Here is a 70,880-nt window from a genome sequence, read left to right as displayed (position 1 = left end):
CAGAGCCTTGCTCCACGGAGCCTTTTATGACCTTAAAACACACACACACACACTCTCTCTCTCCCCATCCCACAGGTGAGCTCCTGCCTGGGAGGGGCACTCCTGGCATTGCAGGGGAGCTGCTCCACACTCCATAAAGTCAGGGCGTTCGCATTTGGCTGGGGGAGCTCTTGTGAAGATTGATTATCCCACCAGGAGCACTTCCTTTGCTTTGGGCAGAAAAACAACTCACCAGCTCCTCCATGGCTGGCCTTTCACAGACAACTCTGCAGGCACCACCAAGAGGATTTTCTCGCACGTTTGGACAAGCAGGCAAGGAATGGCACACACAAAGCCACAGGGATGTTGGATGCCCACAGGACACCACCTCATCCAAAACACTGGGGTTCTGGAGGCAGTAGACTCTTACAGGCAATGCTGTTATCTCTTCATATAAGAAGGGATCAAGAGACTGAAAAAAAGCCAGTGCTAGGCTAATAGTTGGACTTGATGACCTTGGAATCTTTTCTAACCTTAATTAAGTGGATTTAGGTATAAAGAGCTACCTGGGACAGCACCTGGTCTAATCACAAAGACTTTCAGGTCCAAACACCTGGAATCTGGCAGGGAGGAGTAGAAGCTGCCTGACAGGCTGCAGAGCAAGGAAGAGGCAATGCATCAAAAGTCAGCAAAGCCCTTTTTTTCTGTGTATGACCCAGGTTTCTCTGCTGCTTCCCATAAGGAAAGTCTGGCACAAGTGATGGGACAAATCCTGCTCATTTTATGCCAACCATGACCTCAACCTCTTTGTTCTGCCCCAACTAACAGCAACACTCTCCATGGGAGAAGAGCAAAATCAGGGCATATTTGGAATAGCCTGTTCCACTGCCACTTTAATAACTCCCACACCTGTAGTAAGCTTATGTTAACAAGATATGCAATTTCTTCTACCCATGAAAATAAACAGCAAAACCATACAAGTGTATTTCTAGGATCACCTCAGCAGAACCTGTCTTCCTTTTGCACAGAAACCAGCTGGCTTTGAGTTGTGTCAGATGCTGCCAGCTCCTCAACACTAAGTTAACTTCCATCATGTGACTCTCCTCAGCAGTCCAGGAAAACATATGTGTGTCAGGCAGCACTTAACTGAGTGTGAGACTGTGTGCCAGGGGAACAACGAGTTTATCCAGGTGCACAAAGGCTTTGTGGGAAACTGACCCTAATCCTCTCCTGAAATGCCTTGGCTATCTTTGAGCTCCTAGCCCCAGCAAAAGGCACAAACACCATCATAAATAAGAGCTGTAAGAAATCCCACATCCCTACATCCAGCCTCTGAGCAGTGCTGGAGTTATGTCAAATAATCACTCCTGCTCAGCTTCACTTTAAACCAGTCCCAGTGCTTCCCTGCTCCATGGCTGCTGGAAGGGATCACTGTCTTTCTGCTTGTTGCCAGTCTCCCAAGCTCATGGGCAGCCCATAAATACCTGTCCCTGTGCCAACGTCTGTTTACTCTAAACAGTTCTTCCCCCAGAGTGCATCACCTCTTAGCCTTGATTTTGTGAAGCCAAACTCAGGGTGTGATAGGACTTGTGTGATTCTGAATTTACCTGCTCCCATTTCACCTCATTGGTCTTCAGAAAGACTGGCCACAGTATCCCCATTATTCCTGGTGTGGTCTCACCAGTCTAGCTAATATTTTCCCCAGCAGCATCTCACTGGGGCTTCCAACAATCCCTGTTACTCCAGCCTTGGCTGTGTCTTGTCATCTTAGTGAATCAGAATATTCTGAGTTAGTAGGGACCCTCCAGGATCATCGAGTTCAGCTCCTGGTCCTGCACAGGACATCCCCAGCAACCCCACCACGGCTGCCAGACTTCAGGGAGCATGTCCAAATGCTCCTTGAATTCTGGCAGCCATGGGGCTGTGACCACTTCCTTGGGAAGCCTGTTCCACTGCCCAACCACCCTCTGGATGAGGAACATTTTCCTAAAATCCAGCCTAAACCTCCCCTGACACAGATTCATGCCATTCCTTCAGGACCTACTACTGTCTCAGCCAAGCTTTGCCCCTCTGCTTTCCTACCACAGAGAGCTGGAAAGATCCTTAATTCCTGGGAAAGGCAGTTGAAGTCTCACCAACGCAGCCCAGTGCCCAGGAGCTCCCTCACCCATGAATAGAGCCATACCTTCATGAAAAAAACCATCACTGAGTCTGCAGAAGGGACCTGGCACAACTTCTCCATCCCAAACTCCCAGACAATCCATAGGCACCAAATACCTGCAGCATCCCAAGCAGAGGAGCCCCCATTAATCACAGCCCTCTGCAGTTAAAGTTATTTAATTCAGAGGTGAGAGAAGCTGCTCACTGTTTATGTCCAAGGGTTAAACTTGCCCCAGCTGCACACTAAACACATTTTTTACAATCTGGCAGTGATCCTTGCCTATTAAGCATCTCTGGCTTCAGAGAAGAGGTATTGATTTATTTCACTTTTATGGCTGGAGGTATTTATTCCTATTTGCTTTCTTGCTTCTTCACCCCAGCTGGGATGGGGGAACAGGGAGGAGGAAAAAAAAAACCATTACAAAGCTGGAGGAGCCAAGAGGTGTTGACTCAGAGTTTTCTGATGGAGGGCACGAAGGCTGGGACAGGGGAGGTGGGGACCAGCTCTGGGGCTGTGCTAGGCTTTGTCACAGCTTCTATTTTTGCAGTGAAAAGAGGAAAATGTGTGGCTGGAAGAAAAGGAAATCACATCAAACTTCAGAGGGAAGGTTCCTATCGAAGTTGTGTCCCCATAGGGTGCTTTGTGAGTTAGAGCCTGATTGATTTGTACCAGCTAAGGACCTCAGCAAATCTCTCCTGTGGGAAGAATCTCAATGCTTTCCTATATCTTAAAGCCAATCTAGAAAGGAAGATAAAACCATACAGCTGCAAGAGAGAGCATGGACTAACATCCCTGATTTTAGCCCATTCCCAGGCAAGGCTCCAGGCAGGGCCCCCACTCCAGTGTCTAACACTGTTTCCATCTCTTCCTGATGCTGGGATGTGGCTGGCTTTGTTACAGAGGGCCAGTACAAACACAGACTGGCATTTGCACCCTTCCAGATGTTTCTCTGCATGCAGGGAGGTGCCATGGGATGCCTGGGGATGTGATGAAAGCAACAGGACACTTCAGACCCTCCAATACAGCAGATGCTCTGGCTCATGGCACAACTCCCATCTCACATGCCCAGCTTGTTCTGCCTCCTAGTTGGGAGTTTGCTTCTCAGAAATGCCAAAAAGTCATTCACTATGAACAAACCAATCACATTTCTTTTCAGCAGCATCCAATGTCAATGCATGAGCCTTAAGCTGTGCCACAGAACCTCCTCACAACACAGGAGCAGACATTAAGCCTCCTGCTCTCCTGTGGCTGGCTGGATTATTCTGGGGACATGGCTTAGAGGTGAGCACAGCAGTGCTGGGTTACCAGTCAGACTCAATGATCTTAGAAGTCTTTTCCAACCTTAGAAATTCAATTATTTTGGTTGCAGGCATGTTTGAGGAGAGATGATACTTTTCACTCCCATGGGCTGGTAATGCAGATTCAACACAAGCCTATGGTCTGTAAGCACCATATTGGGATTTCTGGAGGCACAGTTCATGTGTCTGTTTCTGAAATCCCATAGCACAGCTTCTGGGGACTGAAAATTGACTAAAACATGGAAAACTGGGGGCAAGAAGGGGAGGTAAGAGCCAGGGGCAGTGGGGAAGAGGGCAGGAATACCTGGACAGGAGAGATGGAGTGGGTCCTGCTGCAGCAGGGAGAGCTGAAAGGTGTTTGAGGGAGGTGGGAAGTGCACTTTGAAAGTTTTGGAGTAAAAGGGTTGGGGGTTTGGAGCTCCACACAGAGGAGCAGCAGCCCTGGAGCACAGAGCACTCTAAGTCAGGGCCTGAAATAAAAAAGACAAAATCTACAGTAAAAGATTTCTGGCCACAGTACAGAGCCACTGAAAGACCCTTCTTTGCACCTCACTGAACCTGCAAAACCCAGAGTCTCCCATCAGTCCCAAAGGCTGCAATGCAAATCCCTCCTAGAAGCTCTGTGTACCGTCTGACAATTCAGCCTAGCCCTGCGAAAGCAGAGTTTGAGCTCCCATCCTGTTTGCTTGTCATCCCTCCTGCTTCAAAGAGAAGCGCGCATTTCCATCCGCCAAACCCGAGGTGCAGACAGAGCAGCAGCGAGAGGAAGAGGAGGGCTGGTGGCAGCAAGCACGGAGCGCAGCCGGTTCACGCCCCATTAGCATCCTCTCTCTCCAGCCTCGCAGCCTGGCTGCACACACACACACACATACACACACACACAGAGGCAGGCAAGGGGCACGACTTCCACTCGGAGTCCATCTCCCCCCTCCCCAGAGCCGGCTCAGCCCCGTGGAGGCTCCCTCGGCTCGGAGGGGCGCACCGCTGCTCCCGCACCAGTTAAATGTACCTTCAGGCAAACGTCGGGAGCCAGCCCGGTTTGAAACTCGCTGTGTTGTCAAGATGACAAGTGCTCTGCCAGGCTGCTAGTCTCTGCTGCCCTTCCTGTGTCTGTTCCCCCTCCCCTTCTCCTCGTTAGAAGTTCCCTTGATAAACCAAGGCTGGGTTGTTTGGTTTGGTTTTTTTTTTTTTTTCATCATTTAAATGCTTTTGTAACTTCAAAACACCAACAGCTGCAGGACTGAAAGAAGAGTGACGTTTTTACAGCATTAAAGACGGAGATTCAGCCTGCTACAACACATCAGGCTGGGTTCATGGACGGGGAAGAGCCCCAGTGTATTGTACTCATATGGTCACAAGCAGGAGCCCAGCCTGGAATCTCAGTTCCCCACAAGCTGCTGTGGCTCACCCTGGCCTGGAAACCCCGATGAGGAGGTTGGGAGCAAGTCAGCACATCCTGCAGCCTCATCTACCTCAGCTTTCTCCATTCTCATGTCCAGCAGGATCTGCAAAGCCCTCAGCTTCTGTCCTCCACACAGCAGCCCTCAGAGCCCAGCCCATGTTTCTGCGAGGCTGGCTGGCATCAGGGCTGGACCCAGGGTGTGGATGGAACTCATAAGCATAACAGCACACAGCAAAAAGTCCTGAGGAAGGAGCCCACAAGCCAGGCAGGAGCACAGACTGAGGGACAGAATCTGGAAGCCCAAAACACAGGCTAGGGACAGAGCTCAGCAGCCACAGCTCAGGGACTACTGCTGCCAGCATGGGACTGCAGTGCCCACAGGACAATTTGTGGGTACAGTGTGCTCAATGCCTCTGCCTTCAGTAAATTCAGTAAATTCTGCCCCTCTCCACATGGCAGCCTCAGGAAAAGGGGGCCAGACCCTTACCCCTGCCTCCAGCACAGGGTCACCCTCACAGGGAGAGGCACTGAGGGATGACTCTTCCTGGTTCTCTGCAGGACAGGGGAGCATCATTAGTCTGGCTTTTTCCTTCCTGGCCAACTTCTCAGTCTCTGTGCCTCCATGTCCTTGGATTTCTGCTCCTAATTACTGGATCTTCTAATTTTATTGGGTAAGAGTTTGAGAAGCACAAACCAAGCTCCCCTTGAAAACAAGGTGAAGCACTGAACCTTCCTACAGGCCTTTGCTATTTCATCCACCTGCCTGGCTCCCTCACAGCAATAAAACAACTCCTTTTCCCTGTTAGGTGTGCTGGAAAGCATCTTCACCAGCAGCCCAACTTGCTTGCTTTAAGTCTTGGCCAAGCCACTGAATTCAAAGGAGCTTGAGAGGGCAGATGAATTACACATTCTCCTCTTGCCTTCTGTGACCCCAGTGGCTCTCACAGCATCCCCAGGCAGCAGCAGGTCCTGCAGCTGGGGCTAAATGCCAACAGGAGCCTCCCCACCTCCCCTGGGCTCCTCCTGCATGTTTCTCCAAGGCTGGCTCCCACTCCTTCCACACACAGCATCTGGCACTGGGTCTCTAGCCTGAGCAGGGCCTTCTTGGTGCCACTGACAAATAAATAACCACGATTAGCTCCTCTAAATGAGCATTCCCATCTCCTAATAAACACAGTAAAAAAAGGAGAAATGAGCCTTAATTCACTTTTATTGTCACAACTGACATATTGCAAGATCTTAATTGGACTGAAAAGAGTTTCCAGTAAGGAGATGCTGTTTAACTAACTCATTAGCAGCAGCCTGACAGAGAAGGATGCTCCAGTTTTAGGAAGGGGAAAAGAAAAAACAGATCCTGCTGATTCCCCACCTGCCCGTGCCCCAGACAGGCTCAGGAAGGAACACAGTAAAGAGTCTCTTCTTCACCTCAGGCACACAGCAGTGTGCAGCACACACCCATCCAAACATCTGCCCTGTGTTCCCTTCCACCAATCAAGAATGACCCCAAAAAGGCTCTGTGAGCAGCTACCCTCAATTTGAAAATACTTGAGTCCTTCAGAGCTCCCATCCCTATGCACCACCTACAGGATAGTCAAAAGTTCCTGAGCAACAAGGGCTTCACCTCTTGTCCAGCACCGTTTCCACCCTGGGGTTCTCACAAGGTCTTGGGAAGCAAGGCAAGGAGTGATGCTCCTCATCTGTCTCCCAACAAGCAGAGAGACTGCTGTGCCTCATCTACAGAAGAAATATTTTAACCCAGAGACTGATAAAGCATCACCTACACAAGGCAAACTTTCCAGCAAACTCTGAACCCCGGGGACAGGAATGGTAAACGCTGTGCAGGTGTCACAGCCAGCCCAGCATCAGCTGCACCCCAGCCCCTCTGGCTCGGACAGACAGACAGCTCTGTGCCAGCTGTTCCACCCAGCAGATCTGGAGCAGCGCCTGGCTGGTTTACTCCAGCTCTCTCTGTCCCAATGCAGATAAATTTAGTTTTCTGCTCTCGCTGCCTGGGGAAGAGTAGGGAGGGGGAGCTGACATCTTTCAAATGAGACCTTAAAAAGAAGCTGTCTGCATGTCTGGACGTGGAAGAATCCCAGGCAAAGCTCTGCCTGGATAAAAGAGCTCATTCCAGCACCCTAACCAGGCTGTACCCTAACCAGGCTGCTCCCCAGCCAGAAACAGCTGCAAGCATGACTGGCATTTCTTGCTGTGCCCAGGGTGCTCTGGGGGTGCCACCACGCTCTGTGCCACGTACACATGCAGTGACAGCCCCTGCACTTCATTTTTGCAGCTCTGGAGGACAGGAATCAGGAATAAAAGTCCAGATTTCCCCTTTTCCATAACTGTCACCCACTCCAGTCACTAGCCCCGCTTCCCTCCCAGAGACACTTTTTTACCCTGGGGCTGAAAGCTGCTCCTTAAAGGCAAGTAAGCATTTGATAAAGAAAATAACAGGATGAATAAAACCATGTGTTTGTACAAGAAAGCTTTTGCTCTGATCTTTAGTGCTGCAGTATGTTTTGACCTACTATTGCAAGACTCAGCTACATCTTCCCTCCTTCCAAATGTGACAGAAGGCAAAAGGAAAGCCAGGGCTGATGCTGCAGAGCCCTGAGCTGGGATCCCAGCTGACAAACAGAGCTGCCCACACAGACACACGGATTAAACCCCACACCCTCTGCTCTCCTGTCACCTGCAGGAGGAATTGCACAGGGACATTCAGACACACACACATTCAGGCCTGATTCTCCCCTCAGACACTCAGTGAAACACCAGTAGCCTCCAACACAAGGAGAAACACACCCCCGAGAAGATACACATCCCTAATGAGGGCTGACATGTGCCAGCTCCCACCAGAGCCTGTATTGGCCAGAATAAAACTTACAGACAGAGCCACCCCTGCTTGGACAGGGCCAGCAGCAAAAGACCTCAAACCAACCCAGCACTTATGAGGAGCTGAGGCTGGCAAGTGGCATCTGCTCTTGTGTGGCATTCCAGGGGAAGATTGATGACTCCAAGTGGCCTTTGTTGTGCAGCCTCTCTAGGCTGTCTGGCTACTGTACAGCCCTGTTGGCTTGTCAGTTCTGTGCTGATACAGAGGGAAAAGGGGCTCTAAAGTATCATTATGAGAGGCTTGAAGAGTGATGAAGACTCCAACAATCACTAACTGAGATCTCATCTGGGATCTCACCCAGGACAGGATTAAAATTCCAGGGTTTGTTCCAGAGAGCTTTAGCACCAAGTCCTCTTCAGCACAGGCAAGCTCTGAACCACACACAAACCAAGAGCAGTGCATTTTTGCAGTGGAGTCCAAACCCTCTCCGGACATGGCTCATCTGATTTACTACTGCTGCCATGGAAGGTGGATTTATTCCCAAATTTAGCAGCTGCCAAATCAATGTGAGAGTTCACATGGGGATTTGCCACAAGCTTTTGTTAAGCCAGGGCAGGACTCACACACTGAACAACCCTTCCCTCAAGAGGAAGCAGTGGCCTCGCTGCATCACAGTGTGGGTTGCTCATTAGGTACCTCACTCTTGCCTAAATGCAGTGGTGATCCTCTTTGGAGATGGTCCCTCACCTTTCAGAGATGACACAGTGGCAGGAGACAAGGAGCTGACAAGGAAAAAAGGGCTTCTAAACTCCAACCCCAGCTTGGCATGCAGGGCACATGGCAGCGGGTTTATTTTTCCAGCAAGCAAGTTTCCTTTCTTCCAATCAACTCTGAGGCAATAAGAAGTGGGCTTCAACATGGCATAAATCTGCCAGCAGCATATCAAGGCTTCAGAATAGCAAGGGCACAGACAATTGTCCAGTGGAAAAGAAAAAAAAAGGTCAGAGCAGTAACTCTTGCAGTATTTGTTCCACAAACAGAGAAGGTTTACACAGCTTTTCTGGGCAATTATAGGGCAGGAAATAAATCTCAACAGAAACTCATCTTCTTCTCACTCTTTTTACAGTCGAATCTCTTTGCCTCCCGCCCCTTGCAATGTGCCCAAAATGCTTTGCAACAAGATGTCAGTTACACAACCCAAGGCTGAGCCCCAAGAGCCGGTGGAGAAGTGTATTAAATTTAATAGCATTGCTCCAGGTAATCTATGACCACTTATAATCAATTGTCCATGCCTGCTGCAGCATGACTGGAGCCATTTTCCCAGGCTGCAGGTGCAGGACTGGCAGAGAAAGCTCCTGCAAGGGCTGGGAGGAGCTGTCTCGTGGCCTTGAGAGGCTGAGGGACAGCCAGGCAGCTCATCTCTCCTGCCATATGCCTGCAAAGGTCTCCTGGGGGACTGGAAAGCCCAGGCATGACCACACCAACCCCAAAGAGACTATCATCTGTGCTGGGGAAAAACAAGGAGGAACCAATCTCCCTCCTTTGGCATCGACTCAAGGAGGCAAGAAAAGGATCACTGACTGCTTTATGCAGAGGGAGATGATGCACAGGGAGATAGGAATGATTTCTCCTCTGCTATAGCAGAGCTGGGAAACGATTGGCATCTCCTGCAGCCCCTGAAATCCAGTATCCCTTCCACACTTTGCAGCAGCAGCACTGTTCTGCTGCTCAGGAGCAGCTCCAGGCTCTCCACAGTGCTGCAGGGGAGCATGAGCAGCCAGGCCAGGCAGGCAGAGGGGAGAAGGAGGGGATGGAGTACAAGAGGAGAGCTTCAGGAGCAGGGCTTGCTCCTCCATCCTTGCCATACAGGAAAGAAACACTGTCCCACCCATCTCAACATGTCCCTTAGTGAAAATGGCAGGAATTAGCTGAAGTGAAGACTGCCCTAGATGCCAGGTCAGCTGTTGTCACCACAGCAGCCAGGTTCAAGCAGATCTGGGTCTAGCCTCTATTTCTGGTCCACAGAGTAAACCCAGATGTCCCACAATGAGGGTACACTTACACAAAACCTCAAGGAGCACCCTGAGTAAAATGACCCAGACCTTTGCTGAACATGGTGCTTGCCTTCCCCTCTGCTCAGCTCTCTGGGGGCCCTGGCAAGGGCTGGGTTTTGCTGCCAGCTGCAGGAGGGCTGTAATTGGGAAGAGTTACAGGACCCCAATCTACATCTTCTGCATTTCACTGTGCCTAGGGGCAGAAACACATCCCTGGTCTTCTGAGTCTTCCTCTCCTTTTCTTGACCCTAAATGGGTTGAATCCATGATAAAACATGGTCAGAAGCCAAGTGAGATCAGCCCCAAGCTTGAAGCAAAGCTATCAAGTGCAGCCAGTGAGGGACAGCAGCCTCCAGGCTCCCTCCATCTTTCTCCCTTGACACTTAAATGGACAGAGAAAGTACCTGTCACCCTGGCATCCAGGAGAGAAGATAAACACAGGCACAGCCTCTGAGGTGTGGTCTCCATTCAGCATCACGGGGAAAGGAAAGGAGGAGGGTACTGAGCCCAGCATCCCCATCACTCAAGCAGTGAGGAGAGACAAGTGCAGGGAGGAGGTGACAGCAAGTGACAGCTCCAAGTGTGCAGAAGCAATTGCAGTCCTCTCTCCAGCAACATGTTCCTTCCCTAAGCTCCCAGCTTTCCTCCAGCCAAAGACAAGGCCCTAGTCCCACACAGGCACTGGGAAGAGCAGATCCCCCCGCCTGCATCCTCAAGCACACACAGAAAACTACCTGGGCTTTGTCACAGCAAAGGACACTCACCACCACCACCATCCCTGCTACCTCCCTGACCAACAGGCAGTTGTCCAAGCAATCAACCCTGAGCCAATTTCATCAGCTGGTGGGGAAGAACAGCCAGGACGTGCTGTCCAGCCTGCTAAAGCCGCTGGTCCCCTAAGGTCACAGAATTCCAGCCACTCTCACTGAGGGAGCGATAAGAGGCAGCGGGGTGCTAAGCTGCCCACTTGAGCCCAGCGTTAATCTCGGAGCTTCTCCAAAGCCTGGCACGAAAGGGATCCATGGAGCTGGCCTGGGAGCCGCTGCTGGGCTCCTGAACAGAAACACTGCCATCTAGAGCCCGCTGCCTGGCCTGTGAACGGGCTTGGGAAAACCCGGCAGGAATTCCCACACTCCCCAGGCACCTGTGTGGCAGAGAGCTGTCAGAAGGGACAGGAACCTGACGTTTGGGAGCACAGCGTGGGCCAGGCTCCAGGAGATCGCAGCCGTCATTGCTCAGAGAGCTTTAAGGGATGTTGCTACACTTGGGTCTTTCTTTTCTCCTTAGGAGAGCTTGGCCAGGGCTTGGGTAACAATTGTTCCTTCTGCTTTGGGGTGTTTGAAAGCTTGTCTTGGCCTCAGCATGCCACTTGGAGAGATGTAAGCTGGAGAAGGGTCTCTGCACCCTTGGGCAGACCATGCTGAGGGGCTGAACTGTGCTGTGGGGAGACACCAAGGCAGCACCACTGCAGTGCCTGAGAAATGGAAATGGGTGTGAAAGCAGTTGGCTCAGCTGAGCATCTCAGACTCTTTCTGCACACAATAAAGTGCCAGCCACCCAAAGTGCTCTGCAAAGCTCAGATCCCCAGGCAGACACCACTGGGATGTCTCAGCTCAGATCCCAGCAGACACCACTTCAAACCACAGACATTCTCCACCGCATTGTTTTGCCCATGCTGCTCTCCAAGTCAACAGCCTCTCACATGCTGCTGCCTCTATCACACAGGAGCAGAGTGTCACATCACCAGCACCTCCTCATCAGCAGAGGGAGGCAGGTCCTCCACAGACAGCCACGGTTCAGGCCGTGAACACATGGGACACTCACAGGGCTCTCTGCAGTGTCCCCCACTGGTGTGCTCAGTGCTGTGAAACCACACCTACCCCAAAGGCCAAGGAAGGGGGAGAGCACAGCAGTCCCAACCCTTTCCAGTGGTACATGAACCAGCAGCCAAGGCCCAGCATTGCTCCTGTGGCTGACATGGTGGCCTCCACAGCAGGGACAAGCTGGACAAGAAGCTGGGTAGATCACAAGAGAGAGGATAAGCCAAGGGATGCAGCTGAGCTCAAAGGTAACATCCTCGTGCTAGGTAAACTGAGGCTGGCCCATTGAAGTCACTGATGTAGACTGGGTTGCACCAGTCTAGAAGAACAGGAGCTGGAGCATGCAGCCTCCAAGCTGAAGAAAGCTCTCAGCCCTACAGAGCAGCCTGCAAGCAAGATGCAGATCTCTAGCACTTCACTGGTCTCAGCCTCCAAGATCCCCAGCAACAGCACTGCACAGTCACTGCCACATACAGAGAGTGGCCTGGAACCCCTGATTCTGCCCCATGGTCAGTGCACAGCCTGTTGTGATCCACTGCCACATGCCACTGCTCCCTCCACCTTTGCAAGCTCACCTGGGAGCATCCAGCACATCCTCAAATCCAGACCACTGCTTAGTCAGAAAGCTTTTGTCAGCAAAGATTAATTTCTGTGGTTTGCAGGTTTCTACCTGAGCTACCTCGGAGCTTGAGCTCTCTGGGGAGGAAAAGAAAAGATAATAAAATCCCCTGAATGTGTGATCAGAAGGGAAGCCTGATCGGGTGTCCTGCAGTCCTCTCACGTTCTTAAACTGGTGAATCACTGGAACTACTGAAAAAAAGAAAAATCACCTAGCCTGAGCCCTGGAAATCTCATCTGGCAAGGTGAGAAACTAGCAAAACACACTTGAGCACGGGTTTTGAAAAGAAACCACTCCTCAGTCTTAATTAGGGCTTGTCCAGATGAGGCAGCCATTAAGGTGCTTGCACCGGGAGCTGTGGTCAGTGCCCACTAATGGATGAGTAAGAAGACAGCCCGGGATTTAAGCCGCGAGGACTGATGGAGGGGAGGCTTGTGGCAGCTCTCTCCCTCTCCTCCCCGGTCAGGAGGCCGGCGATGGATGTCTGAGCGCCGGCCCTGCCCTCCCGCAGCACATCATTTGATTTGCCGCAGACGCGGGGCCGGAGGTCCCCGGCGGCGCTCGGCGTGCCAGGAGAGGTCAGCGTCTCTCTGAATACCGTCTCGCACGGTGCCAAGATGTGACATCAGGCTTTGCCCCCTGCCACCCCGCGGCATCACGGGGATGCTGGGCAGAGGAGCGGTGAGAGGAGGCGCGTTCCCCGCCGTCTGTGCTGCCCGTGCGTGATTTATACCTGCTGTGTCCGACGGACAGCGACAGACGGACAGCGATGGCACACGCTGCCTCCCAGCGCTGGCGGCACGGCTGGCAGAGATGGATGGGGCACTGCTCTGCTCCAGGCCAGCACCAGCCTTCCTCCACGTCCCCCCCACAGAGGGCTTGCCCGGGGTAGATTACTGTTTGCATGGGAGAGCATCTCCTGGGATGTCACTCTGCAAGGGTGACAAGCCAAAATGCTCACAAGATTCGCTGCTGAGGTCCTGAGACAATATGTGAGATGGCTACATGCTGACACAAGAGACACAGATTACACAAAAGGCACCTGCATTCCTTTATTCCTTTCCCCAAAGTTCCCTCTCCATCCCAGCACAGGCTTGCAAGCCTGCCTCCTGCTCCCTGACCCTTTGACAGACACAGCTGGCCCACAGAGCAGCAGGTCACACAAACAAGGGATGGCACGTGGCTCTCGGAGCTAGCACGGAACAGCTGAAACACATGAGAGACAGAGCCAGCCACAGAGAGAGTCAGCACTGTGAGCAAGGACCCCTGACCCCAGGTCTTGCTTGGGAGGCTCCCCCTCTCCCAGCATTTGCAGTTTCAAGTTGCTAAGTGGCCTCACTTCAGAACAAACTGAACACCTCACAACAGGATAGAGGCTGCAGGTGTGTTTTCTCCTCATTCCCCTCCAAAACCTGCCCTCACCACTGCTCACCAGCTCAGACGTGAACACATGTGAGCAGCCACCTACAAACATCACAGATCTCTCTGGAACCATTTGATATTTCAGGTGGCACCTCCACTGACCTCTCCAACCAGCAGGATGCTGCAGGACTTGAGGGCATCTCTGCAAAGCTCTCAGCCTAAAACTACAGTGTCCCACCACTGAGTCACTCACCAGTGCAGCCAGCTGGGACCTTCAGCAATTTTCACCTGCAAAGTCAGCATTCAGGCAGGGCTGCTGCTGCTCTCCCAGCCATGAGCTGGAGATTTAAAAACCACACTCTAGACAGGCAGGCTCCGGGGTGGCAAGGGGGGAAAACATTCATTTTTCCTTGGCAGAACAGCACCAGCAAACCCTGGGCTTTGAGGGCAGAGGGAAGCACTGGCAGCTACAAATTACTAATCAATGTCGAGTAACAACAACAGCAGCTAATAAGGAAGGGCTGATCAGCTTACTATGGCAGTAATTATTCCTGACACCAGCCCTCAGAAGGAGCATCCAGGCTTAGCACACTGTCTACCATGATGATAACCCCAGATAACAAGAAAAATTTTGCGCTGGAAAAAGGGAGGGGGAAAAGAAATAACCCTCAGCAATTAGCAAGACTTGTGGTGCTAATTACACTGTGAATAGTGTGCAGGCTTTGTCAGAACTCACTTGAGCCTTCTGGGTGATGCCAGGGAGGGATGAAACGCCAGCACACCTTTGCACGTGACAAACAATTCTGGCACCTGGTTATTTTTGAGAACAGCACAACTCTGTGCTGCTGACACAGAACCTGGCACGCATCCTTTGCCATCATTGCCTGAGGAAAAGCCTCTCACCTCCATAGTGCAGCAGAGCTACAGCTCAGCTTCACATCACTGGGTGTACTGAGCCCACCTAACCTGGGTACAGGACCAATTCAGGATGAGATACAGCCAGCACAAGAATAGAAATCTTAATTAACCAACATGTCTGAGGTATGTTCAAAGCATGTTGCATTTGCCCACAGCTGCTCAGGATCCTGCAGCAACGATGCTCTGCAGTGCTGCAGCAGCCCAGGCACAAAAGCCCCCATCACTTCCAGCACAGCCACCAGTCCTCCCACTGAAGAGAAGTTTCCATCAGCATCCTTTCAGCAGCACAGGAAGAGTTACTGCACCCAGCAGGGGTAGCAGAGTGAATGTGTGAACAGGCATGTGCTTCTCCCATGCGCCTCTTGCTGACAGAACAGGTGAGAAGAAAATCTAGCAGCCCCCAAGGCTTGCGATCGCACGCGCTCCTCGCTCGCCTCCCTCCCAAGCAGCCATAATTAAAGGCACCCTTTCCTTGCACTCTCCATTCCAGGGGGATGACAAACTGCTCTCTCAGCACTGGTGAGTGTTTTATGGAGGTGAGCTTCTCGGAAAGGCAGCTGCCTCGGGATGCGGGTCACGGCCGCCACCAGCTCACGGAACCGCCAGTTCTGCAAGCCCAGAGACAAACTGAGAGGCTGCAGCTCTGCTCCACACATCAATGCAGCCACAGCAGCAGCAGCAAGAGCTGCTGGAGCCTGTCAGACCTTACCCTCTCTGGTTCTTCCTTCTCCTCCAAGACTCCCAGGCTTTGGCACCTTACGCAGGATGGAGACTTTACCCTGGACATAGGGTCTTTACAGAAAGCCAGTCTGGTAAGATCCAGCAATTCAAGCACTGTGTTTCTGGCCCACAAACTTCCCAGCACTTCCCACAGATGAATCCTACTCCTCTCCCTCCCTTCAAGAGTATTCTGTGCCTGCCCACCCTTCCCATCCCACACGCAAAACTGTCATAATCCTAATACAGGGCAGCATCAAGGGGACATGGCTACCAGCCCTTGCACAAATAAAATCCTATTACAACAGAGATCCCAATTCCAGCCTTTATTTACAGAAATTATTACTACAAAGGACCCTGAGGGAAATCACAACTCTATGCTGCGTACTGAATTCATCATTGCTAGTAAGAAGCCTCATAGTGTTTTGAGACACACCAAGATGCAAACAACATCTGTGTTGTATGTCATGGAGTGGGAGACAAAAGGAAAAAAAACAACCACAGCCTTAGCAGCCACAGGAAGAGAGAAAGGGAATGCCATGTGTGTTTCTTCTGTCCAGCCCAAGGCAATTTTTATCCACAAGGTGCTCTAAATCCTTTGTGCCGCTCGATTACATTTAGAGCTGACCTAAGCACAGATTGTTGTTCTGCCAAAAAAGAGTAGTCCAGACTCAGAATTGTCCACAGGGTGAATAGCCATGGCCCTATGCAGACATGTGGGCAGTCCAAGCAGGGCAAGGAAGGGAAAGAGGAGAGGAGGGAGATGCTGCAGGGCTGGAACAGTTTGGAATTGCTACCATGTGCAGTGTCGTGATCTGTGCCAGCACTGACACCAATCCTGTGCTGGAGCATCTACTCTCAGGTGAGGGAATACAGAGGGGGAAGGGGAGCAAACCCCCATGGCACCTCCTTGGATAAGCAAGGAAAACAAAGGCATCAAGCACCTGGGGCACCCTCCCACCTGCAACTCATGCATAGCCCAGTGATGCTCAAACACCAGCACGGTCCAGCAGTCAGAGCATTCCCTTGTCAGAAACCTTGACTGGTTGAGAGAAGCAAAGAGAGAAAAGGGTTGTGATGTCCAACAGGGAACAGACAGATCTTCCTGGGGCACATCAACCTGTCAGATGCACACTGTTCAGGCATACTGGAAGGAAGGAGGAAGAAGAGAAGGCATCTGATCTTACACAAATCTACAGGAGCTGCTCCTAAAATTTATCAGCACAAAGCAAGCAAGGCATTGGAGAAGGGGAGGTGAAGTTTCTGACACTGCAGTGCAGGCACCATGGCACTGTAAGGGTTATAAATCAGAGCACTGACACCAGAGTGACTGTATGGATCACACCAGGCACCGTCAGAATCACACACACCTGCTACAGAGTGACCTTCTCCAGCAAAGGGGTCTCCCTTGCACTGCACATACTTGTAATAACAACCCATCATCACTTTGCTGTACACAGCCAGAAATGTTGACTTTAATGTCAGGCCAAGGATGCTCTCAGTGCCTGACCTGCACACACTTCCAAGGGATGCTTCTTCAGCTATTTTCATCCACCTAGAAATTATTAATCCCATCCACTTGAAAGTATCTCTCCAAGGTGAAGCTCCCATGTCTCAACATTATCAGAAGAAAGCAAATCCTGACAACAAGAGGAAGGTCCCATCAGTTGACACTGATGGGTGAATGTGACAGCTCTCCAGGAGGGAACCAGGACAAATGGTGTTGCTCAGGGACAGCCCAGGTAGGACTGGCTTATCACAGAGGGGACATCAGCACAGGGTGCAAGCTCAAAGGCTGAACCAGACTTCCAGAATCAGAGGCTAGAACCAAACCATTCCTTCTTTGTGTCCTGAATCAACTCATCTCTCCTGCTGCTGTCTCCACCAGAAAGGGAGGCCATGGTCTTCCTCAGATCTATGGATTCCAGCCAAGGCAGCAGCCTGGACAAGGCAAGGTAACACAAGGGCTGGCCCCTGCAAAGCTGTTCATCAGTATTTCAAGGTGAATCTGACAACACAGCTGGTTTCCTAAGTGTTAAGAACATGCTTCGCTCCAGCCTTTCATCTCAAGCAACACACAGCGCCAAAGGGCAGCTTGCCAAAAGCAAAAATCACATGCAGGACGAAAAGCATCACCCCTGGGAAATCTGCATCCAAGGAAGGCTGGAAACCTCCCCCCCCAAATCTGACAGAATTCGAATCCCTCCCCTGCTGAGGCAGTCTCTTTCAATTTCTTCAGTGGATGTATTTCACGCCTCACCTGCAGAGCGACTGTTTCCTGGAGAAGGAGGGACCATGGAGAAGTTTGAGCACAGCACAAAGCCAAACCTGGATCGTGTCCCCTTTTTTTTTTTTGTTTTACCCTTTCACCCCCTACTCAGGCATGTCAGGAGTGAAATTTCAGAGAGCCCAGCAATATCGTCAGTGCCTGAGCCCCCTGCCAGCAGCCCTGAGCTGGCAGGAACAACAGAGCCTCTTTGGGAGCCCTTCCTGCTTGTTCTCTCCTCAGAGCACAATTGGAGGCTAAACTCACACTCCAACAACAGCGCTGTGCGTGAGTCATCCTCGCTGCTGTCAGCTGCAATGATTCAGGATGAAATGGCATCGCTTATCAGCAATGAGGTGGCTGCAGGACCACGGAGACAGCCACAGATTGGGACTAGGAAACAGAGCCCAAAGCAGGGACTTTCTCAAAAGACCTAACCTTTTGTCCAACTCCTACACAAAGCTCAGCATTGCTTCAAAGCCTAAAACCAACTTAAACTTATCTGCTTGCAGAGGCAGCAACTGGCTCTTGCACATGTCTATGGAAGATAAAACTTTGAGGGGCTCAATGATAATTTTAGGACCAAATTGTGTCAAGTTTTTAATGTTTTCAAGTTGGGAGTCCTGCAGGGTCAACAGAAGTGGGCTCACAGATCATAATGGCTCTGACTAATCACTGCCAGCTCTTGGCTGGCTGCCTGGTTAAAACTTGGATTGCTCCAATGGGAAGCTGACCCTCATTTAAACTTCAGCCCACATTTTACAGCTCCAAGTTGCAGCTGCCAGGCTCTCCCTGACATAACTTCTTCATGACATTGCTGTTTCCTCTCACACTTCTGGTGAGGCACCAAGAATCAGGGCTATTAGCAAGGTCTCGTAGTTGACAGGACTAAGACAGCAACCTCCAGCCAGGAAACCAGTGTGATACATTAAATAGGTGAGCAACTATACCCACTGGCTAAAATTACTTGCAGCAGAACATCAGTCCTGTGGGGAGGTCTCCCTAAGCTAGCCCACGTTAGTATTTGTTAATAATAACACCAATACCTTTGCACTCATGCACTTGTCCCTCAAGATGCAAGAACAGGAAACCCATTGCAAGAAAGAGTCACACAAAGTATCAGATAAGACATTTCAAGGGCACCTCCCCAGCTCCAAAAGCAGCCCCTGAAGTAGCCCTTGGCCTGCAAGACAAGTACCTGTGTTCCCATGGCACAAAGAACCCTAAAAAAGTCATAGCTCACCAGCCTTTCCACCCCTGGAACAACAAACTAGATGATATTTAAGGTCCTCTGAAACACAAACCATTCTATGATTCACAAGAGAGTGGGTATACAAGCGATCACCTCTTGCCCAAATACATATAATTTTGGTTGACAGCTGTAATGGACATCAGAGCCTTGCTCTCCAGGGGAGATTCAGCTGGAGATCACCTGCAGATCAGCTCTCTGACTGGAATACAAAGGCAGGCATTGGCACTGAGAATGGGGCTTCAGGGACTGAGAGCTGATGCTTTCCCAAATGGCCAAGGAAAGCAGATAAAGGAGCTGCGGGTTGATTTGATGATTTAATCAATAAGATAATTATATTAATTCAGTCGTCTGATACAAAGCCACTTCCTTTCTGTTTGATTTAACTGCATTTCAGAATTTTAATGGCTGAGTTGATCAAATACATAAAATAGCAAATTTGTGCTAATTAATTAATATTAGATGTATTTTCCTTAACCATGAATTGCAGAGGCCCAGAGGCTGAGAGCATTATCACCCAGGAACCAGATCATGACAGCCCATAGATTTGCACCTGCAGTCACCACACAGCCAACCACCTGTGCCAGAATCAATCCAAAATTCAGGACACATACCACAGAGGTACAGGTGCATCCACATGCTTGAAGTGTGGGCATCTACACTTAATAGAAATTACCACTTCTGGTAATGGAGTAAAGAAGGACTAAAATCATATCAGGTAATATCAGTTGTTTTCCATTTACAGGGAAGAGGAGTAAAGTGTCATCCTTCAGGAAGATGGAAGATTTTAGGGGTTCACTTTCAGTCTTGTACCTTAAGAAGGGTACAAGAGCTAGAGAAGCCAGTCAGCATCACCACCCCTGCCCAAAGCTGCAGTTACATGTTGAGCCCCGTCCCTACTATTAATGCCCCAGAGAACCACTGTAAAAGGGCAAAAAAGCCCCACCCCACTACTATTAGTGCCCCAAAGAACCACTGTGAGAGGGAAAACTGTGCTAGCAACCTCTACCTTGTTGGACTGCAGGGCATTCCTCCCCAAGGCAGGGAGCAAGTATTCTTCACTCTCCTTCCCACAAAGGTGCTCCACTGCTCCTGTTGCTGGGCAGCAACATTTCAGAAAGCAGACTGAAGATGCTGGAGAAACTCGAGGTGTCTGCAATGACCTTTGGTTTTTTCTGCTTTTCCCTAGGAAGGACAAAAAACACACTCCCACACTCCCGCCTGCAACTATATCTCTGCAGTAAGTCCCAGTGCTACCACAACTTTCTTTCAGGCTTGGTTCTTTTTCCTCCCTCTTTCTCCACTTGAAAACTTGCTAACCCCTGACACTGCCAGGAGAGATGCCGTGGAGGCAGTCGTAGGTCAGCCTTCTTCAAACAATTGCAGGCCTTCTTGCCAGGTTCCTCTCTGGGTAATACCATTCCTCCAGCAAGCAAGAAAAGCTTCTAATTAAAAAGACCTGGACAGCAACCCACCAGCTCCCACTCCTGCCCTGATCAATGAAGCTTGCTAATTAAAAGCAGTTGACCTGAGCAAAGAATGGCTTGGAGTAGATTAGCCCAAGGGAGACTAGATTTAAGAATTAAATTACTTGACCGGTCTGTTTTATTTTACAATCCCCGTTCTTCCTCCTCCCCTCCACAGGTGAACGGTTGCTTTGAGGACTCAGTCCCCATTTGTAAGAGCAAAGGAGCAGAAAGTTTGGTCCTGCTGTTTAATTCACTGTCAAACACCACAGGCTGAGTGCTTGGGGCTGTTGGAGCAGCTGCTCTGTCTGATCACCAGGTGACAACTGAGAAATGGCCAGGTGGCACCTAATTTCTGCAGTTTGATTAACTGGTCCTTTGCACCCTGCCACATCAACAGGACTGGGGACAAACACACAGGCAGTGCCTCAGACACTGACTCTACAGCCAGGGTCTCACTGTCATATTTATGACAAACCCCCAGGAGATTTATGCCCAGCAATCAAAGGGAAACAACCACCACCCAAAAGTAATAGTGCTCAGATCAGGTCCCATCATTCCCTGGTTTGAGTATCCCAGCACACAGGGCTATAAAGCAGGTGAGAATCCTAAGGCAAATGCACCACATCCCACATGTGGGATTTTGCAGGATGCACTGGGATTGCAAGGAAAGCTCTCTCTGGAGAGCTCTCACATCTTGTTTCCGAGGTTGCTTTGCCCTGCTCACGTCACTGGGTACTGCAGGAGCTCAGCACCTCTAGAAGCTCTGTTAATAAGAGGCAGAACAGAAGAGCGTAACGGTTCCCTGCTTCAGGAGAATTGGGTAGAAACATAGGTTTTTCCCCATACAATTAGAAATTCCAGTGCAAAAGTGAAATATGCTCTCATTCAACCACCAGTATTCAAGGGCCTTCATCACAGAGTAACTTTAAGGGGATTTGCCCAGAGCATATACATTTGCACAGAGAGAAAGAATATTCTTGAGAGAAACAAGAAGCTTCCTAACCAAATGCTTGGGATTTAATATATGTTTCACACACAGTCTTGGCATTAATTTTTTTTTTTAAATCACTGTCTTGGAGCTGAGAGGAATAAAACCAAGAGCAGGAGTGATGGCAATCCTATTTGTGTAACTTATTAATCCACTGCCCTTTCCTCTCTGGCATGCCATTTATTTCCTTTTTGCCTCTGATGTGGCTGCAGAGCCCAAAGTGTTCCCTCATACTCCTGACTGTTGGTACCAGATCTTCAGAGCATTTCAGCTTTTGCTCCCCCATGATTATTCTCTCTCCTTTTCTCCTTCATGTAACCTACAACAACTTGCTTACCATTTTCCAGCCAGCACAGCTGGACACATCTGATACTGGACTGACCACCAGAGCAAGGCAGTTTCTATTTCAGCTGCAATTCCCAAATGAAAATAATACTCTATGGCTTCTTCCAGCTCCCTTAAAGAACACCCTGATTGCAGGGTGAGGAGGTGATTGCACAGCATCCAGCAAAAGGAGATGGTCAAGAATCAGGACCCTAGGGCACTAACACCAGGAAGAAAAAAACACACAATACCTCCTTATGAATGCCAGCCAAAGGAAAAATAATCCAGCACTAGAAATCTAAACATAGCCAAGCCATCTCAGCAAGGCAGAAATTTGTATTCCTCCCCACCAAGGAAAGTAGTGCATAGGCATGTAGCTACAGACACAGAGTTAAACCCACAGCTGCTGCAAAAGCAGAGATCTGCCTCCAAGGTGCCCTAGTGCCCACAGAGCTGATGGGGCTCACCAGGCCCACAGGGATGTCGTGGCTTGGGCATTGTTTAAGCTGCATAAACAAAGATGTCTGAGATGTTAGGATATGCTGTTACTCAGGCCTAATTCCCCAGCTGAAGTCCCTGAAGTAATCCCATCATTTTTATTACCAGGAGGGAGCCTGCTGCAAACCCAGCCACTTTTCCTTCCAAAGGGGAGAAAAATTCATCAGAGATGCAGCTAAACATCCCCATCTGACTTGTGAAGCGGGAGATTTCTTTAAGGAAAGTCGGTCTCTGCAGCAACACCTCCGTCCTGCCCCAAGGAAGAGAAGCACAGGGAAGCGTGACGAGAAGCAGAGCTGGGCAGTCCATCAGAGGAAGGTGCTGAGGAGATGCAATCCCTTCCAGCTACCTGGCTGAAATTCAAATGCTGGATTAGTGTCTCTGGCACATTTCTAACAGGAGGCAAAGGAGAGAAATGTAGTGCTTCCTTCTAGGCTTTCGGATCAACAAACCTCTCCCAGGCAGCAGACATTCTGGTCCACCTAAAGGAGGCTAGAATTAGAAATTAGACGCATTTGTCATATAAAATTTCCAGGTACAAGGAACAAAGCTGAATTTTTGTCAGGCAGAGATGCTGTAATAACACTGCAGCAGCTGGGAACTCCAGTCAGGTGAAGGTCAGGGCTGCTTGGCATCCACTAGAGTCCCAGGCCTCTCAGAGAACCAAAAAGAGCAAAGGATGAACAGTTCCCCTTGGCAAGCTCGCTCCTGTCCAGCTGGATACGAGGGGCTTTGAAGGTTGGAAACTCAGCAGGGCTGGCTGCAGCAAAACAGGGAGGAAAAGGGAGATGTGGAAGAAGAAAAAAAAGTTAATCTTCAAAACCAAAATGATTTTGTTCATCTTCTCTTTGGTCACCACGTTAGCTCCAGCTGTGCCTTGGGTCTGGGACAGAAAGGAGGACGCCAGCTGGAACCCTAGGGAATTGGGTTAGAAGTCACTTGTGTGTCTTCTTTGTACTGAGTTACAGCTCACATAAAAATGAGGGTGGCAAGCCCTGAAGGTGCCCTTTAGCCACATAAAGGGAAAAGTGCTGCAAAAGACAGACCTTGATAAAACACCATCCAAATGGGGACACACTCAGCATCCCTGGGGTAGGTGCCAGCTGCACAGGCAATGTCCCTGACAGGGCTGGGGCTCTGCCTCTGGCCCACACCCACTCTGTGGGGACAGCACAGGACAGAGCAGGGATGCTCACACTTGGCCGTGTCCTATTTCTCCTATCAAATCTCTGCACCAGCAGCATCCTTCCACCTCCCCCCTTGGACACCTAACAAGGATCAACAGCTGGAGGCCCCTTAGCACTGCCAAGCCCAGCAGCCATGGAGCTGCCATCTGTGTGGCAGCCTGCCTTTTGTACTGATTTGTTACGTTTTTGCCCTGATTGCACGCCTCGGGCGGGCCACAGTTGCTCTGTGCAGTACTTGGAGGAGGGGAGTTTTACAGCCTGGCTGCTGCCAACGCACAGATGTTACAGGCTGGGTCACGGCAAGGTGCTAAAGGCCTTCAGAAATGTTGCAAAGCATTAATTATGTTCCTGCAGCTGTTCTTTAACCCTCATCCGTGTCTCCTTTCTACCACGGGCTGCCAGAAAGACAACTGTGAACGGCAAATCAAAGCAGGAGGATTTGAAAAGAAGCAAGGCAGAGTCTTTAAAGGTTAAAAGAAACAGCACTCTGCAAAGGCAGGGCTTTTTTAAAGCTGTTTGTCCCTGCCACTTGCTTGGACACGTCCTCTTCTCCTACTTCGGTGCAGCGCTGAACTGCAGCAGCATCCAAGGTGAAATGAAAGAGGTCACCCAAATCCTGACATTTCACAGAGCACGTCTCAGCTTGAGGGTTGATCCATGGGCTTGGGAATACTTTTGTCTCACAAGACTGGAGCAAGGAAAGATTAGTGGCATGGGTTTAACCAACCCTCCCATCTGTGCAGGTCTAGAGATGAGGGGTTTCCCTGGTTTTCCACAGGCTTATGTGACCCTCTTGAAGCCAGTCCAGAGGAAGGCCACAAAGATGCTCAGAGGGATGAACACCTCTCCAATGGAGGTAGGTTGGGATATTTGGAGCTGTCCAGCCTGAAGAAGAAAAGGCTCCAGGGAAACCTTAGAGCCCCTTCCCATGCTGAGAGAGGCTACAAGAGAGCTGGAAAAGGACTTTGGACAAGGTTCTGGAGCAACAGGAAGAGGAAGAATGGCTCTAAACTGAAAGAGATGAGGTTAGATTAGATATTTGCAAAACATTCTTCCCTGTGAGGGTGGTGAGGTCCTGCACAGGTTGCCCAGAAAAGCTGTGGCTACCCTATCCCTGGAAGTGTTCCAGGCCAGGCAGGATGGGACTCAGAGCAATTTGGGAGGTGTCCTTGCAATGGCAATTACCCACTGGAATTCCCATGGAATGGGAAGATCTGTAAGGCCCCTTCCAATCCCAACCATCCTGTTATTCTGTAGTCAGAAAAACCACATTTTGCCCCAGCTGGACCAGAGCTGTAGTCAAACAGAGCAGTGACTAAACTGACCTGCAGAACCCAAGCTTAGAGCTTCTCCCATCGCTGCTATGGGAGCTGGGGTTATGCCAAGTGGCAAGACCAAGCAGGCTTACCTGGAACAGCTCTGGGAAATGCAGGAACCCAGGTCTCCTGAACTCATCTCTTGTGCTTCACTGCCCTTGACAGCCACCATGTGCCAGGGCTGGCAACACACGGGGCTCTGGTGTCCCTGCACAGACATTCTCTGGGAGCCCTGGAAAACACAAAGCTGCTGCTGAGGAAGTAGATCCATGCCTACAGCACAGTGCCATTCACAGCTGCCACTGTAGGAGAGCAGCTGAGGAGGTCTGCACCCACATTTGAGCCCTGCTGAACATCAGGACTAATGAGCATTCCCACAGCACCAAGGCAGCCATTCTGGTGCTAAAATTGCAGCCTGCCTGGGGGGGTATCTCCATACCCCACAAACCAGAGGTTCCCAAGGGGAGAGTTTGTCCACTGCTTATCTTTAGACCAGCTGCAAAGTAAATCTCCATCTCAAACATGGGCATTCACTAACATCTGCACGGGCTGGGCTGCAGCTGTGCCACAGGACCATGAGTGGGCTGATAAAACCCACCAGGCTCCTGAAAGGCCTCTCCCTCCCCTATTCCCCGTGCTTTAAGCTGCAGTCAAACAGAGCACAACTCCTTTTAAGACTTGCAGATGTGTTTGTGAATCTGGCTGGGCAGCTTGTGCTGCCGAGAGGGAACAAGATTGTCTCAGGAATCCTTTGTGCTGCAGCTCTCCGTGCACAATAGGCTCCCGCGCACTCGGGGGCTGAAAAACTTCTTATGCCACAGATGAAACAAGGGGGGACAGAATAAAATAGTACAGCCACAATAGCAAACAAACAGGCACAGAGAGTGAGGTGATGGAAAAGCAGGCAGGAACAGCAATGCTGTTGTGCCCAGACACTCATTTCAAGCAGCATCTCCCACATTCAAAAAAGCATACACTAATAAAGAATAAAATTTTGCCTGACACGTCTCAGATGTGCCTTCAGTCAGGGATTGTTAGGACTCAGCACGCTGGCCAGGACTTGAACTTCTGCATAATGGCCCCAGACAGCTGCTGATACCCTCAGCTGCTGCTGGCACAAATGTTCACTCCTCTGCATCGCTTTGGAATGATGATAACTAAAAAAACAAAACAAAAACCCCAACGTCCAGGCCTTGAAAGGGGATCCACGACAGCATTAAGCACTGAACCCCAAGACCATGTAACACCAGACTGGGCTATGTTGACAGCCTCAGGTGAAGGAGCTTCCTCCAGGTAGCTCAGGAGCCTCATCCCAGATGCCCAAATTGGATGTCCAGTGAGTGATGGCTTTCTCCCCTTCCCCCTGGGGAAGGCTGTCCATGGGTGTGCAGCCATTTCAAGCAGGAATCGGATCAGCAGTGTCACCCTAACAGTGCCTACACCCTGGGCTTGGCCTTGCCTTCCTTGGGCAGCTGCCCTAGAGCAGCCAAAGGGGGGCCAACAGCAGACTGCCACCAGGATGTTCCAGCAGCCAAACAAAATCAGATTAAAGGCTTTGCAGGAGCAGCTTTTGTGTTGAGACATTTCTGGACACCCCCATTCTGCCTAAATAGCAGAAGACAATGTTTTTATCGACTAATAGAGCTCCTCAAACCATGTGGCCCAGGCTGGCTATTTTAGAACAACGTTCAGCAGAGACTTTTGTTTCTGACAGAATAATTTAACACCCTGCTCTTGCTGAGTACTCTCACCCCAGGTACCAGACTGGATCAGAAAAGCTGTGCTGGAGAAAACCAGAGAATCATTAAGGTTGGAAAACATTTCCAAGATCAAGCCCAACCACTGATGCAGCCACATAACTCACACCACCTGTGATCCTGGAGCAGAAATTCCCACCTGCCCAAAAGATCCCTCAGCAGGGACATGCAGAGAGGCAGCTTCCCCAGCAGCCTCTCCCGAACTGCAGCTTCCCTCTTTCCACTTCTTTTTCCAACATTATTTATTTTTCAATCCGCTTCCCTCCTCTCCCCCCGCCACCACCGACTCCAAACCCAAGTTATGTAAATTTCACAGAGGGGCTGACATCTCCTGACGAGGCTGATCCCATTGGTGTTATTGTCTGGCTGTCAGCTCCTGGGAAACAGGCGCGGCACGAGGGCGGTTGCTTTTTTAACCAGAGGCCGCGTCTCACTCGAGCGTTAGGGGAGTTAATGAGCGCTGTGCAAAGGGAGGGATGGCTGGCACAAAGCAAACAGGGGAAGCTTCAGTTTTACATTTCATTATTTTCATAAGAAAAATAAGCCTGGGACCTTAAGGGATGTGTAAAGGGGATTTTTAATTTTTTATCTTTTTTTTTGTTTTTTTTTTTTTTTTTTTTTTTTTTAATAGCAGAATTTGCAGCTGTAAGAACCTGCTGAGATATCCTGTGTTTAAATAGGAGGGAGGTGCCTGGGTCTCCAGAGAGGTTACCTTGCTCTTCTAGGTTTTAACATCTGTGAGTTCTGTGTTCTAAGACCTTTGACTGTGCACCCACACACCACAGCTCCGGGAGAGTCCTCCATGGCTCATCCCAACCATCCAACCCCATCCCACATATAAGATGGATCTTCTCTTGGGGGTCACAGCCTCCAGGCTGCCCCAAGGAGCCCAGACAGGCTGGGAGCTCCTTCTCCAGCTCTAAAGCACATTCAGGCCACCAAGCAAGCTGAAACCAAAACCAGTAGTCTCTAGAAAAGATGGATGGGGCCAGCAAGCCTGATACTATTCCCCATAAAGCAACAGGGAAGAGGTTAAAAGGGAAGATTTATGGGCACATATCTCTGCCAGAACCACCAGGTGATCATGTGTACACATTTCTCTACTCTAAGACCTAATTTTCCACCATTTCCCTTGATTTGCTGTTCCTATTCTCCCATTTCCTTGATTTAAGGCCCAATTATTTCTTGTCCTCTTGCCAGTGAAACAAAATATTTCATAAGCACTCCTGCTACCTCTTGCCACTCCCTCCCTCCTTTGGATGCTGGCTTCAATGCCTGACTCATGCCTCGTGTTCTCTAAAATTTAGAGTATTTTAGTGAACACCTAACAATGATTTTACCATTTTTCTCAGTGATACAAATGGGATCTGGCACCAGCTAGCTCACTGTTGGAATTTAAGTGAGCCTGTGGTTGCCACGGCTCTGGCAAGTCTTTGCAAAGCACTCCCTGGAGATTGTCACCTGGGCAAGATTTCACTGTGCCCTTCTCAAGGGATGAGCCACAGATCCTGGGCTGAGCTGGAGGTCACTGTGTGCTGGGATAGGGAGAAGGGCAGACAAGTAAATTCTGTAGTTCATCCAGGCCAGCCCAGGGGAGAGCTGGGCACTACCATCCCTACACAAGTCCAGGTCCTCCTCCTTAAGGATACAGACAAACTCTGCCCTCATTAAAAGGAAAGAATAATGTCACTGGTGGGTCCCCAGTCCAAACTTCTAAGCACCATCAAATCTTCCAAGTGGTTCATCACAGTCAACCCACTGAGCACCTGTCCTTCAAAACATTCCTAGGCAAACACCCTCCCCTCCCATTGCAGCAATGGCTTTAAAATAAATTTCCATTCCTCTTCCTCCTCCTTGCCCAGGCTTGAATTTCCATAGCACCCTCCTACTAGCTCCCTCAGTCATAACCAAACCTGCCCCAACACAACACAACCATGAAAAAGACAGTTACAAGTGCTATTTCAATATTTCCAACCTTTATCAAGGAGATGGATCCATAAAGTCAGGTGAGTTTAAGCACAGATCAAAAGAGAGGTTTCTTAGGCCACAAGCCTAAGAGAAGGAAAAAGCTCAACATTGCTCTGAATCAAGCTGGACATGGACTCAAAATTGGTTCTCCTGAATTCTCAACTCATGCAGGTCTCCAAGACCTTGAACTTCCATGACCATGAGCTACTTACCTCTACCTGCACAACATAATTCATTTAGCCTTCATTTTTCCAAAAGAAAAACCAAACCAAAACAAAACCAAACAAGCACAACTCACTGGACATGCAGCCTTTCCATTTAGGCACCATCAAAAAATATCTGAAATGTAAATGTTGAGCTCACCAGCTGGCTCTAACTTGGGTGGCTCTCCAGAAGGGACATCTCCAGAGATTTTAGCCCTTCCAGTGGCTTGCTGGAAGCAACAAGGAGGCATCACCTTGAAAAGATGGTCAGGAGGAAGGAATAGGATGAGTTACTCTCTCCTAGATGTTTTGGGCTATGCCTGTTCTCTTCAGCCACACAAACATACACCACAGCACATGGAGAATTGCCCAGACCTGATCTCATGCTCAATTTGGGGTCAGCTGGGCACAAGCTGGGAGATGCAGAGCCCTGTCAGAAATCAGGCCCTAAAACATTGCAATGGGAAGCCCTAAGAAGGTCAAAACATTCACACATCCCAAAGCAAGCAGGATGTGGTCTTCACATCCACCATGGCTGCTGGCAGCTTGCTCTCACTTTTCATGGAGCCTGGAGGACAAGTTGAGGCCTGCAATGCTGTTTGGCTACACCAGACTTGCTGCTCTGTTATGGGATTGGGCAGCTTCACTCCAAAAAGTTTCACAAAATAATTGACCACCAAATACCAGCAGAGTGAGAACAGTTTGGTCTTTGGTTGCCCAAGAAAGGACTGAGGTTTATTGGGGGTCAGGTCTTTATCTGAACTTAAAAGGAAGAAAACTAGCCCTAGCTAGAAATATCAAGTAGGAATGGAAAACATGAGGAAAAACTTGAAATACTCTGCAGATGTCCCTGTACAAGGCCATCAGTTCTTCACAGCTGGGGCTACACAAGGCAAGACCTCCTCTATTTTCAGTGTGGCCTGGAAAAAGCTTCTGGGACACCACCTGCCGGTCTGTGGTGCATCAGACCTGCTCAGGACTCCTTCTAAGGATCAGCCCACTGAGGGTTTCTGAATTCCACTCACAGCTTGGGGATGTCTGGGGATCAGCACCCTCCAAGGTCTCTAAAATCCAGAGGCCTCAGAGGATCCTAACCAGGCTAACTTCATCCCTCCCTTGGTACAGTCAGCTCTGCTAACTGTATTGGCCTGAGGGTTAGTAGATTAATGTCACTTTTCATTCATCGTGTGGCTGTGGCTGGCTGGAAGCATCACCTCCAGAGGAAGCTGACTCACCCTAAGCACACTGTTTTCTGAACAGTTTCAGCCAATCCTGCCCACTAGACCAGCTTCCCTTCAAGCTACCTGTCAGCCCAGCACAGGCTGGACAGCCCCCAAAAGCTGACACACCACAGTCCATATTCCTGGCAAGTACCATCACAGAGCTTAAATCCCTGTAAAGCACTGGAAACGGTAAAAGCTGGCCATTAGGGTCGTTTTATATGGAATAGATATTCTAGGTTGTAAAGTGTGTTCGGAAGGATCATTACACTCCCTTGGCTGCCTTTCCTCAGAGGAAAGAAGATAAATGTCCAGGAGATGCTCATAGCCCAGGGCAAGGGAAATACAACATCCTCTGGAAGAGTGAGAAATACCAGATAGCAGAGACTCTGCTTGAAGCCAGAGTGACCAGCTCCCCAGTGTCCCATCAAACCCAAACCACCCATGGCAAGCCCACTCCAGGGCCTGTGTGGCACTCTCCCAGCACCCCAAGCGTGTGGTGTTAGGGAAAGAGGTGCCCCCTCAGAGAGCCCACCTTGATTTTTTGAGATTTTCTAAGCCCTCTGATGTTTACATTCTTGTAACGAACTTTCTCACACACTTTATGTAAATAACTTAGTGTTTTACATCCTTTTGTAGAGGAGGAGAAATCTGATAGACTGTTAGTTTGTCCAGTGTCACTGGGGAGGTGGCACTTCCACCCTCCAATCCACTGTCACATTTAGAAATCTATAAATGTTAGAGCCAGAAAAATAAAGTCCCTTTTCTACCTTAGAAAGAGCAGTGAGTTTGTGTCGTGTTTTCTGTGTCCTATAGTGACAGCCCACCCCGACCCTGGCACCATGGCAGTGTCAGGGGTGACTCAAGATAACAAGACTACAGCATGTGAGCTCTGTGTGCTCATTCTGCTGCCCAAACAAATCCTCTCCCCCATTTGATTTGGCCATTCCACAAGCACAGGGATGAACTGTGTGGTCCTTGGGGAGCTCACTAAGCCAGTGTTTCTGTGGGAAACAGAAGCTTGCTCCAAATCTAAATATAGCTTAAAAAAAAAATAAAAACAGCCTCTGTCTGATCAACAGAAAAGTGTTTGGATGGTAAATTGAGACAGGAGTGTTTGCTCAGATTTATGGGGAGGGGGAGTGGGTTGGAGAGGTCTGAACTGAATCCATCCCTTGAGCAGAAGTGTAACCCTGAAGTCCAGCTATGCTTTCCCCTGCAGCCTGGAAAAATGCCAGAGGTCCCTTCAACCTCAGCTATTTCATGATTCTGTGGGATGCAGAGTTTATGGGACTCTATTTTGATGCTGGAAATAAGAGGGATATGGTTAGGGCCCCAGCAGATTTTCTATTCCTCATCCCACCTCATCTGATTGAATCCAAACCTTTGTTAAAAAAAGAGGTCTTTTCCCAAAAGGAGCTGATAAAAGACTTTTACAGCCTTGGAAGAGCAAATATCCACCAGAAATCAGTTTTTCTATTCACTCATGGAATGGATCAGATCAAAAGAACAGGGACAACACAAACCCTAAAATGCACAGGTCCACAAATGCTGAAACATTTCTCAACCTTTTCTTTGCTAGACTGGGAGGGGGCGGGGGGAACATCAGGGAAGAGAGATGTAACTTGGTTTACTGGACACTCCTAATCAAGCTCTAGTGGCTAGGATCAAAGATTAGTTGATTAAAATCCAATTTCAAAGCTTATTAACTTTTGAATGAGAAATGCTGCTATGGTGAGCTTACTTGGGCAGGCTATTTCTGGCTTGGCAGAAGTGGCTGTCAGGGAAAAACAGCTCTTCGCTTATCAGCACCCGGCTTAGATTAGACCCAGATGAGGCAAGAGGATTACACCTCCTCAGACCACTTTAAATCAAGACTAAATGAACAAAAGGACTTCCCTTAAGCTGGATACTAAAACCAGCTGGGCATTTCCCCTTCATGCCACCACAGCTCATTTGAAAAGCACGCAGAGCCTTTGTGTTGTTTTGCTAAGTTACCCAAATTCCACTTTCCTGCAAGGTATTCTGGTCAGGCTGGCAAGTGACAGCCCTGAAGTCTCAAGGTATCTTCAGCCCACCTCCTCCTTGCCCAAGCAACTGCTCCTTCTTACAGCAGCTGTGCCACCATGTCCAGCTCTGTCAAAAAGGCAGGAAAAGGGCAAGAAACCCTGGCACTGCCAGCTGAGAGAGGTGACAAGCCAAGCTGAGATCTGTTTGCCACAGGCTCTTTGTCCTGAGGGACATAAATCCCAGCTCCTAACCTGAGATCCTTTCAGGACACCCAAGTATATTTTAAAACATGTAAGATACAGAATCATGGAATCATTTAGGTTGGAAAAGACCTCTTAAGATGTAGGGTGGAGCTGCATCCTGGAGCTTTAGGGTTGAACACATTCCTGGTCCTAAGGACAAATGGGGGTTAAAGCACTGCCTTTGGGGAGCCAGTTCACCCCATCCCCTCCTGTTTGAGCTAATCCTCATACTGCTTGCAGAGTTTCCCAGTTTCTCTGCTCTTTCCCAGGCACAGCAACCACAAAGAAGAGAACTGCAACACACAGCAAACTTCTTCAGGTGGTAAGGGCCCATTTCTCTCTCAGGTAGAGTTTTTCAGACCATCTCTCATCCAGGGAAACAAACAATGGGCTTCACCCCTCGTGCAGAAGGACTGAGTTTATCAGCCCAATGCAGTCATTGACAGGGACTCACACGTGTGTTGCAAAGGTCTGGGTCTGTCTCTTGTCCTGCTCACACTGAAACACATGCTGTGTCCTCAAAAAGCACCAGAACAAGAGGAGGTTGCCACCAAAGCAGGAGGGAAAAGGCAATTCCTGCTGTTGTACTTAAAAGAGGGAAAGCAGCAGGCAGTGTGGGTGACCAAGTTTGTTTGAAGAGTGGTTGGGGACAGCTACATGACAAATACTTTGTCTCTCTGGGAGGCACCTCAGCTTCTTTCCTCTCTCTTGCTGCGCTCCAGGAATCATGGACACATTGCCCAGAGCAGCATGGTTGAAGGAATTCTGCCTCTAGACACTTTCAGACCCAACTCCAAACAGCCATCAGATCAGTAAATGACACTGCAAACACTGACTTCTCCCTGGTTCAATTAAATCTTATCTTTAACCAAGAAAAAGGAAAACAGCCTTGCAATCTGCCTCAGGTACACATGAAGTATGCAGGAGCTCTTCAAAAGGATTCCTGCTCCTGTAGATCAGGCACAGGCTTTCAGAAGAAGAAAATCAGTTATTTCCACACATTTTTTTGCACTGCTCAACCAGGTTCCTGTTACACACAGTGCCTCCAGGGGAGGAAGCCGTGTGGACAGCACAAAGCAGAGGCCTCCCCCATCCCTGACAAACCCTGAGCATGTGATAACAGAGAGACAAGGGTACAGCTGCAAACTTCACCTCCACATGGGCACAGCAGGGATCAAGCCTCTGAAACCAAGCCCACAGAAAACCTTGAACATAGAGAAAAAATGTTGGCATAGAAGTGCTGCAGCATGAGACCTCCCTGCTGGTGGTGAGGCCACTCTTGCCTTGGGGAAAGAGCATTGTGTGTCTTCCCTAGACCACAGAGAGGTCAGGATGGAAAGGCACAGAAGTTTCTTCTCTGAGTAAAAACCAGTTTTTTAAACTACCTCTAGAAGGAAGGCCTGGCTCTCCTGTTATTCAGCCCACACCACCACACCAGCCCAAAGGGCTAAGGGTCCCCACCCAGCGTGGGTCTGAGTGCTACCCTTGAGCTCCACCCTGTGCCCCCAGGAGCAGCAGCCCTGCTCCCCCCTGCAAGCCTGCCTTGTGTATTCCAGCAGCAAGCTACAACTGAGCTGGGAAACAACACTTGGAAGCAAAGCAACACCAGATCAGCCAGGCAAACGCTGAGGAGAGGTGACAGTAACAAGGAAGGTTATGTTTAGCTTCACATCTGTGCTGTTTGGAAGCTCTCTTCACAGGGAAGGAAAAAATAGCTTAAGAATAAATCTTTTACTTGGAAAACATCCAGTCCGGGAATAAAAAACAAGAGTCTAAGAGAATGAGTAATTGGATGGAGAAAGATGGTTGAGCAGTGAGGTCAGGGCATGCAAGGAGCACAAAGGAAGGACCACCAGCACAGGAATGGTTTGGGGAAAGCAGGCATGCTCCAGCTGTCTCACCAGGATCATCTTTTGGAGGGGAAAGAACAAAGCCCTGTGCTAACCCCACTTTGCACAGACCACACTCCTACAACAGGGGGAACCAGCTCCTTTCTTCCCTGGGCTCTTCCCTCCGAAAGCTCAGCAGAAAGCCAGATGCCAGGCAGGAACTGGGAGCTTCTGGTGAAGGAAGCCCAGTGTGGAAAACATGGAAAGCCACTGAATCTGGGACTCAGTTTGGAGCCAGCCACTCCACACAGTATTCTAACACCATGGAGTCCACCTGCATCTCCTCTGAAATGCCCCAGTTCCTCCTTCTCTGTCCTCACTCAGCCCCACCTGAATCACGTCCTAGTGCAGCAGGAAGTGCCAGCACTGGCATAGAAAGGCACACCCTGTTTGCTCAGGACCATTTCAAGCACATATCATTGCAGGCATATTCCCATCTACTCTTCCAGTGCCCCAGGAGCCAACACACCATGGCAGCAACAGGATGCTTCTCTGCCCAGCCCAGTCCCAAGCAAGCAGCACCATAGTGGGTGAAAGTGCCAGACAAACAACCATCCAGGCCACGTAAGCCAGCTCCAGACAGGCTTGCTAGGGATATTTCCCCATTACTGCTTCAGTGCCATGTGAGATCCGAGTCCTGCTGCACTAGAGGTGCTTGAAAATCCAATTTCCTTCCCCAAAAAACGAGGCATGTTTGCACCTGCCTCAACCCCCCTGCACCCTGCATAAGGATGGAGCGACCAGCTGAGCAATGAGTGCAAAGCCCCCATGGCATTAATCCACCATGTTCCTATCAGAAATCCAAATCTCTAATTTACTTCATCCTGAAGTTACTTAAATGTAAGCATCACTCCTGGTCCTACTTCTGTATTTATTTTTCAGGTTGCAGATATAATTGTTATACTAAGAGTGCCTTAGTTGTGATTATAAATACCCAAACTCCCATGCCTATGTATGTGCAGGCACGCATCCACACACACTCATTCTTCTACCTCTTGAGAAATGGGTCTGTTCCGCTTTCTTCTGCTACTGATAAAATATTGATTAGGGAATTTGAAAATTTGAAATGATTTAGGAGTCCCTGGATGGGAAACGTAATGTACTGTGCCAGTCGCATTATGAGCCATCCATCACCTGTCAGCAAGCAGCAAGAAAGTGACAGAATCAATACAAACGTGTCTGAAGATGGGTTTAATTCATTTCCCTTCCCCCTCAGGCCATGGCTGGAGCATCCCAGCTGGAGGAGGAGGAAGCTCAGTAACACCAGCCCAACCTCAATCCACCCAAAGTGCAGGGGGGTTAGCTTCTTCCTTGGCAGTCCAACCACACCAGGGCCAACATGGGTGACCTTGGCCACACCAGGCCAGCCAGCCAGGAATTTGTAAATCAGATCCTGAGAGCTGCATTCAGCTGCCCTTATGCCCTGGGGTACCTGCAACATCCACGTGGGTCACAGCACCTGCACAGCTCCTGCTAGAAACTGCTTTGATTGGCTTGGGCAGGTTGTTATTTGTCCCTAAAGCCTCCCCATGGGTGGTAATTCCAGCCTGTCCCAGCACATTTTACGCCATGAAACACTCCCATAGATCAGCCTGCTTTCAGAGGGACCAGACTGGCCAGCAAACAGTGTGAATCTCTCCTTGCTTCCCTACTTCCCTTCTGCATCACCCACCTTTAGTCAGCATGGCCTGATCCAGCTCCTTGTTCCTCAAGCATTTGTTGTTCTTACTCTCACCAAGAGTTTTAAAATAAATTTATAAAAAGGGGGTGAGCAGAATCCATCCATAGGGCGATCCATCATCCTCCCGCATTTTGCAGATGGATTCAATTGGCCTGTGATCCTGCTTTGCAGATTCCCTTGGAGCACTGTAATTCATCCTGCAAGGCATTTCAAATGAGACTGGACAGAGCACCAGAGAAATGACAGGAGTCGGGTGCCCTGCCATGCTCCCCAGGAGCAGGGAGGGTGACCAGGCAGGCTATTGCTCATGTCTGATTACAGCTAATTATTGCAGGGCACACCGCAGGAGGTGATGGCAGCACAAGGGCAGCTCAGACAAGCCCAACAGAGTTCCCCAAAGCTGCTCCTTAACTCATGCCAGCCCACGGTGGGCTGTGTTAGGCAGCAGCATAAACCCTGGCTGTAGAGCACACAGTGTGGCACAAGGGATTTTCCACAGCACAAAACAACTTTGGACCTGCCAGCTGCGGGTGGAAGAGCCAACAGCCTGCTGGGTGGGAGGAGGAGGATCTCCAAGCTTCCACCCTGACTGGCTCTTTGTCCTGACAGGAGCCTGACAGACATCCCTCCCCTATTCCTGACATCTTTCAAGGCGTCAGGGAGGCGGTGCAGGCCAATGGATACAGGAGCAAGCACTTGGCTTCTGGGCAGCATGTTTCCCCTCTGTTCTTTGGCTGATGATGTGGCTGCAGGTAGGACTTCTTGGACAAAACTTCCTCATTTACTTTGATTTTAATTCCATTATTTAATAGACTGCAAAACCCTTAATGTGGGAGTCTCAGCTACTGCCACTGTGCAATTCACTCCAGCTGTATCCCCTCTACCTCACCACCCCTATTAGACTCAATAAACGGTTCCAAATCCAGCAGAAGTGCTCTATTTGCTGCCTAGTATACCATATAATCTTTTCCAGAGGTAGTATTGATCTTATTAAACCTGCAGCCATCGAGTCCTCCAATGTGTCTCAGCATTTGCTTGCCTACAGCAAAGCAAAGCACCTCTTCCAACCCCACAGCAGCATGCAGATGACAGCACCAGCCTACACTGACCCGGAGACAAGAGGATCAGTGCATTCCTGAGAACAATTTAATAGTCAGTAGAGCCATGGCTTTAGGGTATTTAGTCAAAAGCAATATCCCGTCTCAAAAAGAAATGTCTGAGTAATTCTAACTGTAAGGGACAGAAATTAGGGACTAATTCAGGCCGTAACAGGTACTGAATGCCGAGTCCAGAAGCAGCTCTGCTCGTGGCTAATGGATTTTGCACACTGAGACTGGCTCGGGGCTCTCAGCTCATCCCCCCAGAACCCTCACAAGATTCACTTGCAGCCACTTTGCGAAATTTTCCTCACTCATCCATAAAGGGAGAAACTCATGAGATTATCTGCACGGTCCTCTCCAAACAAGCAACCCTTCCCACAGCACAGAAGCTGGCTCCAGATGACAGAGGAGAGGCTGTAGGAGGCTGGGCAAGGAAAGCAGCATTAAGATGCAAAGCACAGAGCTGGAATTCTAAAAAAAAGGATATATACCCACATCTGTATGTGCAGGTACATGAAGCTCACCAATTTGAGGGAACACAGCTCCACGGTGTGCTGGGAAGGCAGAGGCACAGAGCACAGTCTAACCAGATGTTTGCCTGACAGAGCCTCAGCACTGGGTTATGTTCCCAGGCTGCCCTGGCAGCGGCATCCAAGGAGAGGACAGATGGCAGCTCCACAGCAGAGCATCAGGACCATGACTCGCGTCTTTCCTCTAGACAAGGCTCTGGTGCTGCCAGCTTACAGCAGGCACTGCAGAAAGGGGTGATAAGTGGCCACTGTCTGGCCCAGAGGCGCTGGGGTGCCAAGCAGAGGGGAGAGGGAGGCACAGCTTCCACCCCTTTGACATTGGTGCTGACCCAGTTGTGTCAGCCCCTCTCATCAGCCCATCCGTCACCCTGCTGGCTCCTGCCGGGCCCCAGGACCTGCAAAGGTGGCTACACATGTTGGACTATTTGTCTTCTCAGGTTCTGGGGACATGGGGGCTGACAGCCCTATCAGTTATCTCACAAAGCGGAGCCCTAACACAGCCCCAGAGAGCAGGGCAGGGAATAAGCCCAGGGAACGAGAGAATGTCAGAACCACATGGCTCCCAATTTCCCAGGGAAAGGCAAAGCACCAGTACAGCCTGAGAAATTAAATCCTTGCGAGAAGTATGTGGGGAAGAACCCTGGAAGCTGAAGCTCTCACTTATCACCTGCCATCTTTTCTTAGACAAAAGTAAGCTGCTTCTGTAACAGGCATTTTCAACACTGACCTATTAAGCCTTGTCCTGGGATGTGCCCAGGCTGGGAGACCTAAACTACTCCTGCACCAAGCCCAACTAATCCTGCAGTTTTCAAGAAGGCACATCAGTGCTTGAGAGCCAGCCACCCACTCACACACACTGCTATGAAGAGGAAGCAACACTGATCCAACAGCCCAAAGAAGTCATTCAAACCTACATGATGCCCACACATGCTGGAAGCAGCAGGTAGGGCCCTGGACCTCTGTGTCAGAGGAAAACCAGGATATATGGTTTTCATATATCACAACAACAGCTCATCAAGATGCTGAAAGCACCAGGCACAGAGGTCAGAGGACTAAGAAATGTACTACAAGTCCTCAGAACACATCAGTGGGATGTCACATCATTTTATTCTAAAGAACAGCTGAAGAAGTGCCCTGCTCCCCACATTGCCAAACCAAGGCTCCTCCAGCCAGTGCAAGTATTTCTAGAGCACACATACACCCAAGCTGTGCATCAAGGCAGCTCCTTACTTCCCCCATAAGCTGGTTTTTAGGTAGGGATCTCCACGTGAGTGATTACAGCCCAGCTTATCACTGTCACCCAAAGCTGCCCACCTGCCCTGCCAACACCTCCAGCAGAGTAGGATCCCAGCCAGCACCATTCCAGGATCTTCCCCAGCTGAAACAGGCAGAAGGCAGCGCCTGAGTCAAGGCTATGTAAAATAGAGCGTGTCGTAGGTGGAGAGGAGGGGAGACAGCTCTTTGAGCAAGTAATTTCAATTGCCTTGAGAAAACAGGTTGTTAAAATGATAGAAATAAATGGGTTGTTTGAGCAGCCTCAGAAATGCTTTCAGAGAAAGCTTCCAGGTAGGAACATTGATTGCAAATACTTATTAACTGCTCCTTCATTATCAAAGAGATGTGATACATATGTTTACAAATTTTGATACATTTTTATTAAAACTACTTAACTGTTTGGTTCTCCAAACCTTCTCAGAGGAACTGTCACCAAGCAACTCCCTAAACACAACTTCCACTCCTGCACAGGCAGGCATGGGCACCGCAGGAGCCACTCGAGCATCTGCCTGTGCTGAGGAACACGTGGCACCAGTGCTAGACCCAAAATGGCCCTTTGATCCCAAAAAAGGAGGCTCTCACTTTAGAAGATGTGTGATAGGGTCACTCACCCACCTTTGTCCGCTCATGAAAGCCATCAGCCAAGAGATTGCAGGTCCCTCTAACTCAGCCTTGTCTCCCACAGGAACTGGGCTTGATGCTAATGGCAAGAACCAAAGAGAAGGTGGAGGTGTTTTCCCAGGATGATTCTCCTGGTCCTAGCAGCCCAGCACTTACAAACTCCCAAGCTGTAAATTGCTTCAGGGCTGTGTTTAGGCCCATCATCAAGAGTTATCTGCCATGAAATGGCCAACTTCCCTTTTAAAGGTTCGTGATATTTTTTGGCCACCACAACATCCCAGGACAACGCATTTCCAAGGCTGAATTAGTTCCCCACACACAGACAGCATGTAAAGCTGTTTGATTTAAACCTGAAGTCCATTATTTTCTTACCCTGCAGGAGACAATTACCTTCTAATCATCTTCTTGCGTGATTTTATCCACGTCTCAAGGTCTCCTTCTAATCATCTTTTTGCGTGATTTTATCCACGTCTCAAGGCCTCCTTGTTGCTGCTTTTCCCAAGCTGGTGAGTCCTGACCTAGGCTATCCTCAGTTGGAATCTGTGACACCAAGTTACATAAAGCACAGCTCCTTGCTCTTGCCAACATCTTCTCCAGCAGCAACATCAAGCGTGAGCGATGCCCTGTGCTGGGACAAGTGTTCTCCTCTGGGGCTCCTCCCTGGAGCTGCTCTTCCAGGGGAGAATCTGAAGGTCTGTTTATTTTAAGCAGGCTAGAGAGAGGCACAGGCAGAAGATGGGTGAAGAGGATCCCTGCCTCAGGTCACTGCTTCAACAAGAGACAAGATTTCCCTCTGAGAAAGCCTGTGCCAGAGGGATGCACAGATTGTCACCTCCTGGCTACTTGGGCAGGAGTTTCTGCCCAAAGAGGCATCATGCTGATGGCCAGATTCCTGCAGGCTTCCACAGCCTCCTTCAGCCTGCTGGAAGAAGGGGGTCCTGCCAGCCTTTCTCCAGTAATCCTGCCTGAGGACTGCAATGTCCCAGCCACAAACAACCCTCTGAGTACACAAGGAGCACAGTGATGCTGGTATGGTGTGCAAGCTCCACCTGCCACAGAGATCACAACCAGTGCACCAACACATTTTGTTTTCAGAAGCTGAAAACCCTGGTGTGCTGCCAAGTCATGGATTCTTCATCATTAGCACCTTGCCTAAGAGTACACACAGCACGGCTGGGGTTTGCAGGAGAAAATGGGAAATATCCTCTCTCCACATACAGCTGTTAGAGAACACTTCATCACAACAGGGAACCCAGCAGGGCCCAAAGCAGAGACTCACAGGTACAAACTGACAGGCACAGTACACCCCATGGCTTGCATTCCCCAGCAAACACCTCCTACCAGCTCGAGCCCTGGAAAAGCAGTTACACCTTTCTACACACATTGCCTCGGTGTTGTGATTGTCATACCACTAAAGACAGTGGTGTGTTTGGGCCTTCAGCACTGCTGCAGGGTCACAAAATGGAACCAAACCCTTTGCCACAAAAGCTCAAGTCATGTAGTGGGCCAAACCCAGGTTTATGTCTCAGCCACACACCTTCCACAGACATCTTTGCCAGATAAAGCAATTCATCAGTCCAACAATGCTGTACCCTACATAGTTCAATCCTAATCCAGCACCTGCAAATCCCACTGAGGGGTGGAACAGAGCATCTCTGTGACCAGCAGTCAGCACACACAAAGCTTTGGGCTTGTCTGTACTGCCCAGGCATTATTTCCCCCACAGAGAGAATGCAGTGGAAGGACTTTTCAGACACACAGACCTCATCCCTCCCTCACTGCAACTGTGTGGTCCCAGGGGCCTTAATTATCCAGGATCCCTCTCGCAGGGAGCTGCTCTCTGGGAACATTTGCATGTTTGACTCCTCTGGACAAGTTCTGAGGCAGGCAGCTAATCCTCTCCCAGGTCTCAATGTCATATCAATTTTCCCGTTCGAAGCTGAGCTCTCTCCATCAGGGGTTTTAAACTAATGAGACGTACTGAGGCCTTCAACTCTGGGAATATCAAATGCAGTGGGATTCAATTTCGTTTGATTTTCCTGTGGTTTTCCCTTTGTAATTAACACCAGACAGCATGCAACTTCTCTTCATCCTACCACTGGATACCATCTCCTCTCAAGACAAACATGTCAGGAAAGGTGATGCTCCTACCCTGCGCTGTCAAAAGCATAATAATTCTTTTTTTTTTTTTTTTGCTTCTGTCCTCCCAGCATGAATATAATCCACATCCTCAAGGTACTATTCAGACCCCTATATCTCCAAGAGCAGTGGCACAGATCCCTCAGGGTTCACAGCCCCTCCTACTTATTACTCATACAGATTATGCTCCAGAAACACCGGTGCATGGGCACAAGCTCTGAAAGGATTTAATGGGACAGTCTTTCCTAAAATCCTTAGAGGGCTGAGGATGTCCAATGTGCCCTAGCAAAGATGAGGAAATATGAATCATTAAGGTTGGAAAAGACCTCTAAGACAATCCAGTCCAACTGTATCTGTTGCCATGTTGCACCCTTTCCAAAAGCAGGCCAGTAGTTTTTCTACTACAGCAGGTTTTCCACATTGCTAAGACACAACAGCTGCCACTGACCATTGGCTTAGAGGTCACACAAGCTAATATCCATTTTTCTTAAAAAAAAACCTAAAAGAGCTCAGTTTTGCCACATCTGTCAGGACCTGCAAGAAAGGCAATGCTCTGTTTGATCAGAGGCTTTTGGGACAGTCCCTCAGTGTAGCAAGGGGCTGCACAGCAAAAGAACACAGTGCAAAGACCTGATCAAGAGGCAGCTCCTACAGGCACTGTTACATGGAGGTTTTGAGGGAGAATGTGCATCTTTTAGTGTCCATTACTAAACCTAGACACTGCCAGCATCCTATGGCCTCAACCCAGCAGAAATCCCTGCAGAAGGGCTCTCCTGCAACCTCTCTAGACTGAGAACAGATCTGAGGCAGGAAGGGAAGATACTGCTTTAAGCAAAAGCAGGTCAGATCTGCATTACACCAAGAGTGAAGCAGATCCTTCTCCACAGTTAGGAAAATAAAGGTCACCAACCTTCTGCCCCATACACCTTGACCCTGGACTCTCACTGCACGAGCTACATCAGGGTTCAGAGCAAGACCTGGGATTGTCTCTGCCATTCAAGCACATATATTAAATACACTCTTCTTAAAGGCACAGCATATTGCATGATCTATTCTAAATCAGCATGTAAAATACCTCATTTTTTCAAAGAAAAAACTGTTTTGTTTACCATAACTAGGTTGTCACCTTGACTTTTCTTCACAGGATAGCAGAATCTGGAAGGGACTTCCCTGGACTAATGCAGTCTGCAAATTTAAAATCATGCTCTTCCTTTGCATATCTATAACAGCCACATCCCATTTCTTATAGTGATTTCCATACCAATAGCCCAAAATGACCATTTCAAGAGATGTTGCATTGCATCTGCCCTTGCCCCACTTCCATCTTGGAAAATATTTATATTAGGAAAATATTAGGTCCATTAACCAGATGATTTGCCACCTGAAGCTGCAGCCAACAAACTCTCCTGTACCTGCAGCACCCCCATGAATGTTTCAGGGATAAACCCCTCCCCTGCTAATGCTCACAGTGCTGTGTCCCTGCTTTGGAAAACACCAGCCCAGCCTCTCCCTGCTGTGCCAGGAGCCTGCAAGTTCCAAGTGTTGAGCAGCACCTCGGAGCAGAGTTCAGCACCACTTTATTATCGCTCCATCACAGAGTTCCCCACGCTGCCTGGCAGCTCCAAATGAGCCCTCCACGCTGTGACAGCACCAGGACCACCGATCTTTCATCAATATTCATGTCCCAGTGACACTCCAGGGAGCACTGGAAGCTCGTTTGCACCAGCAGATCATTAAACAAAGGGCAAGAGTGACCTTGTAGGACCAGCTGCATCACTGATGTCACCAGGAGCTGAAGGGACAGAGACAGGGTCATCACCCAGCACTTCTTTTAATAAATAACAGCTCTAAATGAGCATGGCCTTGCCATGCCCAGCGGGACCCACGTGAGACTGGAAGCATCAGGGACAAAGATGCCCAAACTGCAATGTGCCTCCTCTCAGCAAACCCTGACCAGGGGGTTGCTGGTGGAAGAAGCAAAACCCACGAAAACAGGCCTGTAAATCTGAATTAAATTGCTGTTTCAGGCATAGTTATCCCACTGCAGGGAACACCCACAACTCCCTCCAAGGGCAGGAGCATTTAGGAGCACCCCAGGGCTTCCTGGAGTGCTGCATCCCAGCTCAGGGTGTTTAGCAGAGAGCTTCCCCAGGCTGTACTACAGCACTCCACGTGCAGAGACTGGATTACAGACCCTAATTGCTGCCATCCATCACATTAACAATTAGCATCATGTTAATGCATTTCCACTGCTCTCGGGGGAGGACGGAGAAGGAAAAGGAGGTCTTAGTCCCAGTTTACCTCGAGTTCACTGGGAGGCCAAGAAAGCAACTCACAGGCAAATTTTCCACATACCCAGGTTCCTTGGGATATTCCCAACCTCTGAAAAAGGCCCATAGGAAAAAAAACCAACTCCTTCAGCCCTCTTATCCAAGCCCTACCTCCATGTTTCCACATAAAGAAAGTAGCTAATGGAAAATCACCCCTCACTAAAAATGAGACAACCTTGGGTGGAAGATGCCAGAGACTCTTTTGATACACAACTCAGGTGCACCAGTTAAGGCTGATTCAGCCTCTAAACTCTTCAGTGAGCCTAGATCTCCAAATATCCAAACATGGTATCAAGAGAGCAACAGGCAAGCAAAGAACCTCCTGTACCCCACGTGCATGGCTGCGCACTGAGTCTAAGGGGTTTGCAGCATTCTCTACTTCAGAAAAGTTTTGATTCCTTACAACTTCAGGGGGATGAAGTGCAGAAGAAGAATAACATTTAATATATATGTGCTTGAATGGCAGAGACAGCCCCAGGTCTTGCTCCGAATCCTTATGCAGTTCCTGCAGTGAGAGTCCAGGGTCAAGGTGTATGGGGTAGAAGAGGCAGAAACCAAAAATCTGAGGAACAAATCTAAAATCACAGGATTTATTTCTAAAATTGTTTGCCACATCTGCAACTTCTACAAGCAAGAAGTCCCTTGTATTTATAATTTTCCTCTGAAAAAGAGATTGCCTGAGCACCAGGACAGACCACGTTCAGTCTTGGAAGAGCAGGATGTCTAAGCCCTGAGGTGGGAGATTTGCAGACCCCTTAAAATCAACTCAAAGGACTGTAGGGCAGTAAAAAGCCTCTTCTAGGCCCAAAAGCAACGTACAGATCCCCCAAAGAGCTGCCCTTAGGAGCTGGCTAGGTCTGGCATAACCACGTCCATCCCACAGGTTCGCGGCCACAGCTCCCCACACACCCCGTCAGGGACAGGTTTCAGCACCACAACCCACTGCAAAGGTTCGTGCCCGCAGCTCCTAACACACCCTGTCACGGGCAGGTTTCAGCCCCACAGGTTCGTGCCCGCAGCTCCCCACACAGCCCGTCAAGGGCAGGTTTCAGCCCCACAGCTCCCCACACAGCCCGTCAAGGGCAGGTTTCAGACCCCATGCCCGTGGCTCCCCCCGCAGCCCCTTAGGCGGCGCCTCCCCCAGCCCCCCCATGAGCCTGCGCTTTAACCCTCACACCGCGACACGCCCTCAGCCCCCTTCCGACCAATGGGCGACTCTTAATCAGCATATAACCGCAATGCACGCCGGTAGAAGCAGCGTCTCACCCTAACTGAGAAGCAGCCAGGTCGGTGAGCCTTTATATAGCGCCGGAAGCGCGGGAAGCAGCGTCCGGGGGAAGCTCACTGCCGAGGCCACCCACGGGGTGCGCGTCACCCGCGCCCCGCCTCGGGGAAGGTCTGAGGGAAGGGCCGCCCGCGGCCCCAGCAGGGCCCCGCCCGCGACGGGCGGGTGAGCCACCAGCAAGGGGGGGCGCCGCGCGGGCCGGCCCGGGCAGGAGAAGCCGCGGCGGTTCCTCCACGGGGAGCCCCGGCGGATGCTCATGGCCCCGCGGTGCTTTGAGACAGACTCACGGCCGGCGCGCTGAGTCCAATGGGTGAGGTGGGGCAGCGCCCCATAACCCAATTCAGACTACTCTCCCCCGGACACCCTTTTTGTACTTTCACTTTCTCGCCATCCTTCCACCACTCATTACCTTTCCCTTCTCCCACCCTCCTTTCCTTCCCCACACAGCTCAGTGTTCCACCCTACTTATTCCTGACTTCAACCCCTCAAACCTGGAGCCCAGCAGAGGGCAACAAAGATTAAGGAGCATGTCGCTTATGAGGAAGGGGTGAGTGAGTGGAGAGGGGATTTCATTTAAATATCAATGTGTAAATACCTAAATGTTAGCAAAGAAAGGTAAAAGGAAATACTGGAGTGGACTTCAGGAACCACACATAAGGGATGAAAACAATGAGGTATTCAAACCAGACCTAAATTTTGTAAAAGTAGAGGCCTGTGTTCTCCCTGAATCACCAAATTATTCACCAGCCTCACACCCCCCAGTTACTGACTTTTAAACTCAGAAACCTGCCCTTTATTTTACAACACCCTCCACCAAGCAAGCCCAACCATTCCTACTCCATCCAAAATAACCACAAACACCATTTTGGTTAAAAAAACTTTGTGTAATTGGTCTCTGCTGTCCCCACCCACCATCTCACAGTGGGTTGGGGTAGCGATGCCGGGAAAGCAGCCTGGGCTGGGTGGGTCGGGCAGGAAGCTGGGAAACAGAAAGAGAGGTGGTGTGAGCAATGGGCTGTACCCCAAAGTGTTGCTTTGCCATCATCAGGATGCAACCACAACCATCCTACATTTCACTCATTCATCACAACCTTCCATTGCTGTCCTCCCACCATTGATTTACTTATAAAAAACCCTTATTCCCACAACTGGTATCACCTAAACCCCCTTGCCCACAGCAGATCACCTGAAATCTGGCCCCACCCCAAAATCAGGAGCCACCCCAGGTGTCATGCAGCACCACCCTCATAAAAATGCTCTCACCTGAGCGACCTGGGCAGGGTTGAAGAGAGGAACTGAAGCCACTGGTGGGAGAGGTCCATGGTAGACAGCCTGGAGGGACCAAAGAGAGAGAAACTTAACAGACACCCCAAGCAGAGAGGCGTCCTGGCCACCATCACACACAGGTACACTTCCCTCCCCTCCTCACCTGCTGTCCTGATGACTGCCTTCCATCCCATGAGCCTTTCACCTCTGCAGACACTGAACTAACAGCAAAGGTGCTTTCACCCTCCATTCCTCCTAGGGCCAGCAACCAAAAACAAAAGCCAATTTAAAATAAGGAGGAGAAACTTGTAAAAGGGTGATGGGAGAGAGAGGTGAGGGGAACTGTGAGGTATTTACCAGGATTTCTGGAGAGAGGCTGAGCCAAAGGGTTTGTTCCAGCTGCCAGAGGGGGAATGGGTGGGGATGGTGATGCTCGCTCCTGAAATCACATCCACCCATTTAGAGCAGAAGCTCCTTGAGCTGGGAGAAGACTTCTGCACCAGATATCACACCAGGCTTTTGGGGTGCCCATCCTGCATCCCTCCTGCTGCAGAGGTACCCCAGGAGCTGCAGGAAACCCAGATAAGGAGGGGCTACAGGGTCAGGCAAGCAACTCAGGCACAAAGCTAAACCAGCCTGAGGGTTTAAAATCAGGCAGGAGCTGGACACCAAGCCTGGGTACAGCGTGAGGGGCCAAGGTGCATGGCTCCCCTTCTGTTCTTCATCTGCTGCTAGTTTGAGAAGAATATCCCAACGTGTTTTTGCTCTGGGACTGTAGATCATTCTCTACCAGGAAGACATTTCCAGGGGAGGTTCTCGCTACAAGCTCCAAGCCATCAGGGATGTGATGCCCTTAGGAGCTGGCTAGGTCTGGGGTGACCACGCATGGCTGCTTCCCCCTCGCTGCTGCACTTCCAATTAAAGAGGTTTTCCCTTCCCTGCACTCCCAAACCCTGCCAGAGCACTGCTGCTCACAGCTGCTGTGTTCCGCTCCAGCGGAGGGCGGGGGATCCCTGCAGAGTTTGCCAAGGGCTTGGATGACCTCACGGCTGAAGGAGGCTATATAAATTTATATCATATATATGAAAGAGGCTATATGAATTTACAGTTATTGTTAATCAAGGATTCACTTCCAGGCTAAAAGGGCTCCCAGTCCCCATGTCCCCCCACATGGAATGGCCATGGCCCCTGCATGAGGACAGGGAGAAATGGGGAGATGTGTCACCCATTGTCGCAGCTGCACCCTGCATGTCACCAGAGACAGGAAGGCTTTTTGTCCCCTACCTGCGGTCCTGATGTGGGAGAGTCTGAGCCTGTGTCGGACTCAGCTTTGGGAGAAGTTTCCTTGGTGGGTTTCGACCGAAACCAGCCAAACCACCTGAATCCAGAGCTCTGGGAAATGAAGGAAAAGAGTGGAAAGGGATAAGAAGAGGTGGATGCCAGGCTCCTCTAGGTGCCTACTGGGAGTGGCACCATTTTTCCAGGGACAGGGCTGGGTGCATGAGGCTCATGATGGCTCTGGCATGCTCACCTTGTCCTCCTCTGGCTTCGTGGCCTCTGTCTGCTCCTCAGCAGTGTCCTCAGCTGCGCTGTCCAAGGAGGGCTGGCTGTCCCCCAGCGAGACAGTGGAGGTGTCTGAGAGAGTCCGAGTCCTGGCTGGTAACTCCTCCTGCCATCAGACATGGAAGCTGCCACGTGCTGTTCCCACAGGAGCTGCACTGAGCATGGTCAGAGCCCCCCTGGGACTGCTGCTCACCCAGATTAGTGGGGAGCATCCCCAAGGACCCCTTAACACAGCAGGGCACAGCTTTCACCCAAGGGAACAACTGGCACCATGATGGGGAGATTCCATGTGAATTCAGTGCATGGAAGGATGGGCCAACACACCCCAGCTCCAGCCAGGACCCTCAGTGGGATGGTCTCTCTGGCTCCTCTGACTCACCTGCTCTACAGGGGACAGCCTGGCACCCCAGGGCTCCTCAGCTTCTCCTGTGGAGGAAAGGGAAGGACACAGTCAAGGTTTGATCTGTGGAGCTATGGATTTATCCATCAGAGCTATTTCCAGAGCTTCTACCATGGCCCTCTCCAGAGCAGAGCCACCCATGTGGTGGCCAAGATGTCCCCCCAAGAGATGCAAAAGGCCATTCTGGTCCCTGTCCCTGCCAGCATCAGGGAGTAAGTGGTGACACTGAACTGGTGCATCTCAAAGGCAACTTTTAAGGAAGAAATTCCTTGCTGTGAGGGTGGGAAAGCCCTGGCACAGGCTGCCCAGAGCAGCTGTGGCTGCACCACCTCTGGAATGGGACCTGGTCTAGTGGAAGGTGTCCCTGGGTGGAAGGTGTCCTGTAGCCACATTTTCTGGAAAATCCTTTCCTTAGGATTTTTTCTCCTGAGAAGCTGAGAGGCCTCAGAAACAAAATGTAAGCAATGGTTATCTGCTGCTGTGGAATGCAACAGGTGCATCTGTGATTGGTCTCATGTGGTTGTTTCTAATTAATGGCCAATCACAGTCCATCTGTCCAGACCGTTTGTCTCGGTCAGTCACAAACCTTTGTTATCATTCTTTTTCTATTTCCATTCTTAGCTAGGTTTCTGTTAAAGTCCTTTCTTCTATTCCTTTAGTATAGTTTTAATGTAATATATATCATAAAATAATAAATCAGCCTTCTGAAACATGGAGTCAACATTCTCATCTCTTCCCTCATCCTAAGACCCCTGCGAACACACGGTATCCCTGCCCGTAGCAGGGTGTTGGAACCAGATGATCTTTGCCATCCTTTCCCAACACAAACCATCCTGGGATCCTGTGATTTCTGCAGGGAAACAAGGCTGCAGCACTCACCTGCTGGCAGCACTGGCTGTGGAGGGGGCTCAGCACCACCCCCTCCCAGAGGGGCAGGTGTCTCCTGGCTGAGCACAGGGGGCTGCAGGTCTCTCCCAAGGCTGGGCAGCGGAGATGCCACCACCTGAGCAGGTGCTGGGGACCTCAGGGACACGTCCTCCTGGGGCCTCAGTCCCTGGGATGGCACAGGCTCAAACCACTGGTCGTACTGGTAGCTTTCACTCTGGGGAATCTCATTGCCAGGCTCTTCATCTGCCAAAAAAAACCCCACACCTCAGGAGTTTACAATTTTTGTAATGTTTATAATTCTATCGGGCTGTTGCATAGATTTCTCCCCTTCTCCATTAAACATCAGCAGGAGCTGGGGGAGTGAGGAAAGGCTTCAGGGACCAGGCAAGGGAGGAGGTAGGACACAGCACAGCAAAAGGAACCTTCCAGAGGTTTCAAGGAAGGTGGGCTTGGAAAGACTGGGGGAATTATTTTTTAATGCTGGGAATGTACCTGAGGCTACAAATGAACTCAGAAGGGGAATGCTATGGAAGCAAAGGGCCCACAAGCAGCACACACCAGCAGCTCAAAGAAGGCTGAGGTCTCCAGCCTTTTCCCCCACTCCTGCTGCACACTCTGAGCAGGAAATATACAGCAGGTAGCTTTCATTCCTGTTCCACAGCAGCACCCACGGATGAGTTCCTTGCTCTAGGCAGATTTATTCAGGGTTGGGATTTTTTCGTTTGAAAGGCAAGTTGAGCGAGCAGGATTGGTTTTATTTCACACACACATTGGCCCCAGGTGTGTCTCCTGCCCATTCCAGCTCAGCAGCCTCCTGCCAGAAACACTGGGCACTGGGAAACTCCTCTCCCATTGCTGGGAGGCAGGACCCAGATCCCATAGGGAAGGATTAGGGCACCTCTTGATGCTATCAAACCCTTTGCTTTGCTGCCAGCATCACCTCCAGCCCACTGAGGATTGGCTTCACACCCATGAGCTGCTCTCACATGGCCTGGAGATGCTCAAGATCCACAAGGAGGAGGATGGATGCTCAAACTCAGGCTGCCTGGCAGGCTCAGCTGGAACAAGTCAGGGAGGACCACGTGGATCCCAGCTTGGCACCTGATTTGGGCTTTGTCTTTCCAAGATGGATGGATTCAGCACCAAGCCAGCCTTCTCTGCACGCAGGTCCCTCAGGTGGTGGCTCTGGATGGCCTTCACCATGAAGGAAAGGGCCAAGCACAGGGAAGGTGAGCTGTGGAGACCACATGGAGCAGACCTGGCTGCTCAGAGAAGCCAAGCCAATGGGATCATCACACTTGCAGTTTCCTTCCAGGGAAGGAAGATCATAGTCTGAGCCCTGATAGCAGCAGAAGGCAATCAGGATTGATGATCCTTTTTACTGCCTGGGAGAGCTCTTTGAAAAGGAATTTGGCAGCAGCAGGGAAAGCTGATAGGAAGAAACGGCTTGAAGGAATTAGTTGTGTTTCATCCTGTCGGCACCAGCCTCTGCTCTCCACACTTCAGTGCCAGCACTCCCAGTCAAAGGCACATCCAAGGAGCAGGGGACTGTGCAGGAGCATCCTGCTGGTGGAGCTGGATGTGAAGCAACACCTCCCCCTGACTTCTCCTCAGTGGGACATCCCAATGGATGCCTGTCCAGCTGGGAAAGAAAAGCCCCCCTGCTCTTCCCTTGGCACCAGGGGATGGCTGTGCCCCTCCTCTTGATGTCTCTGGACTCTTGGGGTCACCAAAGGGTGAAGCAAAGGGATCAGAGAGGCAGCAGGGAAGGAGAAATGCTGATTCTGCAGCAGCAGGCATCCTGCAGCCTGGCACAGAGGAGGATGAGCTCCTTCCTGAATCCTTTGCTGTCTAAGTGTGAAATCCCTTTAGTTCAGCTCCAGTTTGCACCCTCAGAGGACTGCCTGGGAATGGGGCTGTCTCCCCTGAGGCTCAGCTGGGAGGCTCATCCAGCACCCACCCCCAGCTGCTCTTCTCCTCCCACAGCACCCAGAGGGACCCCGAAGCTGTGGTAATTAGGCCCAATTACTCAGACTTTGTACAGAACTCTCACTTTGCAGCCCATGCCTGAGGGATGCATCCAGGCAGGAGCAGCCTTTGAGCTCTGGGGGGATGCAAGGAGCAAGGAGTTGCTGCTGGTAAAAACTCCAGGGACTGGGAAGCTGCTTCCCAGCCCATGACAGCACAGTTCCATGCAGGGTGAGCCCACTGAGGTGACCACAGCCTGCTGCTTTTTTATTTACCTGCTGTTGGTAGAACAGCACAGGGCAGCTCCAGCTGAGCAGGTACCACCTCTGGAGGAAGATCATCTTCCACCTGCAGAGGTGAAACATGGTAAAATGGACAGTGAAAAGGGTGGAACAGGACAAAAACTAAGGAAATCACAAAGCTAATGCAAAGGAAAGCACAGTGCTCGTGGATTTGGGGCTCATAGCCCACCCCAGGCTGCAGGAGAGACCCACACCAGCTCAGAGGGGCTGCAGCACCCCTGAGAGCAGGCAGGAGGGGAAACAAGATGGAAAAGGCCACAAAACCAAAAGCAGGTGTGAAATCTGAATGGAAGAGCATTAATCCAAGCACCAGACCATAGGTAAAAGACCCCAGAGTACACCCACAAGCTGACACCCCACCAATGAGCTCTGCCATGTCCTCCCTGCAAAGGAAGACCATCACTCCCCCACCAGCCCCTGCCCGCCCTCCTTGAGCCAAATCAAAGAGAGTTTTGCCCTGTGTGAAGCTCTGCAGCCCTCAGGCACTGCAAGCCCCTTGCTCCCTCTGAATCTGCAGGTCCCAGAGCAGAGGCCACATCTCAGAGCTCACAGGCAGAGAAGAACAGCAGCTTCTGCCTCTCCATGCCCTGGGGCTCAGGGAAGAGAAGGAGATGCTCCTGCAGACAGAGCACAGCACAGAGCAGCTGTCCCACTGCCCCTCCTTACCTCCCACTCCTGGCAGCAGGCTCGGAGCTGCTCCAGCCAGTCAGGCTCCAGTGCCTGCTCCTGCTCTGGCATCTCCAGGAGCAGAGGGTCACAGAGCTTCAGCCTCTCAGCCAGCTGCAGGGCCAGGGGGACAGCAGGGATTAGCACAGGGGTCAGATCCACAGGGATCTGTCACACAGGGGCTCAGGAAAACAGCATCACCTCATAATATGGGGCTAAAATAACACCAGCCTCTTATGCAGGATTTATTCCCTCTCCCACACCCACACAGAGGTGCTGGCCCATCCCATGCCCCACAGTCTCAGCAGGGCTGGCTCAGCACTGCCACAGAGATGCCAAAATACTCTGTCAAAGGTGCTCCTTGCATCAAAGAGACAGGCAGATATCACCATCCCCTTTCCCCCCTGAGGAAAATGAGTGGCTTTAATCACCCCCCTAACAGCCATCCTGGGGCACTGGCAGGTTTGCAGGACACCCCACCAGAAGCCCTGGAAAGAGCCCAGCTCCCAGGGCAGCTCATAAGCTCCTTACCTACCCCATGAGGATGGATGGGAGCTGGTGTTTTTCTGATCTGCATTTACAAATCTCTGAGAAGATTCCACAGCCTCCCAGGCTTGTCCAGATGCTTGATGTCCTTACAGCTAAAGAGTATTTTCTTAATGTCTAAGTGAAATCTTCCCTACTGCAAATTAAGCCTCTCTATCCCTGCTCCCATGGAAGCTGTGAGAGGAGCCAGCCAGCATCCCCCCATGAGCAGCCTCCTGTGTGCTGGAGGGCTGTTATCACATCCCTCGTACCCCTTTCTCCCCCACCATATCTTGCCTGGAAGAAATAACCCTCAGGCCTTCTTCAGAGGTCATTTTCCCCTCAATCTCTTATCACCCCAGCTCTCCACTCCCACACTCACTCCAATTTAGCCCTGTCTCCACATGCAGCAGCCCAAACAGGCCCCAGCCAAGACCCCTGAGACCCCATCACATGGGGGATTATCACCTCCTTGTCTCAGATATGACAGTTGTACTCTCACAACCCAGAATAACACTATAACATGGTGAGGGGTTTTTTTCTTTTGTAACAGCATCCTGTTATGCTGCTGCTCAGTATTTTTTCCATGCTCCACTATCTCCCCCAGGTCCCTCTCTGCAGTATTGCTGCTGTGTGTTTAATTTCTCCTGCAGAAGAGGGGTCTGTGCTGCCCTGGCTGCAGCCGTCTCGGTGACTTGGGGCTCCAGCTCCCATCAATAGAGCAAAAGGCTCTTCCAAGGCAACCCAGGAGTCCAAGGTGGGATGCAGGGCTCCCTGCAGAGCTAATTCCCTGCCTGAAGGAGTTGTTTAGACAAGGATCCAGTTTTAAGACAGCTGGGTGAGGGGAGATGGCACTCAAAGTACTGCTCTTCATCCACATCTTTACTGAATTTTCTCTCACTGATATCAGCCCCGATCTAGTGGAAGGTATCCTCCATGGCAGGGGAGTTGGAACTAGGTGATCTCTGAGGTCCCTTCCAAGCCAAACCATTCTAGGATTCCTGGGGATTTCTCAAGTTTCCTCTGGCTACTTAGTGCTGCCTTATCTTCAATGCTTTGCTACAAGGCTGCCACCTTGAGGGCCACCAAAAGCCACCCAGAGGTGACTGTGCAGCTCAGCCACCCTCCACAGCCACACAGGACTCAGCTGTTCCTTCCTGCACCAGTGCTAGCAGCCATTTCTTTCTATTCCTGAGCTTTTAAAACACAAACTCTAAAGCAGCACAAAGCACCCTTCCCAGGTCTGGGAGTTTACAGCAAGGCAGGACCTGCACAACCAGACCCCAGCTTGGGACTGGGACTGGCCAGGAGAGCAAAGTAACCCTGCAGCCAACCAGGAACCTGCTCTACCCACTGTCCCATCTCTCTACAAACACACCTATGCTCATCCTGAATCAATCACAGGAAAAAAGAAATCATAAACATGATTACTCCTAAACGGGGGGAATGTTTAATCCAAAAGCTTATGTGCACTTTGATCCAGTATTAATGAACCAGCACCTGGTTGTGTATCATCCTCAGCTTCAAAAGAGGGGAAGTCTTAATCAAACACTAATGTGTATCATAATTTGTAACACAGTCTAGAACATCAAAGACAAGAGCATCTACGAATGCACCAGTTTTCCAGATGAAAGTGTTTTCTCCCAGGAGAAGCATTATCCCCAGCAGAATGGCAGACCTAAAAGGCTGTTAGACAGCAAATAGGCTTCAATGATGGGGTGAGGAAGCAGTGCCAGCCAAATTTTGGGTGAACTCAGCAGCACCCACTTCAGACAGGCATCTTGCTGCCCCTCACCTCACAGCACCACAGCTTTAGTGCCTTTCATAGTCACAGAATGGTTTGGGGTTGGAAGGGACCTTAAAGCTCATTTTGTTCCAATACCCCTGCCATTTGCAGGGACACCTTCCACTAGACCAGGTTGCTTAAAGCCCCATCCAACCTGGTCCTAAAGGCTGGAGGAAGGTGACAAGCAGCCTCAGCATTGCCCTGGTCTTGTGAAAGCCCCAAGGGGACTTGGAACACTTGCCCCTCTCTACCCCACCCCCCTGCTCAGGAAGTAGAGGGGCTGCACTTGGTGCTACACGTTGGGCCTTGCTCCCTCTCGGTGTCACCCCAGAACACATCCTCAGGAGGTAAAGAGAGTTGTAGAAGATATGCTGGAGGGGAAATGTGCATTTAGACTTCACTTCTTAAGCCTGTGACATTTAGAAGTTCAGAAAACCCCACCAGACTTAAAAACCTCCTTTGTTTCCAAATAACTCTGCTCCTACTTGGCAGTCAACATGACACCTTTGTTTTCTACCCAAAATCCACAGGGATTAGAAACCCTGTGGAAGCCCTGGCTTTGTTGTACTCGGCAGCAAACCCCAGAGGGCTGCTCAGAGCTGCCAACCCCTCCCACCCCAGCAGTTCCTGAGCAGGTATCACACCCAGGTTGGGATGCAGGAGGTGCAGACTCACCCTCACCACTTGCCGTGCCAGGACGGGGTGCGCGGCGGGGTCGCGGCGCAGGAGCGCGGTGGCCACGAGCTCGCAGTACTGCAGGGCCTGGGCTGGCAGCCCGTGGTCAGCCAGGCGGGAGGCGTAGAGCAGCTTGTACACCTTGGGGGAGGGAGGCAGAGCAGCCAGGGGTGGGAGCAGGGAGATGGACAGGGCTGTGGGTGCCCTGTGCCAGGCACATCGCCCCAGCGTGGCTCACAGCGCCCTGGATCGCGCACCCAGAGGTCACCTGCAACTTCCACCCATCCCCAAGGAGGCCTCCAGCTCCCTCTCCTTGAGCCAGGGAACTTCATAGAATCCTCTGCCCTGAATCCTGCACCCAAAGCTCACTTCCACCCATCCCCATGGAGCATCCAGCTCCCTCTCCTTGAGCCAGGGAACTTCACAGAATCCTGGATCCTGGGCCCAGAGGTCGCTTCCACCCATCCCCATGGAGGCATCCAGCCCCCCTCTCCTTGAACCAGGGAACTTCATAGAATCCTAGAATGGTTTGGGTTGGAAGGGACATCGGAGCTCATCTAGTTCCAGCCCCCTGACATGGCCAGGGACACCTCCCACTAGACCAGGTTGCTCCAAGCTCCATCCAGCCTAGCCTTGGACACTTCCAGGGATGTGTCCACCCCAAGGCAGCAAGAGCTGGGTGCTGCTTTGCAATAGGAAATGCTCAGCTGTTACCCAGAGAGCAGGAAGGCAATGAGAGCTGAGCAAGCACTGACCAGACACACTGTGCACCCCAAAACCTGCCCTGAATGAGTCCCTTGGCCAAGGCAACCTCCCCATCATTCCCAAAGCCCAGTAAGGGGACTAGCCTCAGGAACAGCTTGAATTCCAGGCTTCAGGGAGATGTTTTGGGGCAAGTCTGAGCTCTGCACGAGATGCAGTTGAGCACATGCACTACCTGGAAGGGGAGCAGGAAGGACTCGGGCTGTCGCAGCTGCTGGCAGTACTCGAAGATTTCCATCCTCTGGATGGCCTCTGTCCGGGCGAACTGGGAGAACGCCTGGCTGCGGGGAGGGGGCGGGCTCAGCGGGCAGGAGCAGAGCTCCTCCCAAACAGCCCCACACAGAGCGCGCATCAGCAGCGGGAAAAGCCCCGACCAGGGATTGCTTCTGCATCAGAGTGAGATCCCAGGGATGGGGAAAACGTGGGGCAGGTGACTCTGGCAAGAATGCCAGCCTGCAGTGCTTGCTCACCGGTGGCTGCTGCCCAGCAGGGCCATGCGATCTGCCTTTGCTCCAAAGTAACCAAAGGGAACATCTGCCATCAGGTAGCAGAAGTGAGCTGCTTCCACTGCTCCCTTGCTGGCTGCATGGAAAAAGACAGACAATTTGTCTGAGACATCACCACATGGTCATCTTTGCTTTGGAGGCCCTCAAGCTCACCCATAAAATGCAAACCGAACTGCCTCACTTTCCTGGCCATGCAGACCCTGATCCCTTCCTTGTCCCTGTTGCTTGTCTGTTTTCTCCAGTTGCTGCTTTTTGTTTCAGGAGGTTTCTGTTCAATGGTAGAGCTGGGTGAGCCTGAGCAAGGCCAGCTCCAACTCTTGCAGGGTGCATAAAATCCCATCACAGGGAGCAAGGCTCAGTCCCTGCAGTTACCTACACTTCCCTGAGCCAACTGCTCCAGCTGTCTCCACAAGAGCATCTAATGGATGTGCCTGAGCCCAATTCACCTGAGGATCCATTGACACCTCACCCCTTCCACCCCACAGGCACTGCAGCTCCAGGGTTGCAGGCACAACCATCTCAGTGTGGACATGCACGGTGACTCTGCAGTGCCCACCCCTGTTGTGGCTGCCCCCACTGATCCCAGCTCACCCAGAGTGTCCCCCATGGTGACAATGGCTCGGTGGTTCAGCTCTGTGTCTGCAACCTTGTTGGACAGCATCACAGCCAAGTGGGGCCTCCAGTCCCCCCACGTGGCATCCCCGCAGCACTGGAGGGACAGGAGGACAGCAGAGGTGAGCAGAGATGGTCACCAAAGGTGGGTATCACAGGCAGGTGACAGCACAGGGGAGCACATGCCAGGGCCAGCCTCTTGCTCACGGACCAGAGCTGCCTGAGGGATCCTCCCTGACATCAGCTGGAAGAGGGTCTGCAGTGGGTCGTTGGTGGCCAGTGTGCTGGTGAACCTGTGAGGAGACAGCAGAGAAGGGCTGCACCCCAGGACCCCAGACCTTCACTCACCTCCCAGAGCACACCCCAAATGCCCAAGGAAACTGACGTCCTGAGGGGTTTCCCAGAGAATCCAAGAAGGGATTAAGTTGGAAGGCACCTTCTAGTCCAACCTTCTTTCCGTAGGCAGGGACAACTTCCACCATCCCAGGATGCTTCAAGCCCAGTCCAACCTGGCCTTGGACACTTCCAGGGATCCAGAGGCAGCCACAGCTTCTCTGGACACCCTGTGCCCACCCTCACAGGGAAGGATTTCTTTCTAACATCTAATCTAAATCTACCCTCCTTCAGCTGAAGCTGTTCCTCCCTATCCTTTCACTCCATGCCCTTGTAAATAGGAGGCAGAGAGGATCACCAGCCTCTGGGGGTGATGATCTGTATTACCTTCAGAGAAGGCAGGTCTCCAGGACAACGCTGCATAAAACCTCCTTAAAAGGATTTGGGTTCCACAAGACAGAAAATTTCTGCTTAACTCTCCCTGAAGGGATCAACCCAATCCAGACTAAGTACATTAAATTCCACCAGAAAATGCTCATACAAGTGGGATGAACAGCTGGGACTAGACTGGATCACAGTGAAAATTGCTCAGCTCCCCCTACCCCATGGCTGTCTTTGCTAGGGGAGCATGGGCAAAGCCAGAGACTCAGAATAAATGCACCCTCCATCTCCAGAGAATGGCTTTCCTCCTGCTTTCCAGCCCCCCACTTGGTTTCTCCTGTACATTGGGAAGCCTGAAGGACTCAGGCCTGTTTGGATGGATGTCCTCTGTCCCCTTGGCCCCCTCTGGAAAGGCTCCAGCTGGAATCAATGCTCTTTTCCAATTCAGGGGGCACTGAAGGGATAGCAGCCTTGGAAAGCCAGCCATGGAACATCAAACCCTGCTTGAGCTTCTCCAGCTTACCCAGTGAGGACCCAGCTGTACGTCCGAGGGTCCATCTTGCTGGAGAGGAACAGGGCATGGCCCCACAGCTGGTTTCTCATGGCCCAGACCAGAGCCTCCTGCAGGTGAGGGGGAGAAGAAAGAGGGTTTGCATCAACTCTGCTTCCTCCCTCCTCTGCTCCCCCAGCTCAGAGAAGAGCACCAGTACTGTTCTGGTTTCAATTTGCATCCTCCAAATTAGCATCTTCTGTGTCCCCTTGTCTTTCTACCCTAAAAATTTACAAGAACCTGGACCTTCAAAGCAATTGAAGATGTGTGCTGCCTGTTAGCTCTCAAAGCTGTGGGATGCCAGTCTGGGCATCCAAGCTGCAGCCCTCCTCTCTCTTCTCCTTGTGCCTTAGGTATCCTGTGAGATCACATAGCTGCAAATGGGTTTGGAACAAGACATCCTTTAAGGTCCCTTCCAAAGCAAACCATTCTAGGGATCTATGAAACTAAGTGTGGTAGAAGTGCTGGTAAAAGCCTCTTCATCTCATCTTCACTTGGGTCTCCCCTCCCAGTTCCCAGTGGTGGGACATCACTGCCATAAGCCCCATTGTACAAAAACAGCTTGGAAGGTTGACCCCACAACCACAATTCACTTCTTGAAGGGTGAAGGAGCACCCTTCCCTTTAAAACCTGCCTGAAGGTCCAAGAAGAACAAAACCTCCAGCCTCACATCCTGGATCCCACTCACCACTTACTTTCTTCCTGCCATAGTAGAGGAGCTTAGTGAACTTCTCCACGATCTGTGCCTGTGTCTCCACGACGGGCGGGAGCTCCCCGGTGATGAGGTCCAGCGGCTGCCGCTGCGCCCACTCGTCGTCGGCCATGCCCAGCAGGTTGGCTGCAGGCTCCTGCCTTCTGTACCTGTCCTGGCGCCTGCAGTCCTGCATCAGCAGCTCCGCCGTGTCCGAGCCCACCATGGACTGCCAAAGGGAAGGAAGGAGCCGCCTGGAGGCTGCCCCAGGGTCGGGACCCAGGACATTCCTCTGGCTGCCCTGCATGATTCCAGACCCTGGCAAGGGGCTCAGAGACCTTGGCACGGAGTCACAAACACCTGTGCCTTCGATTTTAGCCCATGGAAACAATAACTTGTGTGAAGATTTAGAAGCCAGAAGAGTTTGAGCAGCATGATAGTTAATTTGTCACAGGGTGAAAAAGTAGACTTTTTGGGATTTTATAATGGGAGTTCAAGAAGCAAGATGGAGGAATCTGAGCATGTCCTGTCCTTCTTCTTCTTTTTGTCCTCCATCTTCTGCTGGGATGGTGACTTTTGGATTGGTTTAGAGTAGAGACAGACTGTCTAACATAGGTGATAGGTGTTGGAAAATTATTATAAATAAAGTACACGTAGTTTGCAGTATAAAAAGCTAACACCACCCCAAGGGCAGTCGCTGTGCCACAACCTGACCTGCTGGACAGACCTCAGCAGGTCAGAGAAAAAAATGGAACAGATAAGAGAAAATAAACAACCTTGAAAAGCAAAACTGACAAATCTCAACTTCTTCTTTGGTCATGGAGCTAAGAAAAAATACTTTCTAACACCTCAGGAGTCATCTCAACCACAGAAACCTGAAACCCCACAAGCAAAGGCTGATGGCACTTCCAGTCTGCCCCCTTCTTACACCTGCATCCTTGCCCCAGCACGTGCCCCAGACAAGACCAGCTTTGGCCACCAGCACAGGGAGTTGGAAGGAAAAGGACTCAGCACAATTAGCAAGACCTCCACAACACTCCCTCTGACCTGCTTCCAACAAGCAGCTGCAGACTGGATTGGGTGGATTTCAGTGGATTAAGGGAACAGCCCCCTTTTAAATGTAAGTGCTGGCTCCCCCATGAAAGTGGCACCAGTCCCCTTCACTGAGCTGTTGGCAGTTCCCAAGGACAAAAAGCAATCACGGAGAAGGATTTGCTACAAATATCCAGGCAGCATCAAACTGAGGAATGAAAATCACATCCTCTCAAGGTACACCCCTTCCCCCCTAAAACTGCAACTGGATCAAGAGGCACCCAAGGGACATACTACTTGTCTCATGTCCAAGATCAAAAGGGTGATTCCCTTCCATGGGATACCTACCCCATTCTGCCGGCAGAGGAGGACCAGGAGTTTCCAGAGGAGAGAGGAATCTCTGCCCCTCTGTGTTGAGAGGTCACAGCCTGTGTTTATCTTCTGCTGGCAAAAGGTCATCACGTCCACCTTGTGCAGATCTTCCCTACGGCAGCAGAAAGAAGCATTAAAGAAACCCAAGGCAAAGCAACCTAGGGCATCATTCAGGCTCAGTCCCCAGGTTCACATGGGGATGCCAAAGATTCCAAGCAAGAGCTGGAGGAAAGAAGATCCCCAGTACCAATGACTACTTTTAAATTCAAACACACTCAAATTTATTGTGACTCCTAGCAGATCTCTGCATTTCAGGGATGCAAAGTACATTTCAAACCCACTCTTTGCTCTCCTGATAATATTTTCCTCAATCCATCTGCAAAGAAACAGTTTGGATTTGCTGTGCTGCCATTACATCCATGGATGTCCAAGGCTGCAGAAGCAGGCACAATCTGTTGTGGAGGCAGAGTGGAGGGTCACTTGTGTGACCACAGAAACCCTTCAGCTATGTGCAAGCCAGGCAGAAGTGCTGCCATACAATAAAATAACCATGCAGTTAGAAAGAAAGAGTGTATGAAACAGGAGAGAGAAACTGCAGGTGAGGATGTTGATCCTGACTCATCATTCCAACATATTATATGGAGATTCCTGATGTACCCTTTGGAACAATTCTGGTAACCCAGAATCATAGAATGGTCTGGGGGTTGAAAGGGAGCTTAAAGCTCATCTAGTCCAACCCCCCTGCCATGGGACCTTCCACTAGACCAAGGCCTGTCCAATTTGGCCTTGAACACTTCCAGGGATAGAGCATCCACCACATCTCTGGGCAACCTGAGGCCTTACTACCCTCACAGGGAAGATTTTTTTCCATATATCCAACCTAAAGTTCCCCTTTTTCAATTTGCACTTGTTGCCCTTTGTCCTGTCTCTACAGTTGCTGACAATGAGACCCTCTCTGGCTTCCTTGTAGCCATTTCAGGTACTGGAAGGGGCTGTCATGTCTCCACACAACCTTCTCTTCTCCAGCCTCAACTTCCTCAGCCTGTCTGCATTAGGGAGGTTTCTCCAGTCCCTTTATCCTCCTCTGGACTTGTTCCATGTCCTTCCTGTGCTGGTGGCCCCAGATCTGTTTGCAGCACTCCAGGTGGGTCTCAAGAGGGCTCACAAGGGAAGCTCCAGATATTCCCTGCAGCTTCTTTGTATGCACAGCCCTTTTGCTTGGTAAATACTTTTTCCTTTTCTCTCCCTGCCTTGGTTGGAAGTGGCCAGAAATAGAGACAACCTGATGCAGCACCCCTGATTAATCCCCAGCTCATACTGGATGTAGGAACATACTGGGTCTGACCCTGCTGTGGCTCAGCCATCTCATGGGACAAAAACTTTAGGAAAAGCTAAGCCACAGGTTGACCCAGGGCTTCAGATGTCCAAAGAAACAAAAAAAAAAATCATTTTTCTGAGACAAAATGAGTACAAAATAAGGTCAGATGTACAAACCACACTAAACCCACATCCTATGAATATTCAAAATACCATATCCCACAACCCAAACCAGGCCAGACTGCTTCAAAGGGGCTGGGCTCCCAGCCTGAACTTAGACATGGCCTTTGTGAATAACTCAAAACCACAGGGACCCTTTGAGTCTGCCTGGAGCTCACATCTCCTCATGAAGGAGACAGCCAGGAGGACACAGCTCCTGGACCTGTGCTGCCATACCTGGCCAGGGGCCCAGGGAAGGCTTGCAGCTCCTCCAGCTCTTCTGTGCCATGAAGGATTGCCTGAAAAACAAAAGTAAATTCAGCAGCTGGCCTCCAGCAATCAGACCAGCCCCAGCTGGGCTATTGGGAAGCCAGGGCCTTGGCCAAGGATCCAACAGTGCCAGTGAACCCTGTGCTGTCATCAGGTAACCACAGAGCACAGAGCCTGAGGTATCACATGGACTCCAGTGCTAAGGTCCAGTAAAGAAATGTCTGCTGAGATGGCATCTGCCTCCTTCTGGAGGTAAAACAGGAGACAGGAATGCTGTGGGAGACTCAGGGCATGGACAAGGCCCCTGTATTGGAGCACCTTGGGAAGATGAATGGAGTTGTCCTTTGGAGAGGAAGAAACCACATCTGTCCCCATGAGAAGGGATCCCTGTGAGCAGGTCACAGGTACCCAGGGTTTCAGAAGGCTGAAAACACCACCCAGACACAGGCTGGCATGATGGAGACTCAAAAGTCCACGTGGGATGGACAGAAGATGGGAGCAAGGAATGGGAAGGCTCCTGAGGAGGCTGCTGGGGTTCTGAACCATGTCTGCATCCCTCAGGGTGACAGGAGCCACTCCAGGGAGGGGACAGGGGACCTGGAGGGCCAGCTGTGTCCTACCTCCAGGCTGTGCAGCTCGACACGGGGCAGCTGTCTCTCAGCAGGGTGGTGGGGACACACCAGCACCAGGTGGCCCCCAGCTCCAAAGCACAGAGCTGTGTGCAGCTGTGGGAACTTGAGGGGGACTGCTGGGGGTGGGGTGGACACCGAGGGCTCCCCTGCAATGACACACAGGCCACTGTGAGCCACTCACACTGATCACACACCACATCCACTGTGGAGGGCTTCACCAGTCCCAAACTTGACCAGTCCCAAACTTGTCCCCCAACTAAGTGGCCCTCCACTGACCCCTCTGTGCAAGAATTGTCCCCCAAAGCAGCAGATGTGCACAGCAGCTCCTAAACCTACCCAAGCAGAGTCCCTGGACCATTCACCCACCCTGCAGCCCCCCAGCCATGCCTTGTGCCTGCACAACCTCCTCCAGGGGAGGACCCAGCTGAGAGACAGCCAATATCCTACACCAGCCATTTATTCCCTTGCTTCCCCCTTGTCAGAGCCCCCCATTCCACCTCACCTGTTGGTCCCATATTCCAGGACCCCATTCCAGGGCTGTAGTCATCAGCACCATCCCGGATGTACTGGCTGAGCTCATGGCTGCTGGAGCTGAGTCCTGACTCTTGGTACTGGAGGAGCAGGCTGGGCTGCAAGGGAGGGAGAGCACACAAACCTGGCTCAAAAACTGGGGACACTGCTGATTTCCTGCCCCCAGGCAGTGAGGGGGGCTCTGCTGCTGCAGGGAAGTGCCCAGCAGGGACAGCACAGCCAATTCCCATCCCAGCAGCTCACACCCTACACCAGCTTGGGTTCACCCCACAGCTTAGAAAAGGAATTTACATCAGCCACAGCTGTAGTCTGATAGCTGTCCTAGCCCTAACATGAGCTCCCCACCACAGCCAAGGAGATGGGGCTTGGAAACCCAAAAACACATCACCCAGGAGCAAAATCACCAGAGGAGCTTTGATTTGATCTTTTAGTTTTCTCTTGGCAAAACCCAGCAGTCAGGACAAAGTGTGAATGGAGCATGACTTGGTGGACAGAGCTGACAATGACACACAGCTGTCAGCTACCTCAGAGGGCTAGAATCGTGGAATCATGGAATCATTAAGGTTGGAAAAGCTCTCTGATCCAGCACTGCCATGTTCACCACTAAACCATGTCCCCAACTGCCACATCTACATGTCTTTAAAATTCTCCCAGGAATGGTGCCTCTACTACACCCCTGGGCAGCCTATGCCAGGGTTTGACAACTCTTTTGTTGAAGAAATTTTTTCCTAGTATCCAACCTAAACCTTCCCTGGCACAAGTTAAGGCTGTTTCCTTGTGTTCTGTCACTTGTTCTGTGGGAGAGGAGCCTGATCCCCACCTGCTACAGCCTCCTTTCAGGGAGTTGTAGAGAGAGACAAGGTCACCCCTGAGCCTCCTTTCCTCCAGGCTGAGCCCCCACAGTCCTCTCTGCCTCTCCTTGTGCTCCAGACCCTTGCCCAGCTCCACTGCAGAACATCCCACTAAGCCTGGATTTCTGTGCTGCTCCTGGGCTGAGCATACAGCCCTGCCCCTGGGGGAGGGACAGCCCAGCAGATGGAAAGAACACAAACACTAAAAACCCACTGCAACAATCCCCAGGGACTGTCAGGCAGAGTGCAACATTGCAAAGGGGCCCTCTTCTCAGCTGGAGGGGGACACATGGATTGTTCCCAAATCTCTGAGACATTCTTGTCCTCCATCCCTGCCCATCTTGAGTTTACCTCTTTGGACCAGCCACCAGCTTCCCCTGAATCACTGCTGAGGGTTCCTTCCCTCCTGGCTGTCGAGGTGTAGCTCTCCTCATAAAAGTTGTAGGTCCTGCAGGTGGGAGCAAAGGGAGGACACACTGAAGGTCTGAGATTCTTGAACCACCCACAAACCCACTCATTTTGCAGCAGGTGGTTTCACAGGGCTGCACAGACTCCCCAGCTTTACCTGTCGTGCCCTGGGGGACCCGTGGCCAGGTTGGGGTGGTAGCCTCTGTAGTAGTGCTGGTCCCGGTAACTCTTGCCATGAGACTCTCCCTGCCTCAGGTCTAGAGAGAATCAAGAGTCAGCATCACCCCTCCAGAGCAACAGTGAAGTTGCAGAAGACAATCCATGAGAAAGGCAATTTGCCATGCCCACTCAGTTTGCTTCCAAATGATCCCAACACATTGGAGATATGATAACAATGCCTTGTGCACATTTGTCAGCACAGCACTGATGTCCTCTTCTCTTTCCTCCCTCCTCTTCTGTTCAGTCCAGAAACAGCAAAGAAGAGGCCCTGGCCATCCTGGTCACACAGCACTATCAAACCAGGAATGACACAGGTTTTTAGCCATGGTCATGAAGATCAAACATCGCTTGGGTGCACCTAGCTCCTGCTCACATTTCCTAAAGGCAGACAGGGAGCCAGTGCTGCACAGAGCACCCACCACCACCCAGGAGTGTGGCAGGAGAGAGCCCTGGATGTGTGCAAGCCTTGGGAGAAGAACCCATCCTGGGGAAAGCATCACTTCTGCAAGCTGCCTGCATGCCCAAAGGATGAGCCCATACCTCTGTCATCCTGCCATGCCACTGGCTGCCACTGGTGGCTTTGGTAGGAGTAGCCATCCCTGTTGCCAGCTGCAGGATACTGCCAGTGGGGATCTTCATAGCTCTGCCTGGAAAACAACACAGCACACTGATCTGGGGTAGAAAGGGTTCCAGGGTCACATCTAGGGTCCCTCCTGCTTGGGACCATTTGAGGCAGCAAAGGGGGTGGAAATAAAGCCAGGTCCCCTGCTCTGGCAGGGCCAGGAACTGGTCCAGCATCACACCTGGAAGGAGAAGGGTGAGGTTTGGATGCTTTGCTGCCACCAGCTATAAGAAACCTGCAGTTTCAGGTGATGCCCAGTTTTACAGAATCCAAGAATGGTTTGGGTTCCAAGGGACCTTTAAGGTCATCTCATTTCAACCCCTGCCACGAGCAGGGACACCTTCCACTAGACCAGGCTGCTCCAAGCCCTGTCCAACCTGGCCTTGAACACTTCCAGGGATAGAGCAGCCACAGCTTCTCTGGGCAACCTGTGCCAGAGCCTCTCCACCCTCAGAGAGAAAATTTACTTCCTAATATCCCATCTGCATCACACGACCTCAGCACAAACCCCCACGTACCGACTCCATAACTCACTGAGGGCAATAACTCAGGCAAATCAAGCCAGATTTGCTGGAAGCTCTTTCTCAGCACTGAGAACATCCTCCAGCCCACATTTTATCCATCCACTCTTCACTGTTTCAGCAGCTGAGCTTGCAGGCTGCCTCTTGCTCCTATATTACCACTTGTATTTTTATTGTTCACCTTGCACTTAGGAAAAAGGAACAGCATTTAATCAAATCTGTAAGAAAAATGCACCTCAGGGCTGAGGCTGAGCTTGTTAAACACCAACCACAGAAGCCACAGTTTTAAGAAGAAATCAGAGCTGCAAATGCTATACAGCCTTAAATATAGAAGTCATGGGGCTGCTTGAATAGCTGGACATCACCTCCTGACCCCTCTGTAGTCACAAGGGCAGGAGCTGCGAGCAGTGCAATGGGCAGCTCTTATTTTGAGAAGGTTTCCATGAGAGGGACCAAGGGCTCTCACCTGGCGTGGGGCTGGCTGGGGTAGGTGCTGTCAGCGCGGGACGCCGGCCGGCGGGTGTCACCGTGGGGGTGCTGTCCCTCACCCCAGGGCAGAGCAGGGCCGTGCCTCCCATGCCAGGAGCCGGGCCTGGGAGCCTGCCCTGCTTGCAGGAGGTGCCGCCGCAGCGGGGCCGGGGGCCCGGGGAGCCCCTCTGCCCACGAGCCCCGCGCTGCCGGCCTCTCCCGGGGCTGGGGTGAATGGCCAGGGGCCCAGGGCTCCATCACCTGCTTGCCAGCCAAATCCTCTCTGGGTCTGGGGAGCCTGAGCACCAAATGGCTTTAGTGGCCTGCAAATGTCACAGAGTGTTTGATCAGCAGCTTTTCAACCCACTCAAAGCCCCCTTTGAAGCCCGTTGCCAGCTACTCTCTGCTTTTTGGGAGCATCATGGAAACCCAGGATCCTTTCCATAATACGCAGAGGCAAGGAAAAGTCATCTCTACATCTTCCTTAACTTGAAGCTCCCCTTAAAACACCAGGATGAAATGATGAATCTATTTCTTCCCAGAAAAAGAGTCTCAAGATGATTTGGGTTGAAAGTGACCTTAAAAATCATCCAGTTCCAAATCCCTGCCATGGGCAGGGACACCTTCCATTAGACCAGATTGCCCAAAGCCCCATCCAACCTGTTGTTGAGCACTTCCAGAGATGAGGAGTTTCTCTGGGCAACCTGTGCCAGGGCCTCACCACTCTCACATGAAAGAATTTCTTCCCAATACCTAACCAGAATCTCTCCTCTTTCAGTTTAAAACCATCACCCCTTGCCTTAGTGCTACAGGCCCTGCTATAAAATTTGTCCTTACCTCAAAAAGCCCTCTTATACCCAGGTGGGATCCTCCTGCACTCCCAGCTGCAAAGCACCAGCACTCACAGCCCCCTCAAGCTGTGAGGGTGAGAAATCCCCCTCCCCTCTGTGACAGGCAGTGAAACCCCATCTGATATGCACTAAGGGGGCAAAGCTTTGGGCAGGACAAGGAGTTTTGCTCAAAGAAAAGAGCAAGCAGGGAGAAAAGGAGCTTTGTTCTTGTGAGCTATGGGATGGGGTGGAAACAGGGATTTCCTCCTGCCTTTCAGAATTCCAAGTGGGCACCAGATTTGGTTACAGCAGTGCCATGCAGAAGAGGAAATCCTGAGGAGAGCCCAGGGTGGCACACGGGTGAAGCCCCAGCTGCCAGGGGGATGTCACCCTCAAGCCCCCCACGTCTCCTCTTGCAGCATCAGTTCCCCAAGTGGCCCCACCACTCCAGGCCTCCCCAACACAGGGAGATGGCCAGATGCTGTCTGAACCCCTCCTCACTCCTCCCCCTCAAAGTTTAGGGCACTTTGGGGTTATTTCAGAACTGGAAAACACACAGGTCTGAACAGAGGTGGCTCAGTTTGTGGCTCTCTAGGTGACATCCAGGTAAACCCTGGCCCTAATCAGCCCCCAACCACAAACATCCAGGGACGCATTATTCCAGTCCCACCGAGGGCCCACCCCAGTTTTTGGCCAGGGGTTCCCACCACCATGCTCCCCCCTCAGCAGCTACACACACCTGCTCAGAGGCTGTCAGGGCCCTTCCTCTGCTCCCTGTTGCCACTTCCAAAGTCCACTTCCACATGGGCCAGGGGGCAAAGGGCAGCCCCTGCTCCTCCGCCCTGCGCCGGCCGCGCGCTTGGCTCCCGGGGGATTCCTGCTGCTCGTTGCATCCTGAGGGTCACCTCTCCCACCACTTGGGTCTCCTCCCACCCCAGGTAAGGAGCATGCAGCCCTCTGAGCCCAGAAAAACCCAGAAGTTTCTCCTGGGGAGTTTTTTAATGCTGTGAAGTAAGTAGGGGCTGATAGGGAAAGGACAAAGGTGAACAGCTTTAAGCTGCAAGAGCAGAGATTTAGATTAGATGTGAGGAGGGAATTTTTCCCTGTGAGGGTGGGGAGGCCCTGGCACAACGTGCCCAGAGAAGCTGGATCCCTGGAAGTGTCCAAGGACAGCTTGGAGGGGGCTTGGAGCAGCCTGGGACGGTGGAAGGTGTCCCTGCCCATGGCGGGGGTGGAATGAGATTGACTTTAAGGTCCCTTCCAACCCCAACTATTTCAGGATACTATGAAGTGTCTTCCTTGATACATCCTCTCATCTCCTAAATAATAACAATAACAATAAATAAATAAATAAATAAATAGATAGATAGATAAAACCCGATTGGTTTCATTCAGACCCAGCCACAAGTCAAGCAAATAAAATCCATCCCAGCATGTCCTGCCCAGGGCAGAATTTGGGCAAGATGGAGCTGGGCTCCACCCCAGCACTGCCTCATCTCAGTCATTATAACACTATAATGGCCTTGTTCTCTAAGTGACCAGAGATTCCTGCCTGGAGACCCCATCCTGAACTCCCCATAGCTCCTTAAAAACTGAGAAAATGAGCAAATTAAGGCAAATTATGTCATAGAAAACCACATTAAAAGCAAGATATAAGGTCCATCATCTACCACCCAGCAGTTTAGTGATGCCTCACCTTCTGCCCCATTCCTGAAGCCTCCAAATTGCCTCCACTGGAACATCACAGCACTGACTGATTTGGGATTCACAGGCGGGAGAGTTTGCTTAGCATCATGGTGGCACTGTCAGAAACCCCCTCCTTTAATGATGTTGAAAGACTACATATATTACAGCTTCAGACCTTGAAATTTCCACCCTGCTGGGAGAGTAAGAAATTTTCCCTGGTGGTCCTGAGAAATAAGCACTCAGTCTCTGCAGAATTCAAGATTTCAAGTAAAAAAATACCCTTAGCACTCAGCCATACAGAAACCCGACTGGGAGAAACACAAACCAGGGCAGAGCTGTCTTTGTGCTGCTGAGCTGCTGCAGTAGAATGAAATTAAGCATCTCCTCTTCATTTCACAGCTGCCCTTCAAAACTTCAGGAGGTTTTGAAGTAAAAGGTCTGTCATGGACAGATCAGGGCTCAGGGGAAGCAAGAAAGGATCCCTAGGAACTATGAGAGTCACACTTTAAAAATACACAAATTGATAGGATATTTCATAAATATAAATAACATAATTTAACTTGGTTTCTGGCTAATAATTTTAGGGGTTTTTTTAGCCAAGAGGTGATTGCTGGATGTTTCCAATCTCTTTTCTAGCAACAACACAAATCTATACTGGGAGCCTGCAGGGCTCAATCAGCATCACATAAAGATGCTGGAGAGGAGAGTCAATTTAAATGAGATATAAGGAAGGAGTTTTTACAGTGAGGGTGGTGAGCCCCTGGCACAGGCTGCCCACAGAAGCTGTGGCTGCCCCTGGATCCCTGAAGTGTTGAATGTCAGGTTGGATGGGGCTCTGAGAAAGCTGATCTGCTTGAAGATGTCCCTGCTCACTGCAAGGGGAGTTGGACTGGATGACCTTTAAAAATCCTTTCCAACCCAAACCGCTGCATCTCTGTGATCCTCAGGCTGCTGTTGCCAGCCTAACCTGGGAGGTTTGGATTACAAGGAAGATTTGGGAGCTTGTCTTGCATAAAAGCAGCTGCAGCTAGTGATGCTTGTGTTTGAGATGTGTGGAAACAATTCCTGTTCTTGCTAGGGGAAGAAGAGGTGAGAAACTCTACCACCAACACAAAGCTTTGAGCAGAAGTGGTTTAAAATGGATGGAGAACACCAGCTTTAAGGCAAAAGCAGGAAAGTGTGCTGGAAAAAGAGCCAAGGAAAGGAGCTGAGGAATGAAAAGTGACAGAAGAAAAAACAGAGAAAAAAGGCTCAGATGAGCTAGAAAGAGGGGAAGAAAAGGATAACCTTTCAATGTCATCACATTTAGCCAAAAAATGACTATTTTAAAGGAGTCATAGCTTCCTTGCAAATGGAAGCCCTGAGCCCTAGGACTGCCATCAAGCTTACAGGACTCTTGCAATGCAGACAGCAGATAGCATTTGTCACAGAGCTAAAGGGACACCGCTATCACGTTAAAACATCACGTTTTTCTGCTTTAAAAGATTTCACTGCTGTTGTTACAGTAACAAGATTAGGTGGAAAACATTTTTCTTCATGCCCTCGGTGTGTTTGTGCAACTCCTTGGGGCCCTGATCACAGCCAGCCCCAGGCTCTCAGGTCAGTCCCCCACAGAAAACCCAACCTCATCTGAAACCTTTGTAACCCAAGAGAAGAAATTCAGGTGGCTTCAGCACCTGAAGCTATTTTGAGGTGATTTATGTTGTTTCTACTTGGTTCTGAGATGAGGTTTATTTTTTTTTAAAGCAGAATTGATAGGAAGCTTTGTTAATCTCTGAGCTTCAGCCCCTTATAAATGTGAAAAATATATTTGTAAACAAATGCTTTTTTTTTTTTTTGGAGATGTCTTGAGCATCATGCAGGGCAGAAATGCAAGTAGCAGATGAGCTACATAAGATGTGAAAACTCATTTTAAATATTCTACACAGCAAAAAACACCAGCCCTGAATATGCTGCCAGCTTTTGGCAGCCTATTCCATGTCACACAGAGCAAGAAAACAAAAAGCACCAAGGCTCAGGTTCCCAGGCAGGCTGAGCACCTGCACCACATGGGGAGAGCCCTCATCCCCAATCAGTCTCAACGGCAGCTAATTAATAATTAGCTTGATCACCCCTGTCAGGCTCAAAGGGAAGGAGCTGCTCCCACCTACAAGCCTCAGCACCATCCTGTGGCTGTGATCTGCCCATGGGGGGACTCTCCCTGTTCTCCTGCAGCCACTCTGGGAGCTCCAGTTCCCACCCATGGTTTTGCACCTTCCTTCCCCATTTGAAGTGGTTTCCAGCTTGGATAGACTGAGCTGTCCCTCCCCAGCACCCCCCTGCACACACAGAGCCACATTCAGCAGCTTCCAGACACGCCTGTTAATTTTTGGAGA

General features: G+C 50.7%; 1 protein-coding gene across 1 annotated transcript; it reads right to left on the bottom strand.

The window, feature by feature from the left end:
• Positions 1–45,629: 45,629 nt before the first annotated feature.
• On the bottom strand, positions 45,630–66,247 carry SEC16B (SEC16 homolog B, endoplasmic reticulum export factor). The gene is made up of 25 exons (XM_058808931.1): positions 65,988–66,247; positions 64,919–65,025; positions 64,317–64,416; positions 64,103–64,199; positions 62,872–63,028; positions 62,358–62,515; positions 61,705–61,766; positions 59,968–60,103; positions 58,592–58,816; positions 57,870–57,967; positions 56,844–56,925; positions 56,612–56,729; positions 55,985–56,096; positions 55,690–55,795; positions 54,753–54,893; positions 51,767–51,880; positions 51,074–51,146; positions 48,822–49,073; positions 47,922–47,968; positions 47,511–47,648; positions 47,264–47,371; positions 46,337–46,418; positions 46,116–46,234; positions 45,977–46,045; positions 45,630–45,692 (listed from the first exon to the last, which is right to left on the bottom strand). Exons 1-25 carry the CDS (start codon positions 66,245–66,247, stop codon positions 45,630–45,632), a joined length of 3,024 nt encoding a protein of 1,007 aa, XP_058664914.1.
• Positions 66,248–70,880: the final 4,633 nt, after the last annotated feature.

Source organism: Ammospiza caudacuta, chromosome 7, assembly GCF_027887145.1.
Source record: "Ammospiza caudacuta isolate bAmmCau1 chromosome 7, bAmmCau1.pri, whole genome shotgun sequence".
Lineage (NCBI taxonomy): Eukaryota > Metazoa > Chordata > Aves > Passeriformes > Passerellidae > Ammospiza > Ammospiza caudacuta.
Note: the sequence above shows the minus strand (reverse complement) of the source record. Positions and strands in the feature narration are given on the sequence as shown.

What these genes read in the sequence shown, in the direction of transcription:
- SEC16B (XM_058808931.1), bottom strand. Translation starts at nt 66,247, where the DNA reads ATGGAGCCCTGGGCCCCTGGCCATTCACCCCAGCCCCGGGAGAGGCCG. An exon ending in TCTACTATGGCAGGAAGAAA is followed by an intron (nt 57,968 to 58,591) that starts GTAAGTGGTGAG and finishes CCTCACCTGCAG; the next exon opens with GAGGCTCTGGTCTGGGCCAT. An exon ending in ACCCTGCCCAGGTCGCTCAG is followed by an intron (nt 45,693 to 45,976) that starts GTGAGAGCATTT and finishes TCTGTTTCCCAG; the next exon opens with CTTCCTGCCCGACCCACCCA.